Source organism: Nilaparvata lugens, chromosome 14 (assembly GCF_014356525.2).
Source record: "Nilaparvata lugens isolate BPH chromosome 14, ASM1435652v1, whole genome shotgun sequence".
NCBI lineage: Eukaryota > Metazoa > Arthropoda > Insecta > Hemiptera > Delphacidae > Nilaparvata > Nilaparvata lugens.
Window position 1 is genome coordinate 4,672,525 of NC_052517.1, and position 72,089 is coordinate 4,744,613.

General features: G+C 34.3%; 1 protein-coding gene and 1 long non-coding RNA gene across 9 annotated transcripts in view; one reads left to right on the forward strand and one right to left on the reverse strand.

Moving 5' to 3' along the window:
* Positions 1 to 10,355: 10,355 nt before the first annotated feature.
* On the reverse strand, positions 10,356 to 33,150 carry LOC120354164 (extensin-like). 8 transcript variants are annotated; one of them, XM_039440582.1, is made up of 6 exons: positions 33,038 to 33,150; positions 19,722 to 19,789; positions 18,657 to 18,803; positions 13,857 to 13,960; positions 10,705 to 11,064; positions 10,356 to 10,526 (listed from the first exon to the last, which is right to left on the reverse strand). In XM_039440582.1, the coding sequence occupies exons 3-6, from the start codon at positions 18,780 to 18,782 to the stop codon at positions 10,391 to 10,393; spliced, it is 726 nt and encodes a 241-aa protein (XP_039296516.1). In that variant the 5' UTR covers positions 18,783 to 18,803; positions 19,722 to 19,789; positions 33,038 to 33,150; the 3' UTR covers positions 10,356 to 10,390. The 8 variants fall into 8 exon arrangements, with proteins under 8 accessions (XP_039296516.1, XP_039296515.1, XP_039296514.1 ...); XM_039440581.1 differs by having other exon boundaries at positions 19,694 to 19,789; XM_039440580.1 differs by lacking the exon at positions 33,038 to 33,150 and adding an exon at positions 21,288 to 21,591.
* A 36,932-nt stretch (positions 33,151 to 70,082) lies between these two features.
* LOC111044301 overlaps positions 70,083 to 72,089 on the forward strand; it is a 4,898-nt gene continuing 2,891 nt past the window's right edge. The window contains exons 1-2 of the long non-coding RNA XR_005572865.1: positions 70,083 to 70,181; positions 70,933 to 71,071. This is a non-coding gene — a long non-coding RNA (uncharacterized LOC111044301). The remainder of the gene's footprint in view (positions 70,182 to 70,932; positions 71,072 to 72,089) is intronic.

Sequence of the window (72,089 nt, forward strand, 5' to 3'; positions counted from 1 at the left end):
TTTTTCGATGTATGAGATTTTAGATTCGATATTTTTTTATAAGTCAGACTTCTACTCCAAATTATGAGTTACTCAAAACTTTAATGAGAATCTAATTTTAGTTTTAAAACAATTAAATTGATGATGGGGTCAGGGCCAGGGAATCCTAGATGATCCTTGACATGTACACAAAAAGCGATAGAAAAAACAATGAAATATGCCTCCAACAGACCGGGATAGGGAAAAAGGTTGGTTTTTGGGGAGAGTAGAGTGGATCTTCAAATCAGTATACTCAGCCCGCTGAATTGAGATCCTTTAGCTCCAAGTGATCGACAGTTAACAACCAACCCAGGGTCTGGCTGCATTGGTGGATGTCATTGCTGTCTTTCACTCAAAAAGGTCCTGAAAACGGTATTTCAGGTCTGTTGGTGCATTTAAACAAACCGTGTGGTGAGGGACCTGAGCTAGATCTATAGATGTGCTGAAACCATATCCTTACTCTAAGAAGTGTGCTGACTGCAAAATCAATTCTAAAATGTCCTACTTTTATAAGGGGTTCCTAATGAGGGAGCTAATATTTTTGAATAATTTAAAGAGGAGTGAGTTTGTCTCACTGAGCTGGAAGCATAATCAGCATGCCGAGCCCACTGAAATAGGCCTCCAACTCTATGATTGACAGCAATTGGTACTCAGTACAGGGTCTGGCTGTATTGGTCTGAGTCGATACTGACTTTCATACCTCATCACAAAGGGGCAGAATAAGGGACGCAACATCTATAACAAAAAACATCAATACAAAATTATTAGTAACTCATTATTACGTTAACAAGAATATTCTCAAAATATGTCAGACTTCTATGCAAAAATTATGAGTTACTCAAAATTAAAATTTAGTTTTTATACAATCTAACTAATGATGAGGCCAGGGTCAGGGAATCCTTGATGATCCATGATGATCCTCGATGATCCATGATGATCCTCGATGATCCTTGATGGTCCTTGGAAGCCTGCTGTATTAAATCTATATATATAAATCTATGTGTTGGTATTTGTGTGTGTGTGTGTGAAAAAACATGTAACTGACAACAATTTCGTGTAACCTCACACACACATTCTACTCGAAAAATCAAAAATTATCTTTGAAATGAAACAAATTTATGGACATTTTTATTTTAAAATATTGAATTGAAATCAAGAAGTGTAGTTATTGAAATATCAATGAATAATCTTTAATAAAAATGTATATTGTACAACTTTACTGTTGAGGAAAATTGTCTCATTATCTGTCAACTTTTGATGGTTTCCCTATGACATCCAACAAAATACAACAAATACCGCGAGGTCTGAAACCTTCTGAAACGACTACATGACAACGATGTGGCACATCCCACCAGTAAAGCTGTACAACACATCACTTTGAATTCAACACTTGTAGCTGAAGGCTAGAAAAATTGTTATGGAACAGTTTTATAAGAGAATGTGACAATTAATTAATTAATTATGTGTGTGAGGATATTTTTGTGTAGCATTGAAGCAATTTGAAATGACTCACCAAACTGCAATCAGCTCAAACCTGGAAACAAACAAAATGAAATTTAGTTTTATGAAACAAGAAAGTTAATGGAATGATTCAAATTGAAAACAATTGGAACAATCATTAAAAAAATGTTCAAGTCACAAAATTGACTCAAGTTAAAAAAGATTTCTAAATAATGGAAGAATGTCTCACCTCATCTTTGTTGCGGATGCGCCCTCCCAGCAACCAGCAAGTCCAGAGTCCAGAGTTGTCGTCCAGTCTTTTGAACACTTTTTTCACAACACTGCACTACTTTCACAAGACTTTAAACGCACTCGCGGAACGCGTATCCATTTTTGTGCGGTACGGAACACTCGCGAAACGCGTATCCATTTTTGTGCGGTACGGAACACTCGCGAAACGCGTATCCATTTTTGTGCGGTACGGAACACTCGCGAAACGCGTATCCACTTTTGTACGATACAAAATGTTCAGAGTTCATCACTGTATACAGTGGGTAATAGCTGAAAATACAAAACAAAAACTATTAGAATGATGCAGTAGTGACACATCAACAAATCAAACCAATTATTTATGGGTGACTGAAATAGGTATATTAACAATATACTACACTAATATACTCACTAACTTAAGGGGGATCTAGGATTATTTATAATTATTATAATCATAAGTTGAGTCTTGTATGATTGAGAATGTTCTGAATTAATATATCTCTCAATATAAAACATCCTATGATGTTGTATTTCATTTGAATCACCTTCTTGTTGAACAAGGGTCCTTGAAGCATGATTGCCAAGGCTTACAACCTTTCCTCCCAGCCAACTCATGTGGAAATTATTCATATTTGTAAGTATTTCTTCCAAATTTCATATTCCAAAATTATTAATCAATGAATGAGAATTGCATTAACAAGAGGATTCAAGCGGACAGCGCATCAGCATTTATCTGATGGCTTCAAAATCTTTCAAAACATCATAAATATTACTATAGATCAGCTAAAATTCAATTATATACTATTCCATGTAGATGATCCATTCACATAGATAATTATGTGGATAAATTTCACTAACATCAACTCAAATTTTAATATTCTTGAAGATATTTATGGATTGTCGCCACCACAAGATGATTCTTGGGTTTCTCTATTGTATTGTAAGTAGCCTTCTTCACTGTAGGCCTACTAATAATTTGTTTCAAATCAATTAATATATTGAAGTAATGTTGTTGTATTATGGAATAGGTCTACATCTTAAATACAAATATGACTACACTATAAATGAATAATTTTGGCTTCCAGATTGATGACATAGAGATCCACCTCATACATATATATGTTTTGAAATCATCACAATATGGTGTTAATTTTAATAGTTTAGATTTCAGAGATTGATTTGGAGATCCGTTTCATATTTAAAATATATTAGAAACTTAACAATATATAGTAATAGCCTCAATAGTTTGGCTTTCAGAATGATGTATGGAGAACCGCCTCATACATAGATACTCTGAAACCATTGCAATATATAAGTTGATGAATATTTCAGCTTTCAGACGGATGTAGAGATCTGCCTCATTATAAAGGCTGTGAAGTCATTGCAATATATATTTTATTTGAATAGTTACTATTAATTTTATTAGTTACTGTTCCTAACTAAAATAAATAATCAAGTTCTTATCCACTTACGATGAGAAGATTTAAGCTGTAAGAGAATGCAGTTCATTAGACACAATAACATAGAAATTGTAATTGATCAATAGAATATCAATTAAATTCCTCGCTGCCATGTTTTATTTGTTGGAATTCAATCTTCTTGAAGACTACAGACTGTTAGAAAAGTCTTTCTCCATGAGGTGTAAAGTCACTATGCTTATTTTACTACATTGGCAGGTGTTCATCTTGAAGAGGTCTCATGTTTTCATGAGAATACAGCAGCAGTCATATTGACATTCTATCAGAGAATATTCTTTCTCCCAAAATGATATTTTATCATTTTCCTCCACGTAATATTCATTCTCCTTAAATAATATTCTACTATTAAAATCTAATTCAGTTTATAATTGACAAAATTTCAAGTCAACAATGAGAAAAATTGTTCTTCATTATTACTCTTCAAATTGCACTATTTTTGTTGAATCTGCTTCAATATATTATATCGAGTACTGTATCCCTCCGCAAGAGTATACAGTATATGAGATTACACTACTCATTGCAAGTAGTGGATGGACATTGTGGTGCTTCAGACTCCACCTAAACTGTGGATCCGTGGTGTCCCAATTGTAGCAGCTGCAGGTGGAACTACCTCGAGAGGTTTCCACCACCAAATGAAATCATAAACTAGCCTACAATTCTCATACTTTTCACAATATTATTTTCAAAATTGGACTTCTTTCAAGAAGGTTTCCTTTCAAATTGAGCTTAGGCTATATTTTCTGCTCCTTGTTCTATGATCTGGTGACGCATCAATGAACCTTAGAGGAAAGATAGTATATATAAGATACTAGATACTAGTATACTCATGCTATCTTTTCTTTGTAATAAGATTAAATTCTCCTAATAGATACGGCCTAATAATAATGGTGAAGTGGTCAAAAGAGAGTGGAGACTTATCTGAAGTGTAGGAACTGCTTCATGTAGGATTAGTCCATGAAGGTTGTTTGCTTGGTCCTCACTGCATCATGATATCTCCTCACACGGAAACTGTGGAGAAAAAGGTTAGAGAGTGTTAGATTTATCTGGGGAATAGATGTCTTGGAAAATCTAAATTGGGAAGTCAGATTTGTCTATAATATAAGATGGGCCTACATAAAGAAGTAACATTTTAAATATTATAGATTATACAGGTGAAAGTGAACGACCCTGTAGAACCCCAATATTATAAGAGTACTTATCTGAATGATTTAATAATATTGTTAACACTATGTTTCTTAGTTTTAAAATGGATTTTTCAAGTAACAAATTCAAAAATCCACGTGTAGCATCCATTTTGTCATTTCACATAAATTTTCCGAATAGGCTTTGTCGAATGCATTGGCCATGTCAATAAAAAAATCATTTGAGTCAAATTTATGCATAAATATTACATAGCTTGCATCCATTCCGATTATTTTCAAGGTTTTTGGTGGGAAAGTAACTATTCGAATTCAAATTGAAATGGCCGCCAAAAGAGGCAGTTCTACCAACATTCCACGAACAAATGCTCCCAAACTGATCGATATCATGCTTATATGATATCATAAACTTCAATGTTCGATAATAGATTACTAATCCTGAATATCTACAGTGAAAATTATGAAAAATTCGATTTATAACTGATTATCGGGATTTTATTATCAGAATAGGATGTTCTTGAAGGAATGATCGGGACAGAGCTTCTATAGAAGTGATCGTTTGATAGCTTTTCAAGAGTTCTGAATAGAGAATATTTTTTTATAATCATTTTTTTGAAATTTAAATCAAGAATTCTATGAAATATTCAAATTATTATCAAAAAAATACTGAAACTTCAATCTTCCACGGTGATCTATGCCAAATACAGCTTTGTAATACGCATGTGAAAATATCGTTAAAGTTGAATCAGCTCCGTTCTTTGTGATAGCGTTTATTGAACAGTCAATCAGAAGTATTGTAGAGCAGTCACGCGTGTGATCTGTGTTTGAAATGAGAATATATTGTCATTTGGAAGCGAAAACCCAATTTCCAAACCCACCCTTGTATCTTAAAACATCAATGATCATTCTCCTTCTAGGTTATGCTACCGTTGCCGTTACTTGTTCTATTGCACCGCGATCACCCATTACATTTCATAGACATAAGAAAATGGCGGGAAATTCAAGATCCTTGTGTACATCTAGAATAGCTTCAATGGTCGAAAGATATCCTATTTAATAGCTATTCATGAAGCTTTCGATGACTATTATCATCAAATGCTCAATAAGGAGAATCGATTGAAATCATTTCAAAAGAAATAAACAAGAGCCAATGACTGAACATTAAAAATTCTGAGTAAATCCAGCTCTACCTTGTAGCATCCCATAGTTTCTAACGTCTTTACTATTTATTTCAACTGTTCTAAACTCTAAAATTGGATAATTTCGCCTCTTCATATCCCCAAATCTTGATCTCGAAAGAGTTTTATTAATCAAAATTGTGTGTTCCCCTAAAAATCGGCTAAAAGCGGTCTCAACTCAAAAGTGAGGTTAGGTTTCTGCAATATCCTCACAGTGAGAATTAACTGTTCTAAACTCTAAAATTTGGCGATTCTGTAACTTCATGTCCCCAAATCTTGATTGGAAAAGAGTTTCATCCATGAAAATCGTGTGTTCCCTTGAAATTGTCTAAAAGCGGCCTCAACTCAAAAGTGAGGTTAGGTTTCTTCAATTCATAGAGTGAAAATCACTTTCAACTGTTTTGAACTCTAAAATTGGATAATTTCGCCTCTTCATATCCCCAAATCTTAATTTCAGAAGAGTTTTATAAATCAAAATTGTGTGTTCCCCTAAAAATCGTCTAAAAGCGGCCTCAACTCAAAAGTGAGGTTAGGTTTCTGCAATATCCTCACAGTGAGAATTAACTGTTCTAAACTCTATAATTTGGCAATTCTGTATCTTCATGTCCCCAAATCTTCATTGGGACAGAGTTTCATCGATCAAAATCATGTGTTGCCTTAAAATCGTCTAAAAGCGCAAAGCGGTCCCAACTTAAAAGTGAGGTTAGGTTTCTGCATATCATACAGTGAGAATCACTTTCAACTGTTCTAAACTCTAAAATTCGGCAATTCTGTATCTTCATGTCCCCAAATCTTGATTGGGACAGAGTTTCATCAATCAAAATCGTGTGTTCCCCTTAAATTCGTCTAAAAGCGGCCTCAACTCAAAAGTGTGGTCAGGTTTCTTCAATAATCATACAGTGAGTAGTATCATAGAGAAACAACAGCATAAGAGTAGATATCCCATGGCATAGGGCGTTTATGTCGCAACTTTTACTGTTATCTCAAGCCGATAGCCCACGTAGTTCTTTCCCGTGAAGCTTTATTACGCTGGTAGTCTCTCATATTGTGCCGTTCATACACTCTTACCCGGTCAAAACAGTAAAGATCAACAATAATCGACAGTAATAGGCTTGGGATAACAGTAAAAATTGCGACATAAACGCCCTATACCATGGGATATCTACTTACGCTATTGTTTCTCTATTGTAGTATCACTTTCATCTGTCAGTATTCCTTGAGAATAAATTCAATGCTTTCAATGCAGCCAATGCTGACGGGAAAAAACAGAAAGGGGTGTAGGCTACCATAAATGCTAGGTCGTCAAAATATCTTAGCTTGTAGGCCTATCTATTCTTATTGGGAAATAGGCTATATCCGAAATACCAAATAATAGTCTATCATCCCGGGTATTATCATAGAGAAAAGAAGGTATCCCATTATATAGGGAGTTTTTGTTCCAAATTTAACTTTTGACTCAACCTACCTACACAAACCCCCAAAGAGATAAACTGTGGAGAACAGAGGGCTTTGTAATATCACTATTTATTCTATCTTATCTATTATAGTACGTACCCGATTTACCCAGACATGTTTCAACTGCAGAGTCCCATAATATACAAACCCCAGAGTTGAGCGGAGGTACAGGAGAGGATTAAAGGATCTACTTTGAAGTTGGTTCCAAACACAGCGAAGTCAATTCCTAGCTCATAATTATCAGCGCTGACCTCCAGCGGTCACCCTTCCAACGGGGGAACCGAGAGCACTGAGCTTACCTTGTGCTATTAGAATGCTCTGTAGTGAGATTCACGTTATAAAGTCAACATTGGTGTTGCTATCCTTGTTTGTCATCATACAAAGCAGATAGCTACATCCTTTTCCAACTCTACACAGTTGCCAAAATGTTTTTTCCCATTAAAGAATTATAATGGTCTATCAGAATATTCAATCTCTATTACGAGAATGTATTATCAAATCATGAAAAGATGTATTCTCTTGGTGGATAAAATATATGAGACAGAATAATTGATCATTACTTTTATGAACGCAAGAATCAACAATTAATATCATATCAGATATACGGGGATGACTTGTATCACAGCCATAACTGTACAAGCCGATAGAAAAAGAAACTTGACAACAATGTATTCCTATAATATCCACTGACTTTATAACGTGAATCCCGCTATAGAAGATATTTTCGCTTGCCGCTGCTGAATTTACGCTGCAATTTGTTCATTTATTTGAAAATATACATAATTTGAGGGCATCAGGAACTGTAGTACGGTCCACGTTATAATGACAGTATTTGATCAACTTTGGTTTAGCTATCCTTGTCTATCATTCGACAAAGCCGGTAGTACTATCCCTTTCTAGGTCTACAACGATGCCAATTATGTTTTTGACAGTGTAGAAATAACTTATAATTAATTAATGCAGAGAATCGGCATCGCTATTCTTCTATCTTTATCCACTGCCATTATAACGTGGACCTCACTATACATCCCATTATTACCCTCATAATTGATTAATTATTTCGCTGCCCTACCGTACGCATAAGCTTGCAACAGAATATGACAGTGAAGGCCAGTTTCCATTGCCACAAATCTCAGAGACAAGTTGCACAACTAATCATTGATTGGTATATTCTGGAGACAGCTACATGTTGGGATACATTAATGTGTGGCAATGGAAACTGGTCTCAAGTAGTTAGTAGTAGACACATTGAAATGGAGTGCCACCTCGCCTCGCTCCAATCTGCGCCACTCTCTCTCTCTTCAATGTTGACAGTACTCTGTCAATAGTCTGCGCTTGCTTGCTATTCATCCGAATATTAATTTAATCTCATTTACGAAAATCTAATATCAAATCATCAAGATATAGAGACTTCTTAGTGGATAACATGAATTTGAGATAGATTTATTTATTATAAGATAATGGGCCGATTGAATTAAAACTAGTATCATAGAGAAACGATAGCATAAATAGATATCCCATGGTATAGGGCGTTTATGTCGCAACTTTTACTGTTATCCCAAGCCAATAGTTCACGTAGTCTTTCCTATGCAGCTGTGTGACGCTGGTAGTCTCTCAAATTGTGCCGTTCTCACACTATCACCCTGACAAAACAGTAAAAATTGACAATAATCGGCTTGAGATAACAGTAAAAGTTGCGACATAAATTCCCTATACCATGGGATATCTACTTACGCTATTGTTTCTCTATGCTAGTATCTAGTGACTTGAAACTGGCCATCAGTTCTAGCTATACAAATAACAACATTATACAGCTGACTCGAATCATAGCATTTGCTTGAAAACGACTTGTAATGCCAATTATTGCTAAATTTTATTCAATCAACCTCTTATCTCATTTTTAAATCAAATCAGTTCCAAGAGTATTAAATACTTTTGTAATCAGTATTTAATATAATAATTTGTTTTGTAAGGACATAAAATTTGATTTGATTCTATCATAACAGAGCACAAGCAGAGCGTTTTTATTATTGTTGGGCGCGCGCATGGAAAAATATTTCTGAATTACTTGCATCTCAAGTGATCATACCCTTAAGGTAGGCGCACACAGATCGTCATCGGACGATTAGATTTGATGCATTGTTTTTAATTGGAGTGACTATATGATGCCTATACCTATAAGATGCGGATAGGTATGCGCATTCCAATTGAAAACAATGCATCAAATCTAATCGTCCGATGCGTGCCGTCCGTCCGATGACGATCTGTGTGCGCCTACCTTTAAGCGCCACAAACACGCAAATTTCACTTTTCAACATATGTTGAGTAGGGAGGAGAATGGGTGTTCTGGTCCAGTGTGTGTGTGTGGATTGTTTTTTTTTATTATTGTTATATATATTATTATTTTTATATATATATATATATAAAAGCGAAATGGCACTCACTCACTGACTGACTGACTGACTCACTCACTCACTCGCAGAACTAAAAATCTACCGGACCAAAAACGTTCAAATTTGGTAGGTATGTTCAGTTGGCCCTTTAGAGGCGCACTAAGAAATCTTTTGGCAATATTTTAACTCTAAGGGTTGTTTTTAAGGGTTTAAAGTTCGTCTTTTAGCATGTATATTCTTCTTCTCCCAATCTCTTAATTATAATTGAAATTTCCATATCATATGTTACTATAGAACTATAATCTAGATATAGTAGGCTACCTCTTCGAAACAGTTGTTAACTGGCAACTAAATTAATAATTTTGTCAGGTTGGCATTAAGTTGAGTTGACTTTGTTAGGTTGGCACCAAGTTGAAGATTTAAATGCATTTATCGCGGAAAAATTGATTGGGCACTGCTACTTCAATCCTGGGAATATTATATTACTAGCCGTCAGGCTCGCTTCGCTTGCCATATCCGTTTAGCCAGACGTTTAGTCTGGACCCCCGACTGGATTGTCCTAACATATGATAAAAATGCTCAAATGAAAAATGCAGGCGAGCGAAGCGAGCCTGCTGATCTCATTCTTGGACGATCCAGTCGGGGGTCCAGGGGGCGGAGCCCCCTGGCTAGACGGATATGGCGAGCGAAGCGAGCCTGACGGCTAGTATATATATCTATATATAAGTTAACTAACATTGTGTTGTTGGACTTGGAAACCTCCTATGTGACAAGCCCTACAACCTGTTGAATAGTTACTATGTGTAAATAATTCTATAGTAATTTTTTTTTTAGGGAAACCTCATAGCCCACATTATGTGTTGAATTTCATTTTTTTGGGGATAGAAAAAAAACGAACAACATCAAATTATATTTCATTGAAAAAAAAAATCAAAGAAACAACATTTTTATTATACAGAAAAAAAATTTTTATTGGAGAAAATGTTTATACAATATTTACATTTACAACCCCCCCCCCATCATTGATGGGGGTAATGGTGATAGTGGTGGATCTCCACCACTATCACTATGTTTGGGGGGGGATTATCTTTTTGGGGTGTAGGGTTTTGGGGTGGAGGGTTTCGGGGTGGGTTTATACAATATTTACATTTACAACCCCCCCCCCCATCATTGATGGGGGTAATGGTGATAGTGGTGGATCTCCACCACTATCACTATGTTTGGGGGGGGATTATCTTTTTGGGGTGTAGGGTTTTGGGGTGGAGGGTTTCGGGGTGGGGGGCCAATAGTTCCTCCAGTGTGCTATATTGTCTCCTCAATGTCAATTTACAACCCCCCCCCCATCATTGATGGGGGTAATGGTGATAGTGGTGGATCTCCACCACTATCACTATGTTTGGGGGGGGGATTATCTTTTTGGGGTGTAGGGTTTTGGGGTGGAGGGTTTCGGGGTGGGTTTATACAATATTTACATTTACAACCCCCCCCCATCATTGATGGGGGTAATGGTGATAGTGGTGGATCTCCACCACTATCACTATGTTTGGGGGGGGGGATTATCTTTTTGGGGTGTAGGGTTTTGGGGTGGAGGGTTTCGGGGTGGGGGGCCAATAGTTCCTCCAGTGTGCTATATGGTCTCCTCAATGTCCGGGTGGTGACGGTGGTGGCAGGGGGGGGTGTGGTGGTGTCCATCCTGAGAAAAAAAACAAAATGTTATTTCAGAATATTATTAGAAAATATTACTAACTAATAATTATGCCCGAAATGAAATAAACAATGGAAAAAAAATGGTTTTAAAAAATACTATTCCAATAATTCTTAAGAGTTTTATATTATATATATATAACTCCTAAAAATATTACCAAAAAAAAAAACAAGAATAAATTCTGTGGCTCCTACAATATTATATGGGAGCGAAACTTGGGCATTATCCAAGAGTGTAATAAGAGCAGATTACAAACCAGATGTTTAGAAGTTGGTCAAATTTGTTTTTTTTTCAAATTTAATGATTGTCAATTTATTATAATTTGATAACAGAACAATTCTTATTTTTATTTTTATAATTCAATGATTGTCAATTTAATTATTACAGAACAATTTTCATTTTCAGGAGAATAAAACTGAATAACCCAAAAAACTTATCTTCAGTTATGCTTATACTTACGCTTCAGTTAGTGACCTATATAATAGCTTATATGTCAACTCACACTAGTGTTACATTAACTTTGAGGGCGGAAGTGTTCACAGAACCAATACTAACATAAGTCTTGATTTAACAAGATAATCAGACTAGCTTCTGTATTTCTCCCGTTTGTGTTTTATTCTGATCAATGAACAATGAACCGATGAGTTTTTTGTGTGAGTTGGCAGAGAAATGCTTGAAGGAAGCTGATGATTGTGAGTTGGAGGGAAGTTTATTCATTTATTAAATTATTTATTTATTCAACTTCCAACGGTACAACATCAATTTTACATGAAAATAACATAGAAAAAGAGATACGAGTGAAGAATATATAGATAAATAATGCACAATAATAGAAAAACATCTTATGTAAATAATTTGAAAGACAAAAATTAGAATACAAAATGAATCATAGTTAACATACAATATTATATCTAAGTGAAAAGGCCCATGGAAGTTTGTCACAAGGGGCATAAACAAGAAAGGGAAGACCAAAATCACACATGCAGGAATCTCTTCATAGGTCGCCTGAGAAAGCCCAGGGACATTCCAAAGAAATCAACGTCAGCTATAGCAGCCTCACTACCAAGGTGAAGTATTTTAGAGAGTCCACTATTATAGGCATAGACTTTTATGTGAGAGCATCTACGGAAAATGGACCTTGAGAGCATTCCTCTTGGAACACAGATGTCAATACCTACCAGAAGTTCAGGGCAGTTCAAATATCCATTGGCAGTCTTTAAAAGTGCTGCAACTCCTGTTGATAAGTAGTGTGAACTCTTCGCTGATTATTTTTGTGCAGGACACGGTAAATGTCCCGACATTTGATTTTGGTTGGAACCAGTTAGTTCCACCCTACTACATTACTCCAACTAATTTATTCAACGCAGATTAGAAGCTCTGGGTGGTGGTAGAGGAGCTGGCTCTGATGAAATATCCCCTTCTGTACTTATGTTTTGTGTTCGTGTTCTGACCATTTACCTGGTCATACTTTTCTTTGCCTTGCTGAAGCTTGGTGTCTTCCCCAGGGATCTCAAAAACAGTTTCTTGGTACCTGTATACAAATCTGGAGATCGAGGTGATGTAAAGAACTATAGACCTATTACAATACAGTCTGTAATTGCAATGGTCTATGAATTGCATTGTTATGAATCACCTATATTTCTACCTGCATAAAATGATGAGCTTTGGTGATAAAAATAATATTTATTTTATGTGAAATTAAAAGAGAATTATTGAGAGAGTCCAATTTAATTTTAGTGTTATTGTTTCATAATATATTATGTGATTTTCAGTCATTCTCAAAGTATATTTATTATATTACAGTATTCATTTTTCTAGTCCTTAAAAGATGACGTTGAGAAATTATGAGCTTTGGTAATAAATATCTATAGGTTATAATCATTGAAGAGGGTAACATTTTCGAGTTTGATTCAAGTATTATTGTTTCATAATATTCTGCTATAAAATATCTATATAGACATTGAAGAGACTGAGAATATTGAAATAGAGAAACATTTTCGAGTATGATTCAAGAGTCGTTTTTTCATAATATTTTGTGATAATATCTATATAGGCATTGAAGAGACTGGAATTTTTGAATTTAGTTTCAATGTTATTGTTCTATATTTTGTAATTCTCAGTCCTTCTCAGAGCATAATAATTTTATTTCAGTACTCAATATTCCAGTTCTTCAATAATGCAGTACCTAATTATTAGACACTTGTCAGTTTCTATACTTGATTATATATTATCATATATCACTCATATTTTGTTATTTAATGTCAATAAACATGTATAAAATTTATAGACAAATTAATAAATTGTTACTATTCATAACTGATCACTCTCAGAATAGCTTATCTCTGAAGAAAATGATACATTTTTTGGATTTGATTGTGATGTCACAATAGTGTAACTAGAACAAGATTCTTTATTTACTTTCAATAATTTATCGAAATGAAAAGCACGAGATTGATATGTGAATTCCAGGATGTTAAAATTAATACAGACCTAAGAAATAGTGGGGGGTGTGAACTTATAGTTTTTTTTTTGCTCTTCTGAAAAGTTGGGTTTTTGTAGATACGCTACTATGACTCTTAACCCTCGACTTGTGACTTGAATTTCGGATACCAAATTTCTCGAAAATGAAAATGTTTACTTTAACCAAGTATTTTTTCTCTTTTGAAAGTGGGGGCAAACAGATTTGTTGTAACTAATCACGTTATTTGCTAGAATTTCTTTTTTATTCTATGACCATATGTAATGAACTGGTGATATCATCCAATATAATATATTCCCACCTGTAGCATGTTTTTTTTTTTAAATAGGAAACGTTACAAATTTGAATATCAATTTCCACAAGTCCAAGGATCAGTTTGTGATGGCCACTCCACCCCTTTTTTCTCTCCTGAAAATGAAAATTGTTCTGTAATAATTAAATTGACAATCATTGAATTTTAAAAATAAAAATAAGAATTCTTCTGTTATCAAATTATAATAAATTGACAATCATTAAATTTGAAAAAAAAAACAAATTTGACCAACTTCTAAACATCTGGTTTGTAATCTGCTCTTATTACATACACTCTTGGATAATGCCCAAGTTTCGCTCCCATATAATATTGTAGGAGCCACAGAATTTATTCTTGTTTTTTTTTTTGGTAATATATTTAGGAGTTATATATATATAATATAAAACTCTTTAAGAATTATTGGAATAGTATTTTTTAAAACCATTTTTTTCCATTGTTTATTTCATTTCGGGCATAATTATTAGTTAGTAATATTTTCTAATAATATTCTGAAATAACATTTTGTTTTTTTTCTCAGGATGGACACCACCACACCCCCCCCTGCCACCACCGTTACCACCCGGACATTGAGGAGACCATATAGCACACTGGAGGAACTATTGGCCCCTCAACCCCCTCGTCCAACCATACCTTTCTCCACAACCCAACCCCATCCCCCCATCCACCTCCAACATCAACCCCCACCCCGAAACCCTCCACCCCAAAACAATAATCCCCCCCCAAACATAGTGATAGTGGTGGAGATCCACCACTATCACCATTACCCCCATCAATGATGGGGGGGGGGGTTGTAAATAATTGTAAATATTGTATAAACATTTTCTCCAATAAAATTTTTTTTCTGTAAAATAAAAATGTTGTTTCTTTGATTTTTTTTTCCAATGAAATATAATTTGATGTTGTTCGTTTTTTTTCTATCCCAAAAAAATGAAATTCAACACATAATGTGGGCTATGAGGTTTCCCTAAAAAAAAATTACTATAGAATTATTTACACATAGTAACTATTCAACAGGTTGTAGGGCTTGTCACATAGGAGGTTTCCAAGTCCAACAACACAATGTTAGTTAACTTTTATATATATATATATATATATATATATATATATATATAATATAACAATAATAATAAAAAAAAACAATCCACATACACACACACACAAACACATCACACACACACACACACACAAACTCATCACACACACACACACACACACACACTCACTGGACCAGAACACCCATTCTCCTCCCTACTATGTTGATCAGCTTTATCCTCTGTACTACAAACAAATATATAATAAGCATCAGCTGATGTTAAGTGAGCCGCGCGTGTTTGTGGCGCATAAGTCTGTACGCTTTAGCGGGTCGCGCAGCGCATATCATTATTATGGGGGATATGAAAGTCCACTAAGAATAAGACTAGAATCTCATTTTTTGAATCCAGTTTATGAAACAAATATCGCTTCACAACTATTAGAATGTCACTGTTTCAGACATCATAGCGAATATGGTCTGAGGTTTCAATGAAACAACATAAATTCACTCATAAATCAATCCTTCAATATTGTAAAAAATGAAATAATAATGATGATGATGAATGAAATAAAAATGTATGATAAAATAAAAAAATAAAATGATGAAACAAAAAATAATAACGTTTAATAACAAATGAACAAATCATAAAACGAAAATAAAAAGATGAATGAAAAAACATAAAATGATAAATTACTCAATTTATTGTCTTTGTCAGTTTATTGTCTTGGTCGTAACACGAAGTCATATTAAAATAATCTATAAAGTAATATTAAAATCCAGAGTCTATTTTGACTGGCGATTCCCTTTCCTGTAATATAAAATTGGAACATCTTTTAGAGCTTTGATTCATTTTGCACTTTTTGCGAAAAAAAACAAGCCGTGCGACTGCCGTCAACTAGTGGTGCTCATACTCACATGCTTCAAACTCACTAATAACCAACGGGGAGAAATAATGAATGAAAAAATAAAATGGTGAAAACAAAACAAAATAATGATTGATGAAATGATAGAAATGATGAGGGGGTTTCAAACAGCACTGATCAAGAGAAAGCATAGAAGAAAGGTGAGAAAATGCACAGTCGAAAAGTGACTGGGAAACGAAACAAAGCTGGCTATGTACATGGAAGAATGGAAATAATATCCATGGGGAAAACTGTTTCAATGCAGAAGACATCACAAGTTCAAGCAGAAGATGCAAACTGATTCAACGTTATCAACAGTTTTACAAGCAATCATCCAACTCAAAAAATATGTATAGACTCAAGTAGAAGGTGCATAGAGCAGTGAAATAGAGCAAGTTTCAAGTCAAGTGAATAAAATAGAGAAGTAAAAGATGCAGCTATTCACAAGCAGACGAGAACACAACCAATAAAAAAATTGAAAAGAAAACCAGACAATCGATGAAGAAACGTCAACAAGCGAAGGTGAGAAACAAGACGAGACTAGTCACAAGTCAATAATCATGCAACGAGTCATGAGTCCATTAGTCAGGTTAAACGTCAGTTTCAGAAGTCTATTTATAATCTATAGTGAGGTCCACGTTATAATGACAGTATTGATCAACTTTGGTTTTGCTATCCTTGTCTATCATTCGACAAAGCCGGTGGTACTATACTTTTCTAGGTCCACAACGATGACAATTATGTTTTTGACAGTGTAGAAATATAATTAATTAATGCAGAGAATCGGCATCGCTATTCTTCCATCTTTATCCACTGCCATTATAACATGGACCACACTATAGTCAATTAGTCAGGTTGAACGTCAGTTTTAGAAGTCTTTCTAGAATGAAGTCTAGGGCCCGGTTGCACAAAAGCCGGTTAAATTTTAACCGTGATTAATTCCGCGAGAACCAATCAGAGAAGCAGTTTTATCAAAAACGCATTCTCTGATTGGTTCTCGTCAAGTTAATCACGGTTAAAATTAAACCGGCTTTTGTGCAACCGGGTCTAGATCTGTCTAATAAATTCTAGTTTAAGAGCTCAACTACAAACTCATAAGGTTACAAATTCAAAGAAATCTTTTCATTAAAGTGCAGAAGGAACGCAAGCAAATATATTTGCAGTACGCTGCATTACAATGATAGCAATAATTATATACAAAGCTTTAATATAATAATATAGATTATAGCAATGACTGGATAAACTGCATTCAATTTATTGGACAACACAGGGTTGTCACGTTGTGCATCCAGTCATATAGGCTCGCATGGAAAGGTCGCAATTTCGCACAATTCGGCAACGCAGCTATTTGATTAATTTTATTCAACTAGTTTTATTTAGAGCCGTTTTATTTAACTAGTTTTATTTAACTAGTTTTATTGAGGGCCGTTTGCACAGTGAAAGCTTCGACTGAATTAAATCAGTTAGTGGTTTAATCTCAAAAACGAATCACATTATAGCAAATGAAGCTTAATTTGGATCTAATCCAGTTGAAACTGAGATTCCGTCTAAACGGACAGAGCAAACAGTCCTTAATACTAGGGTTTAGCAATCTAACAAATTAATCTAACTGTGGTTTCAGGTGAATCTAATCTCACTGGAGGTCATATTTTATCGCTTGAAGCCATAGAATTATCAAGGAAAAAATAATCTAGAATCGGTAGACTTCTTACTTGAAAGGCAACTATTTTTAATAAAGCAAGTTAGGTGAAAGTAGTCCTTTTATTCTAAAACTGTGATCGTATTTCAGTTTTTCCGTTACACACTAGACAATTTGAGAACTGGCAGATCCGAGGAACTCCCCTAGTGGACGCTACTATTGTCCCCGTGTGCAGCATGCTTTAGGAATTACAAGTATTTGAAAGCCACCCAACAATTCCATAAATTAGCGGAGAATTTGTAGATCGACGCAGCTATAGTAAAACACCGACTGACGGCGCTAATAGAACCAACGAGACTCAGTTCTATTTTAGGTTGGGTTTCACACACCGGTTCAATATTATTCAAGTAATGGATTAAATAATGTTAGGCTCAACTCACACTTAGGCGACTGAGGTGGAGAGGAGACTGGATTCTAGTGGAGAGCATGTGTTTCCAAATGGTGACACTCAGACCAGTCGATTCTAGTCTCCGCGACGTCACCATTTCAAAACACATGCTCTCCACTAGAGTCCAGTCTCTTCTCCACCTGAGTCGCCTAAGTGTCAGTTGAGCCTTAAGGTTCAATATAGTCAATCGAAGAATGCATTCCACGTCAAGCAAATAATGCATGGTGCAAAATCAAGCATAATATAGTGAGGTCCACGTTATAATGGCTGTATTTGTTCAACTTTGGTGTTGCTATCCTTGTCTATCATTCCATAAAGCAGGCAGCGCTACCTTTTCTACCTCCACAACGTTCCAGGTCGTTTTCCAACCATGTAAAAATATAATCAATTGACAAAATATTCAATCTGAATCATGAGAATTAATTATTTAATCGTTGGAAAATATATTTCCTTGACGAATAAAATATAATCGGTTATTTCAAACAAGAATAAACAGTTAATATTACATCAGATCTCAGCTATCCTCTACTGAAGGTAGTGACAAGTCGGAGAACCGGCAACGCTTTCTCCTATCTTTCTCCACTGCCATTGAAACATGGACCTCATAACACACTGTACAAGTAATACACATTCCAAGAAGTACCGCATATAGTGCACAAACAAACACAATAAAATCAGTGCTTTGTACATCAAGCAATGGGTTGTGATTCAAAGAACGAAATGCAAAAATATTCAAAATACAAAACAGTGGATTGTAGGCTACTAACCTGCAGAAATTTGTCGATTGGTGATAGATGCACGATATCAAGATGTGAAGTAATCCACCGCTGAAGATTGGAGACGAAGTCTTCTCAAGCAGTACAAGTTTCCTCATATTCCTCTGCGCGGTCATCTACGTCCAGGATTCGTATCACTGCAAAATAATCAACACAATACTTAGCCTACCAGGTAACGAATACACTCTACAAATACACGGTAGAAACAGTTCCGACTCACAAGAAATTAGAAACAATAACATAGAAATTGTAATAAATCAATAAAATATCAACTAAATTCCTCGGTTTTGATTTTATCTGAGAGATTTACTCCAAAGGGCAGACCATATTGAGCGTTTTTTCAGACATTTTAGAAGCAAGAAAGACTGTCTGATGACACAAAACATCGATTTAATTGATCGATTCAATTCATACCCAATCTAAGGTGATTCAAATCCATGTACTTTCTTCTCATATAAAATTAATTGATGTTAGTTAAATTGGAATATAAGGGAATTAGAGCACAATAATAATAATAATAATATCGAGTGACCTGGCTGGCTCAGGTACAAGACATCACATAATCACAATCTGAATGATTGTTTTCTCCTCTGACTTGAAGTCGATTCACTGGAAAGTTTCCAACTTGATGAAGTTAAGTTAATGTTAACAACAACTTTAATTATCATTCATATTGCAATTCCAATTTTAGGATTTATAAATATCATAGCACAATTTGTGTGATTGAAATACCGCTTGAAATCATACGAGACCAAAAGATTGATTGATTGGTTCATTACTAGTGTCAGTTAGTTAAATTGAAATAAAAGGGAATTAGAGCTCAATAATAATAATAATAACGAGTGACCTGGCTGGCTCAGGTCTGGTGTCAGAGTTTTCAGGTCGCAACTGATCAATTAGAGCACAAACAGTCAATGTTACAACACTATTCAAAAATAAAATCAATGTTAAAATCATTCAAGTCCACAGTTTATTATAAACAATGAATTGTATGAATAATAATGAGAGGGTTCATAACACAACTTACATTCAGCAATCAGCTATTAGATATTTACTTCTATTGGGGCCGCTGCCTTCCAGCATCCATTGCAGCCCAAGTCAATGAGATTCCTCCATCAGCCACCTGAAAATGTAACCCTATTTTAATATTCTGTTGCAGAAACAACAAGATTTATTATAAACCTTTCCATCAATCAATTAACCTTCAATGTCTCACGCAATAAAAATTATCCTCATCAGTTTCCCGCGATAAAATGTTCCCGAATTACTCCCGCGATGGTTTTACATAAAATAAAAAAACCAAGTTTAATACCTTAGAAGGTCATTATTAAAGTTTTCCACAATTAAAATAAAAGACCTACCGTAAAAACAATTTCATAAATAAAACCAAATATCGTAGGCCTACAATAAAACTATTAGTGCCGGTTGCACAAAACCCGGTTAAATTTTAATCCTGATTAATTACACGAGAACCGATCAGAGAAGCCGTCTAATCAAAAAGGCCTTCTCTGATTGGTTCTCGTGAAATTAATTACGGTTGAAATTTAACCGGCTGTTGTGCAACCCGTCTCAAGTGTTTCTTCTAGTTCAAAATAATCTATTATATTTCAACCGTCAAGAGAAAACATTCATCAATGATCAAATGATAAACTTTCTCAACATTGTGCAACTGGGTCTTGACATTCCAAATTGAGATAGAAATATGCTACAAATAATATAATCATTATTCACAGTTTTAAATTTATAAAAATCTACTGAGAAACTTAAATAATTATAATTCTAATCAATAAAATCAATTTATTAAACAATTTTATTACATAGACAATCATTTCGATTAGACTGAAAACTCTGATAACCATAAATGTCGACCGGATATTTTTTGATAATCAGATAATTCTATCAAAACAAGCTAAACTCGAAAATAAAAATAGTTAGCTATAATTTTTATTTATCATCAAAAAATACCAATAAACAAACATCGAATCACTAATATAAAAGAATGTCGTAATTTAAAAAGAACTGTTGATAATTATTAATAGTATTAATAATTTCCATCTGAAGACCTGTTGAGCCAACCTACACTGATAGGATAGATATAGGACTTTTCATGTTCAACTTCGAAAAAATATCATGAAAATTTATAATTTCTACCATTATTTTTTTTTAAATTGACTTTGAGAACACATTTTTTATGAATACAACCATCAAGTCGATTAAAATATTACATTTAAACTTGATTGAAATGGATACAAAGACTAGCTTATGGAATACCCTGGTCTAGGCCAAAATTCATTACAAGATTATGAAATAATTAACGGACAGAACTTAAAAAAACTATTGGAAAAATTAAAAACAAGTTTAATGAGCTTAAAATGAAAAATTAATAACGGTGAATTGCTTGAAATAGATAGTTTGAATCAAAATAAGTAATGTCTTGACTTTGATTTGTCGGAAAGGGCCTAGACCAAAATTCATTACGAGATTATGAAATAATTATCGGACAGAACTTAAAACAAATATTGGAAAAATTGAAAACAAGTTTTATGAGCTTAAAATGACAAATTAATAACGGTGAATTGCTTGAAATAAATAGTTTTGAATCAAAATATGTAATGTCTTGCCTTCGAGTTGTCGGGAAGAATTGGGCCGTCGTATTTCAACTCATATCTTCAAAAATATCCTATCAAACTCGATTTCTATGTTCACAGAATTTAATAACGATTATAAGGAACACATTTCATAATAATTTAAACCTGAACTCGACAAATTGTCACTAAAAACTTCAATAAATTGACGAACTAGACGGAAAATGAGCTGTAAGCCGCCATCTTGACGATTTTTCAACACCAATTTCTGAAGGAGAAAGTGGGAGAAGGCAGAGCTACCAACCTAGCGGCAACAAATTTCACTACGCTTCAAATCTCTTTCACAATGCAGAATGCAACAAGTGAGTGATTGAAGTGTTTCAATTGGCAACAGCTAGTTCTAAAGTTCTCTCTCTTCCAAAGGGAGAGAGTGAGCGAGAGGAAAATAAGAATACGAATTGAATCCTAACCTAAATATTAAATTATAATATTTTCAATAAATCGTTTTGAAACCAGCATAATTACAAAAATTGAAGTCTAACATGATTATCTCTTAATAATATGACGTGAATAAAATGTTAAAACGACTCCTGAGGCTGATTTTTCATGGAAAAGTCGACAAAGAGTTACATCAATTTTGGACAAAAACAGAGAAATAAAACTGAATTATTTATTTATTTATTAGATAGAGCGAACAATACAATAGTCGGAAAAGAAAAAAACAGGCTATTGCCCAAAACTTCTTCAATTTCCTGATTTTGTCACAAATCGTCCAAATATTATGTAGGTTATGTTCACTTCAATTTCAACTTATATAATATTATAATTATATTTTTTTTATATTTACAAATTATAAATAAATCTTATCTTTAAAATGTCAATAAACACTTCTTTCAAACTTTTACATCTTAAAAAAGCTTCTGGAAACAATAAAATACTACAATTTGATACCACGAACTATGCAATAAACTTGCAGAATACAGACAGCCTTGCAGCTATGTGCCGGTTAAATTTTAATCCGGATTAATTTCTAGATAACCAGTCACAGAAACCGTATTTTCAAAAATATTTTCTCTAATTGGTTCTCTTGAAATTAATCACGGTTAAAATTTAAAAGGCTTTTGGACAACCGGTACTATGTATTGCTGTGACCTAATTTGCCTATTCCTCAATTTGACTATGCCTTAATTTGGTTTTAAAACACATAAGAAAAGTGGAAGTTGGTATAGGCCTAAATCTCAAAAATACTAGCTCCAAGTATCAAACTATTTATTCACCTAGAAATCAAGCTCAAAAACTAACAAATCTTTGCAGTTTAAAAGATGAAAGTGACTAGAAAATTTGAACATTCAACAGGTCTAGAAAGTACATGTGAATAAACAACATCTCAGTCAATTTAGAGCATAAAATACACAGATATAGAGGAAATAAAAAGATACACATTTCCATAAGACACAAGAAGGAACAATGGGAAATCAAAGAATGAACACAATATTTATTTATTGAAAAAACATCACATAAAACAAAAATAAAATGAATAAAACAAATATTGAGGCTGTTTCATGTTGACATTGCTGTTCTAAGACCAGCTACTGATTCGTCAATATGGATAATATAATAGAGAAAAGATAGCATAAGAAGATATCCCATGGTATAGGTCGTTCATGTTCCAAATTTCAAGCCAATTTTTTGTCAACTCAAGCCGATTACTGTCGACTATGCTTCTCTTATGCTATTTTTACTCTATTATAATATCTGGTTGATTGTTATTGTACACAGCACCCCTCATGAAATCAATTAACTGCATCTTTGGCCCCAACTACACGGGTGTCTCAAACGCGCTGACTTTTTATAAATCGTTAGCCGGAAGCATTGACTCTACGGAGTAAACTATACGAGTGGAAAAGACGCTCCCCATGAGACGCCATGCACTCTAAAGAAAGGCGAAAAAAATTCAGCTCATCTAAGACGCCCGTATTAGATTAGACACACAATGGCCCGGTTGCACAACAGCCGGTTAAATTTTAACCGTGATTAATTTCACGAGAACCAATCAGAGAAGGCGTTTTTGAAAAGACGGCTTCTCTGATTGGTTGTCAAGGAATTAATCACGGTTAAAATTTAACCGGCTGTTGTGCAACCGGCACTGATAAGCTTTGGTTGACGTGTGAGGTTCATTGAACCTTTGGATCTTTGAATCCGTCCCTTAAAAAGAACATATTAGATTAAGTTACTTGATACCGTACTTGAAGTTCTCCCACTGGAAGCGCGTTTGCGCCATGGTCGTCAGATTTTTCATCACAGTAGAGCTGAAGAGTTGTAGCATAGAGAAAAGATTGCATAAGAAGATATTCAATTGTATAGGTATTTTATGTTCCAAATTACAAGCCGATTTTCTCTTAACTCAAGCCGACTACTGTCTATTATTAGTGTGTTGTTGGGAGTGTAAGAGTGTAAGAAGGGCACAGTATGAGAGACTACCAGCTTCACATAGCTTCACCAAAAACAACTACTAGGACTATCGGCTTCAGTTATCAATGACATTTGCAACATAGACACCCTATACACTGTCTATTATTAGTGTGTTGTTGGGAGTGTAAGAGTGTAAGAAGGGCACAGTATGAGAGACTACCAGCGTCACATAGCTTCACCAAAAACAACTACTAGGACTATCGGCTTCAGTTAACACTCACATTTGCAACATAGACACCCTATACACTGTCTATTATTAGTGTGTTGTTGGGAGTGTAAGAGTGTAAGAAGGGCACAGTATGAGAGACTACCAGCGTCACATAGCTTCACCAAAAACAACTACTAGGACTATCGGCTTCAGTTAACACTCACATTTGCAACATAGACACCCTATACACTGTCTATTATCAGTGTGTTGTTGGGAGTGTAAGAGTGTAAGAAGGGCACAGTATGAGAGACTACCAGCGTCACATAGCTTCACCAAAAACAACTACTCAGACTATCGGCTTCAGTTAACACTCACATTTGCAACATAGACACCCTATACACTGTCTACTATTAGTGTGTTGTTGGGAGTGTAAGAGTGTAAGAAGGGCACAGTATGAGAGACTACCAGCGTCACATAGCTTCACCAAAAACAACTACTAGGACTATCGGCTTCAGTTAACACTCACATTTGCAACATAGACACCCTATACACTGTCTATTATTAGTGTGTTGTTGGGAGTGAAAGAGTGTAAGAAGGGCACAGTATAAGAGACTACCAGCATCACATAGCTTCACCAAAAACAACTACTAGGACTATCGGCTTCAGTTAACACTCACATTTGCAACATGAGCGCTCTATACCATGGAATATCTTCTTATGCTATATTTTTTCTATGGTTGTGGTCTAAAGGACATTTCACACCGCCGCAGCTTGAAACATTCATTTAAAAAGACGTAGCTCATTTATCTCCTAATATTAACTTCAGTCTGTCAACTTCAAACCGGCGTAGCATAGATTAACATTAGGAGATACGACAGCTACATCTTTGAAAAACATACTTCAAGCAACGCTACGACGGTGTGAGATAATTGAATATTGGTTAATTGATTGCCATAATTAAGGGCGGAGTTAGGACTACAGGTCATCTCTGTCACACAACCCTAGATGGTTGGAAGACGGTGAAGATTGATTTATTTATTTCAATTTATTTATTTATTCACACACACACACACACACACATTGATTGATTGATTTAAAAGCATTGAGACCCCAACTATAACAGCAGATAAACGCGACGGATGTATTTTGCTCGTAAACAGGATGCATTGCCTCATAGGCTGAACTCACACTTAGGCGACTCAGGTCGTGAAGAGAATCGACTCTAGTGGAGAGCATGTGTTTTAAAATGGTGACATCGCGGAGACTAGAATCGACTGGTCACCATTTGGAGAAACATGCTCTCCACTAGAGTCGAGTCTCTTCACGACCTGAGTCACGTAAGTGTGAGTTGAGCCATATGGAACACTATACGAGACGTCTATCCCCAAAATATATAGGCTACTATTAAAACATGAACTATGAACTGATTACGTTAATAGCAGCTTACTATCATAAAGAATATGGAGGGGTTTGTTGAATATTAAAGTGAGCGCTACGATTTGAATTAGATGGAAACGAACAAAATGAAAATTATTATATATGAGATAATTGTTAACATTAATATATTAATTCCCCAACTGTGGGGATATCAACATATGACCAGTCTTCCTTCAATCACTTGATATCCCACTAAATATGGAGTTATGTCGAATTTCACAGAGATTGCTAGCTATTTGAAGGAATCAACCTAATAAAAAAGGATTATTTATGAAATAACAGATTTTATGAGGACATCAGAATACTCATGGCCCAAATTCTAAGACAACAATATTATGCCCCGTCTTCTTTCAATCACCTCATATCCCACTAAATATGGAGTTATGCTAAATTTTACAGAATGAGCTAGCTATTTTTGAAGGAATCGAAACTAATCAAAAAGGGTTATTAATGAAATAACTATTGAAGGACATCAGAATACTCATGTGCCAACTTCTAAGACAACAATATATGACCTGTCTCCCTTCAATCACCTCATATCCTACGGAATAAGCCAAATTTCACAGTGTTTGCTAGCTATTTGAAGGAGTCGAACCGAATCAAAAATTTTTATTAATGAAATAACTATTGGAGGACATCAGAATACTCATGCCCCAACTTCTAAGACAACAAAATATGCCCCGTCTTCCTTCAATCACCTCATATCCTACTAAATATGGAGTTATGCCAAATTTTACAAAATGAGCTAGCTATTTGAAGGAATCGAAACTATTCAAAAAGAGTTATTAATGAAATAACTATTGGAGGACATCAGAATACTCATGCCCCAACTTCTAAGACAACAATATATGCCCCGTCTTCCTTTAATCACCTCATATCCTACTTAATATGGAGTTATGCCAAATTTCACAGTGTTGCTAGCTATTTGAAGGAGTCTAACTTAATCAAAAATGGTTATTAATGAAATAACTATTGGAGGACATCAGCGTCACATAGCTTCACCAAAAACAACTACTAGGACTATCGGCTTCAGTTAACACTCACATTTGCAACATAGACACCCTATACACTGTCTATTATTAGTGTGTTGTTGGGAGTGTAGGAGTGTAAGAAGGGCACAGTATGAGAGACTACCAGCGTCACATAGCTTCACCAAAAACAACTACTAGGACTATCGGCTTCAGTTAACACTCACATTTGCAACATGAGCGCTCTATACCATGGAATATCTTCTTATGCTATATTTTTTCTATGGTTGTGGTCTAAAGGACATTTCACACCACCGCAGCTTGAAACATTCATTTAAAAAGACGTAGCTCATTTATCTCCTAATATTAACTTCAGTCTGTCAACTTCAAACCGGCGTAGCATAGATTAACATTAGGAGATACGACAGCTACATCTTTGAAAAACATACTTCAAGCAACGCTACGACGGTGTGAGATAATTGAATATTGGTTAATTGATTGCCATAATTAAGGGCGGAGTTAGGACTACAGGTCATCTCTGTCACACAACCCTAGATGGTTGGAAGACGGTGAAGATTGATTTATTTATTTCAATTTATTTATTTATTCACACACACACACACACACACACATTGATTGATTGATTTAAAAGCATTGAGACCCCAACTATAACAGCAGATAAACGCGACGGATGTATTTTGCTCGTAAACAGGATGCATTGCCTCATAGGCTGAACTCACACTTAGGCGACTCAGGTCGTGAAGAGAATCGACTCTAGTGGAGAGCATGTGTTTTAAAATGGTGACATCGCGGAGACTAGAATCGACTGGTCACCATTTGGAGAAACATGCTCTCCACTAGAGTCGAGTCTCTTCACGACCTGAGTCACGTAAGTGTGAGTTGAGCCATATGGAACACTATACGAGACGTCTATCCCCAAAATATATAGGCTACTATTAAAACATGAACTATGAACTGATTACGTTAATAGCAGCTTACTATCATAAAGAATATGGAGGGGTTTGTTGAATATTAAAGTGAGCGCTACGATTTGAATTAGATGGAAACGAACAAAATGAAAATTATTATATATGAGATAATTGTTAACATTAATATATTAATTCCCCAACTGTGGGGATATCAACATATGACCAGTCTTCCTTCAATCACTTGATATCCCACTAAATATGGAGTTATGTCGAATTTCACAGAGATTGCTAGCTATTTGAAGGAATCAACCTAATAAAAAAGGATTATTTATGAAATAACAGATTTTATGAGGACATCAGAATACTCATGGCCCAAATTCTAAGACAACAAATTATGCCCCGTCTTCTTTCAATCACCTCATATCCCACTAAATATGGAGTTATGCTAAATTTTACAGAATGAGCTAGCTATTTTTGAAGGAATCGAAACTAATCAAAAAGGGTTATTAATGAAATAACTATTGAAGGACATCAGAATACTCATGTGCCAACTTCTAAGACAACAATATATGACCTGTCTCCCTTCAATCACCTCATATCCTACGGAATAAGCCAAATTTCACAGTGTTTGCTAGCTATTTGAAGGAGTCGAACCGAATCAAAAATTTTTATTAATGAAATAACTATTGGAGGACATCAGAATACTCATGCCCCAACTTCTAAGACAACAAAATATGCCCCGTCTTCCTTCAATCACCTCATATCCTACTAAATATGGAGTTATGCCAAATTTTACAGAATGAGCTAGCTATTTGAAGGAATCGAATCTAATCAAAAAGGGTTATTAATGAAATAACTATTGGAGGACATCAGAATACTCATGCCCCAACTTCTAAGACAACAATATATGCCCCGTCTTCCTTTAATCACCTCATATCCTACTTAATATGGAGTTATGCCAAATTTCACAGTGTTGCTAGCTATTGAAGGAGTCTAACTTAATCAAAAATGGTTATTAATGAAATAACTATTGGAGGACATCAGAATACTCATGCCCCAACTTCTAAGACAACAATATATGCCACGTCTTCCTTTAATCACCTTATATCCCACTAAATATGGAGTTATGTCGAATTTCACAGAGATTGCTAGTTATTTGAAGGAATCAACCTAATAAAAAAGGATTATTTATGAAATAACTATTGGAGGACATCAGAATACTCATGCCCCAACTTCTAAGACAACAATATATGCCCCGTCTTCTTTCAATCACCTCATATCCCACTAAATATGGAGTTATGCCAAATTTTACAGAATGAGCTAGCTATTTGAAGGAATCGAAACTAATCAAAAAGGGTTATTAATGAAATAACTATTGAAGGACATCAGAATACTCATGTGCCAACTTCTAAGACAACAATATATGACCTGTCTCCCTTCAATCACCTCATATCCTACGGAATAAGCCAAATTTCACAGTGTTGCTAGCTATTTGAAGGAGTCGAACCGAATCAAAAATTTTTATTACTGAAATAACTATTGGAGGACATCAGAATACTCATGCCCCAACTTCTAAGACAACAATATATGCCCCGTCTTCCTTCAATCACCTCATATCCTACTAAATATGGAGTTATGCCAAATTTTACAAAATGAGCTAGCTATTTTTGAAGGAATCGAAACTATTCAAAAAGAGTTATTAATGAAATAACTATTGGAGGACATCAGAATACTCATGCCCCAACTTCTAAGACAACAATATATGCCCCGTCTTCCTTTAATCACCTCATATCCTACTTAATATGGAGTTATGCCAAATTTCACAGTGTTGCTAGCTATTTGAAGGAGTCTAACTTAATCAAAAATGGTTATTAATGAAATAACTATTGGAGGACATCAGAATACTCATGCCCCAACTTCTAAGACAACAATATATGCCCCGTCTTCCTTTAATCATCTTATATCCCACTAAATATGGGGTTATGCAGAATTTCACAGTGATTTCTAGCTATTTGAAGGAATTGAACCAAATCAAAAAGGGTTATTAATGAAATAACTATTGGAGGACATCAGAATACTCATGCCCCAACTTCTAAGACAACAATATATGCCCCGTCTTCCTTTAATCACCTCATATCCTACTTAATATGGAGTTATGCCAAATTTCACAGTGTTGCTAGCTATTTGAAGGAGTCTAACTTAATCAAAAATGGTTATTAATGAAATAACTATTGGAGGACATCAGAATACTCATGCCCCAACTTCTAAGACAACAATATATGCCCCGTCTTCATTTAATCACCTCATATCCTATTGAATATTGAGTTATGTCGAATTTTTCAATGTTTACTAGCTATTGAAGGAATCCAACTCAATTTAAAAGGGTTATTTATGCAATAACTATTGAAGGACTTCAGAATACTCATGCCCCAACTTCTAAGACAACAATATATGCCCCGTCTTCATTTAATCACCTCATATCCTATTGAATATTGAGTTATGTCGAATTTTTCAATGTTTACTAGCTATTGAAGGAATCCAACTCAATTTAAAAGGGTTATTTATGCAATAACTATTGAAGGACTTCAGAATACTCATGCCCCAACTTCTAAGACAATATATGCCCCGTCTTCCTTTAATCACCTCATATCCCACGAAATATGGAGATATGCAAAATTTCACAGTGTTGCTAGCTATTTGAAGGAGTCTAACTTAATCAAAAATGGTTATTAATGAAATAACTATTGAAGGACTTCAGAATACTCATGCCCCAACTTCTAAGACAATATATGCCCCGTCTTCCTTTAATCACCTCATATCCTACTTAATATGGAGTTATGCCAAATTTCACAGTGTTGCTAGCTATTTGAAGGAGTCTAACTTAATCAAAAATGGTTATTAATGAAATAACTATTGAAGGACTTCAGAATACTCATGCCCCAACTTCTAAGACAACAATATATGCCCCGTCTTCATTTAATCACCTCATATCCTATTGAATATTGAGTTATGTCGAATTTTTCAATGTTTACTAGCTATTGAAGGAATCCAACTCAATTTAAAAGGTTATTTATGCAATAACTATTGAAGGACTTCAGAATACTCATGCCCCAACTTCTAAGACAACAATATATGCCCCGTCTTCATTAATCACCTCATATCCTATTGAATATTGAGTTATGTCGAATTTTTCAATGTTTACTAGCTATTGAAGGAATCCAACTCAATTTAAAAGGGTTATTTATGCAATAACTATTGAAGGACTTCAGAATACTCATGCCCCAACTTCTAAGACAATATATGCCCCGTCTTCCTTTAATCACCTCATATCCCACGAAATATGGAGATATGCAAAATTTCACAGTGTTGCTAGCTATTTGAAGGAGTCTAACTTAATCAAAAATGGTTATTAATGAAATAACTATTGAAGGACTTCAGAATACTCATGCCCCAACTTCTAAGACAATATATGCCCCGTCTTCCTTTAATCACCTCATATCCTACTTAATATGGAGTTATGCCAAATTTCACAGTGTTGCTAGCTATTTGAAGGAGTCTAACTTAATCAAAAATGGTTATTAATGAAATAACTATTGAAGGACTTCAGAATACTCATGCCCCAACTTCTAAGACAACAATATATGCCCCGTCTTCATTTAATCACCTCATATCCCACGAAATATGGAGATATGCAAAATTTCACAGTGTTTGCTAGCTATCCTAGAAAGTAGCTAGAGTGTGAGACTAATGTATGTATTAAAATGTGTCAGAACATAATGGAGCAGTGAATGTAGTGTAGAAAGAAGAGGGAAGATTGGAGGTACAGGGAGATTCGGAGGTAAAAGAAAGACAGAGGATGGATATGTAGATAGGTGGATGCCTTTGCCACTTGACTCTTATGCTGCGTTTACACCAAAGTTATTAACAAAATGTTAATAAATTGATCATAAGAGATTCTATTAGATTGAACATAACTTATCATACACATGATGAACATATGTGTTTGTTAAGTTCCGTTCAATCTAATAGAATCTTTAATGATTAAGTTCTTAACATTTTAATAACTTTAATGTAAACGCGGCTTTATAAAGCTGAGACACTCGGGTACATACATTATTTAAACACTCTCAATTTTACCTCCTCTGCTACACTTTAACTTCGCTACTCTACTATGTTCTGGAGTAATCCGTGGTCTAGTGGATAGAGTGCCTGCGTAGCAGCATAGAGATCCCGGGTTCAAACCCTCTCAATACCAAAAGTTTTTTAACCAGATCACTCCCGCGTTATCGGATGGGCACGTTAAACTGTCGGTCCCGGCTGAAGTATGACAGTCGTAAGGCCCATTGACGGCTTAAATTATATATTCAGGCAGTGGGACCTTCCCGCAAGGGACTCCCCACCAACAAAAGCCATACGAATTTTACTTATGTTCTGGCCCTCAAGAGTGTAATGCATAATCCTTTATGAAGGAAAATTCACCGAATTAAAAACTACTGGGTATAAAATATTGTGGGCCTAGAGGGATGCAACAATATTATTCAGAATATGATATTTTATGTAAATATTCATTATTTTATAAAGAATTTGTATTTTATGTTTGTAAGTATGAATTGTATATTAATTTTTTGTTGACATTAATAAATTGAATTGAATTGAATTATTAAAAATATTTTAATGCATTATAGAACATACATTCGAATGGGAAGATTCGTCACCAGCGTCAGGGATCTATCCAGCTATTCTATTGCCCGGTTGCACAAGAGCCGGTCAAGTTTTAATCATGTTTAATTCCACTAGACCATATCATAGTAGGTTTTATTTTAAAAAGACGGCTTCTAGTGGAATTATTCTGTACTATAATGAAGAGAAGAGATGGCTTATACACGTACGGGATAGGAAAATTATGTTTGACGCATCATCACATCTCAACTACTCAACTGATTAACTTGAAATTTAGCATATAGATTCTCAATTAACCGATGATGGTTATAGCCCTATTTTTAATTCTCCAAGATTTCATTATGTCAAGTTTTAAAATAGTCCCTTGCGAAGCACGGGTTACTTGCTAGTCATGATTAAAACTTAACCGGCTTTTGTGCAACCGATACTAAGGATTCAAGTTTAGACCAACCAAAATCTTGTGTAGCCTATAATCAGTTGAATACAATTTTTAATTCTCTCCAATATTTTGGAGAGAGTTAGTGGGGAGGATATTTTTAATATTGTTTCCGAAGAATGGACATTGATATGTCCAAAGCTCCGCCAATTTATGTAGATGTATAACAATATAATTATCCATAGTTATTATAATTATTACAAATTACTTTTTCATATTATATACTTTCAATAATTATATTCTTAGTCTATATTATGTAAATTCATCTATAATTTTGCTGTATTGTAAGCTATTGTATATAAGTGTATAAGCCAGTATATATTGTAATCTACATAAATAAAGTACTCAATCAATCAATATTGGGGCCCAGTATCAATTAGGAGTGAAACTAGAAGATACCTTACAACTAGAGACATGTCAAAGCGCATGGAGAGATTTGTCCTGAGCAAATAATCTGTAGATTTTTTCTTATTGAATCGATTATCAGTTATATTAAATTCATCATTATTTATTAAAAAATGTTTTATTTAGACAAAAAAAAATGAGAAAAATGCTATAGATCACTGCACGCCTTTCTCTGTAATCCAAATCTTTGAAATGCCTATTTTTAAATCTAGGTACTTAGTATTGAACAAAAGAAATCATTGGAGAGAAGAGACAATAAAAAATATATTTGTGAAAAATTATCACAAATATCAAAATATAAAGTAGGCTACCTTGAACTGCATTAGAAGTGATCAGCATCTGCGTTTCGGTTCAACGCCATGTATATTTCAGAGGTATCTTCCAACCGTCCAAGCCTCAATCCGCTTCAATGGATTCCTCAATATTCAGTCTGCTAGGTATCCTTAAAAAATGAATAAATATTTATTTTTGGAAGAACAACAGCTTAGTACAAAAAATAAGCAGAAGTATCTTTCTTTATGAAAAAACCCAGTTATAATCCGGTTTCAACATTATAAAGGCTCCGCGCACTATGGTGAAAATGATATGTAGGTGCCTAAAAATAATTTAATTTTCAAACACATTCACAGTTATAAAAAATATGAACCTAACAATAAAACATTGTTATGACACGAATTTTAATACTATCAAGTGAAAACCACCAATATTTCAATTATTTTCATATTTTGTCTGGTTACAGCCTTCCGCACACATCTAATCACAAAATCACACATCTAACGCAACCTAGCAAATGGCTTCTACTTGTAACCTGGACGTAAGCCAGATACATTAGATTACTTCAAAAAAATGTAAAACTAACACAAAACCTTTTAAAATAGATTTAATAGGACTTCAAGTACATATAATAGGATTTGAGCATCAATTATTGAAAAAGTAATTATAAACTCATAAAGCCGAGATGGTAGCGAAAGAACATACGAATGCAATAGGAGTGGTGAATTTGATAAAAATTTTGGGTTTAGTTATAAAAAAAATGGTTTCCAAGTATGAATAATGTTAATTTACTGAGGAAATAACATTATTTTAATAGAAATAAACTTTGAATCAATTAAATACTCACAAAATCATGTAAACAAATCCTAGTTACAACGATCTTGCCTAATCAAAGTTTCATTGCACATTATGCGATTATTCAACATTTGCACACAGTTTTAAAAGTTGATGTTTGTAGAAAAATTATATTAGAGGTGACTTTTTGTAAAACTAAACTTTGAATCGCGATATTTTAGTAATAAACAGCTATTTTTGTGGACCAGAACACAAGACTTTGACGTTTGACAACACGTAACACGATCTAAGATGTCCGCTGTCGCGCTGTGTATAAAAATATAAAATGAAAAGAATTGTGACGTCACAAGTATAGTTCAAAAAATAGCCGCTGTAGGCAAGAGGGCAGCACAAAGCAGGGACTGATTTCAAAATTCTACTTTGCTGGTTTCTGACCCTTTCTGATTCCAATTAAACATGAAATACTTTTATTTGAACAATTTATAAGCATTTTAATAAGACAAGCGTGTAGAAAATTTTATCCTCCACAGAAAAGGTGCTCAGCAAAATTGAGCTTGAACAAACCATTCAATCAGTTTTCGCTGTTTTCCATTATCATCCACGCTACTTTACTGATGTATGAATGCTGTTTTAATCAATTTTAATAGCGATTTGAATAGAAATTCAGATTAAAATTAGTCTAAAAATATGCAAAAATTAGTTATGAATGTTGTGAAAATGCTTCAAGACCAAATAGAGCCATAATTTCTTTGAATTTACTCAATTTTCATGTTAATCTTGGAGTAGGATATTGTAATGCATTTAAAGTTAAATCCATCTTGAAAGCACAAAGCAGGGACTAAATTCAAAATTCTACATTGCTGATTTCTGCTTCTAATATAACATAAAATACTCTTTATTTCAACAATTTAAGAACATTGGAGCAAGCATGTAGGAAATTTGATACTTCAAGCACATAAATGCTCCCCCTTACGAACTCTAAAATTTTTCAACAGACTGCCGATTTGTGTTAGTGAGCTGAGTATAGGAAATCAATCATCAACTACCCTCTGTTGAGGGTTGAGTGTAAGAGAGGGCCGGCTGCGCCCTAACTCCGCCATCCTAGGTAGAAAATAAAGGCAGCGATTCTATTCTATTATCTGTACTCACTGATTGAGAGATTATAAAAATCAGTGAACTGCTTGTGGAACATTTGCAGCATTTTGAGACTGTTTCATAATTTATTTAGAAATGCAGTCCATCTATAATTTATAAAATAGCTATTAAAGGATATCAGAATACTTATCCACAACTGGAGAGATATAAACATATGAGCCGTCTTCCTTTTATCACCTAATATGCCACTAAATATGGACTTATGTTGAATTTCGCAGTGTTTGCTAGCTACTGAAGGAAGCAAACCTAATCAAAATCATATACGGTACTATTTCACGTGCAACTTCTGTTTATATGTTCAGATGTTTATAATTATGTTTAGATGTTTGTATTTCACCAGATCTCGAAAACGGCTCTAACGATTCTCACAAAATTCAGAACATAGTAGGTTTATAATATAAAGATTCGATTGCACTAAGTCTCATCCCTGGGAAAACTCGCTGAAGGACATTAAAAGGATAATTATTATTCATCCTTGGAAAAACAGATAATATTAATTATTTCGTCGTCTGTTGGTGTTGGAATTGAGTGAGCGAGTTCATGTGTGTGGGACTGAGTCAAAATTATGACTCAGCTGTTGAACTTTTTTTTATCATTCAATCAGGTACTTAGTTCCGCTTGCAAAAAAGCCGGGCTATTTTCAACCCTGATTAATTCCAATAGATCCATCTTTTTTAAATGATCTTTTCGGATTTGGTTCACGTGAAGGTTATCAGAATTAGAGAAAGAGCGAATTGCTACCTGATTGGTCTGAGACTCAATGATTCAAGTGGGGAGGCTTTTGAATACTTGAACATTCTGGCACTTCCATATTATATACAAACTCATGATTTTAACACACAGCAACATCAACTGAGTTGTGGTCGATGTTGTAGAAACGTTCCATGATGAAATAAAAACACATAGATGTTGTCAGTTTTCTACACTTTAAAGTTTAAAGTGTAGAAAACTTTAAAGTGTAGAAAACTGACAACATCTATGTGTTTTTATTTCAACACAGCAACATTTTTAAACATGAGACATACAGGGGGTCTGTATAATAAGTAACCGGACTGACCTCAGGAAATTTTTTATGGGCAAAATATGTACAATTATTCATTAGATTTCTTCAAAATAGTCCCTATTGGGGTCGATAACACGCTGATACCGGATTTTCAAATCCCTGAACGCTCCCTGGAAGTCGGCAACCTCTATGCTGTCTAGAGCCCTCGTCGTAGCACGTTGAACGTTTTCCAGAGTCCCGAACCGCGTTCCCTTAAGTTGTCTCTTGAACTTGGGGAACAAAAAAATGTCCGGTTGTGCCATAACCGGGCTGTAAGGAGGATGTGGCAACGTTACCGTCGATTGTTTGGCCAACTGCACGGTGACGAGCAGGCAGGTGTGCGACGGAGCATTGTCGTGATGGAGGATCCACGAATCGGCAATCCCCGGACGGACTCGATAACCCGGGCGGTTAGTCGACGGAGCACCTCTCTGTAGTACTGGCCGTTCACAAAGAGTTTGTGCCACCCGATCAAACTGTAAACGACCAGTATCATAGAGTTCGTTCGGGGATTGCCGATTCGTGGATCTTCCATCACGACAATAAGAGAGTTAGTGGGTAGGATACTTCGAATATTATTTCGGAAGAATGGACATTGATATGTCCAAAGCTCCGCCAATTTATGTAGATTCTTAACAATATTATCTATTTATCTATAGTTATTACAAATTGCTTTTTTCATATCATATACAGCTCAATAATTATTTTCTTAGTTTATATTTTGTAAATTCATCTATAATTTTGCTGTATTGTAAGCTATTGTATATAAGTGTATCTATATATATAAAAGCAAAATGGCACTCACTCACTGACTGACTGACTGACTCACTCACTCACTCACTCGCATAACTAAAAATCTACCGGACCAAAAACGTTCAAATTTGGTAGGTATGTTCAGTTGGCCCTTTAGAGGCGCACTAAGAAATCTTTTAACTCTAAGGGTTGTTTTAAGGGTTAAAGTTCGTCTTTCAGCATATATATTCTTCTTCTCCCAATCTCTTAATTATAATTGAAATTTCCATATCATATGTTACTATAGAAACTATAATCTCAATAGAGTACCCCTTCGAAACAGTTGTGTTAACTGGCAACTAAATTAACAATTTTGTCAGGTTGGCATTAAGTGAGTTGACTTTGTTAGGTTGGCACCAAGTTGAAGATTTAAATGCATTTATCGCGGAAAAAAAATTGATGGCACTGCTACTTCAATCCTGGGAATATTATATTATTAGCAGTCAGGCTCGCTTCGCTTGCCATATCCGTGTAGCCTGGACCCCCGACTGGATTGTCCTAACATATGTTAAAAATGCCCAAATGAAAAATGCAGGCGAGCGAAGCGAGCCTGCTGATCTCATTCTTGGAGGATCAGTCGGGGGTCCAGGGGGCGGAGCCCCCTAGCAAGACGGATATGGCGAGCGAAGAGAGCCTGACGGCTAGTAAGCCAGTATATATTGTAATCTACATAAAAAAGTACTCAATCAATCGCACACCTGCCTGCTCGTCACCGAGCAGTTGGCCAAACAGTCGACGGCAACGTTGCCACATCCTCCTTACAGCCCGGATATGGCACCACCGGACTTCTTTTTGTTCCCCAAGATCAAGAGACAACTTAAGGGGACGCGGTTCAGGACTCTGGTAAACGCTCAACTTGCGTTGGGATTTCAGGCTAAATCTGTCCTTTATGTTATTTCCCAAACATTCATAATTATGATTCCTGCATCTCATAAAATACACCTTATTAATTGATTGGGAAATAATTATAGACTCATTGAGTTATTTCCAATCACTTAATAATGGCGGAAACATGTTCTGACTAAATAATTTCAAAGAGGGTACTTAGATTTATATTTTTATTTATTTTATTTATTATTTATTATTTTACAAAGGCGACTTCCTAGAAGTATTTTAAGCTAGGTGATGATGATGATGTGATGGAATGATAATACAATGAAGGTAGAGTTATGAATTAATAAAAATTATAGGTTATGCTATCCACTTGAGTTGATTGAGTCCACTTTTCAGTCCAGAAATGAATAAAATAAAAATTTTGAATTTGATTTGATTAAAAAACAAATATAATAGAATGATTACATTCAATAAACTTTCAGAACTTGAAGATATTGAGGTATTAAGGAAAATTTTGAACAGAAATAAAACACAAACTAATTCACTGAATTTTTATATTCTAGAGTAACCTGAAGAAAGATGATCATCGATCTTGGATCTCTAAAGGCTTAAAAGTATATGTATCAGTATATAAAAGTATGTAAATCTCCTATATACCGTATATGTGAAAGTGAATTAATCTTCAATTCTGTGAAAATTGATAACTCTGCAAAGAATAAATGGAGAGTAAAGCACTATCAGACATCGATTAGAGGAAGCTCCGAAGTTTTTTTAGTATAACCATAGAGAAACAATAGCTTAAGTAGATATCCCATGGTATAGGGCGTTTATGTCGCAACTTTTACTGTTATCTCAAGCTGATAGTCCACGTAGTTCTTTCCCGTGAAGCTTTATGACGCTGGTAGTCTCTCATGTTGTGCCTTAAATACACTCTTACCCGGTAAAAACAGTAAAAATCGACAATAATCTACAGTAATCGGCTTGAGAAACAGTAAAAGTTGCGACATAACCGGGCTGTAAGGAGGATGTGGCAACGTTACCGTCGATTGTTTGGCCAACTGCACGGTGACGAGCAGGCAGGTGTGCGACGGAGCATTGTCGTGATGGAGGATCCACGAATCGGCAATCCCCGGACGGACTCGATAACCCGGGCGGTTAGTCGACGGAGCACCTCTCTGTAGTACTGGCCGTTCACAAAGAGTTTGTGCCACCCGATCAAACTGTAAACGACCAGTATCATAGAGTTCGTTCGGGGATTGCCGATTCGTGGATCTTCCATCACGACAATAAGAGAGTTAGTGGGTAGGATACTTCGAATATTATTTCGGAAGAATGGACATTGATATGTCCAAAGCTCCGCCAATTTATGTAGATTCTTAACAATATTATCTATTTTATCTATAGTTATTACAAATTGCTTTTTTCATATCATATACAGCTCAATAATTATTTTCTTAGTTTATATTTTGTAAATTCATCTATAATTTTGCTGTATTGTAAGCTATTGTATATAAGTGTATAAGCCAGTATATATTCTCTAACTCTAAGAGGGACATTGATATGTCCAAAGCTCCGCCAATTTATGTAGATTCTTAGCAATATTATCTATTTTATCTATAGTTATTACAAATTGCTTTTTTCATATCATATACAGCTCAATAATTATTTTCTTAGTTTATATTTTGTAAATTCATCTATAATGTTGCTGTATTGTAAGCTATTGTATATAAGTGTATAAGCCAGTATATATTGTAATCTACATAAATAAAGTACTCAATAAAACAAAGTGTTTCAATAAGTGTTTTATAAAGTACTCAATCTATCAATCGCACACCTGCCTGCTCGTCACCGAGCAGTTGGCCAAACAGTCGACAGTAACGTTGCCACATCCTCCTTACAGCCCGGATATGGCACCACCGGACTTCTTTTTGTTCCTCAAGATCAAGAGACAACTTATGGGGACGCGGTTCGGGTCTCTGGAAAACGCTCAACGTGCTACGACGAGGGCTCTAGACAGCATAGAGGTTGCCGACTTCCAGGGATTTGAAAATCCGGTATCATCGACTCTAATAGGGACTGCTTTGAAGATATCTAATGAAAAATTGTACATATTTTGCCCATAAAAAATTCCTGAGGTCAGTCCCGTTACTTATTGTACAGAACCTGTATGCTAATTCACAATCCAACCATAAACTGGGGAAAAAATACTACAGTAAGGTCTACGTTTTCACAGTGTAATCCATCTATTTGAAGGATACAGACCTAATCAAAAAGGATATTACAGTGAGCACTAGCTATTTTATGAGAACAAACCTAATATAAAAGAATTATTCATGGTATAACAATTTGAGGGCATTGAAATGCTCATCTTACAACTGTATGGACATCGACATATGACCAGTCTTCCTATAATCAGCTCTTATGCCATTGAATATGGAGTTACAGCGAATTGTTCAGTGTACACTAGCTATTTGAAGGGAACACACCTAATCAAAAAATATTATTTATGAAATAACTATTGGATGACATCAGAATACTCATCCCCCAACTGAAAAAACATCGACATAATGACCGTATTTCTTTAATCACCTTATATGCCACTAAATATGGAGTTATGCTATATTTAACAGTGTACACTTGTTATTTAAAGGAGAAAAACAAATCAAAAAGGGTTATTACTGGAATAACTATTGGAGGATATCAGAATACTCATCCCCCAACTTTCAAGACAACAATATATGCCCCGTCTTCCTACAATCACCTCATATTCAATTAAATATGGGGTTATGTCGAATTTCACAGTGTTTGCTAGCTATTTGAAGGAATCAAACGTAATAAAAAAGGATTATTAATGAAATAACTATTGGAGGACATCAGAATACTCATGCCCCAACTTCTAAGACAACAATATATGCCCCGTCTTTCTTCAATCACCTTATATGCCACTAAATATGGAGTTATGCTATATTTAACAGTGTACACTTGTTATTTAAAGGAGAAAAACAAATCAAAAAAGTGCTATTACTGAAATAACTATTGGAGGACATCAGAATACTCATCCCCCAACTTTCAAGACAACAATATATGCCCCGTCTTTCTTCAATCACCTCATATTCAATTAAATATGGGGTTATGTCGAATTTCACAGTGTTTGCTAGCTATTTGAAGGAATCAAACGTAATAAAAAGGATTATTAATGAAATAACTATTGGAGGACATCAGAATACTCATGCCCCAACTTCTAAGACAACAATATATGCCCCGTCTTTCTTCAATCACCTTATATGCCACTAAATATGGAGTTATGCTATATTTAACAGTGTACACTTGTTATTTAAAGGAGAAAAACAAATCAAAAAAGTGCTATTACTGAAATAACTATTGGAGGACATCAGAATACTCATCCCCCAACTTTCAAGACAACAATATATGCCCCGTCTTTCTTCAATCACCTCATATTCAATTAAATATGGGGTTATGTCGAATTTCACAGTGTTTGCTAGCTATTTGAAGGAATCAAACGTAATAAAAAATGATTATTTATGAAATAACTATTGTGGACATCAGAATACTCATGCCCCAACTTTCAAGACAATAAAATATGACCTGTTTTTCTTTTATCACATTATATGCTACTAAATTAGGAGTTATGCTGAATTTCAGTGCGCGCTAGCTATTTGATCATATTATATGCAATATGGACTTATGCTATATTTCACTGTGTGGGCTAGCTGTTTGAAGGATTCAAACCAAATAAAAAACGGTTATTTATGAAATAACTATTGGAGGACATCAGAATACTCATGCTCCAACTTTTAAGACAACAATATAATGTCCCGTCTTCCTTCAATCACCTCATATCCTACTAAATATGGAGTTATGTCGAATTTTACAGAATGAGCTAGCTATTTGAAGGAATCGGGTTTAATCAGAAAGGATTATTAATGGAATAACTATTGGAGGACATCAGAATACTCATGCCCCAACTTTCAAGACAACAATATATGCCCAGTCTTCCTTCAATCACCTCATATCCCACTAGTCAAATTTGACAGTGTTTACTAGCTATTTGAAGGAATAGAACCCAATCGAAGAGGATTATTTATGAAATAACTATTGCAGGACATCTAAATACTTATCGCCCAACTGTAGGGACAGCAACATATGACCCGTCTTCCTTTAATCAACTTATATGCAACTAAATATGGAGTTATGTTAAATTTCACAGAGTGCGCTAGCTATTTGAAGGATTCAAACCTAATAAAAAACTGTTATTCATGAAATAACTATTGGAGGACATCAGAATACTCACGCCCCAACTTAAGGGACATCGACATACATGACCCGTCTATCTTTAATCACCTTATATGACACTAAATATGGAGTTATGTCGAATTTCACAGTGTAGACTATTTGAACAAGCCTAACTTAATCAAAAAGGGTTATTTATGAAATAACTATTGGAGAACATTTGAATACTCATCCTTCAACTGTAGAGACATCGACATATGGCCCGTCTTCCTTCAATCACCCCATATGACACAAAATATGGAGTTCTGTTGTATTTCACAGTGTACACTTATTCAAAGGAAGCAGACCTAATTAAAAATTGTTATTTATGGAATAAATATTGGAGGACATCAGAATACTCATGCCCCAACTGAAAGACGCCTTCTCTGGTTGGGTCTTGTGGAAGTAATCACGGTTAAAATTTAACCGGCTTTTGTGCAGCCGGCACTAAATGTGGAGTTATTTATTTATTTATTTATTTCATTGGCAATTACAGATCATAATTATAATAAATATAATATGATTGGGAGAAGACAACAGGCATAGCCCAAAACTGTCTTCTCCCAAATTTTTACAGATAAAAGTTTCAAAAAAGAATAAGGTTAAGATTTCACTTTCACTTCAAAACGTTCAATTTCCACTTCAAAACTAATGACTAAACTAAAAATTTTGAATTTTGATATTTAAAAACTCATTAAAAACAAAAATATTTCACTCAAATCTCTACAAATTAGAAATTTTTGAGTCAGAAAAGTAACAAAACTTCACTATTGAAGTTATGCTAGATTTCACAGTGTACACTATCCATTTGAAGGAGACCTATGTAATCAATAAGTATTATGAAATAACCTTTATCATAAGACCCGTCCTCGTTTCATCACCTTTTATGAGACTAAATATGAAGTTATGCTGTATTTCACATGTGTACACTGGCTTTTTGAAGGAAACAGACTACGGTAGTCGTTTGGAAAATCGTCCTTGGAGAAATTAAAAAATGTAAGCAGACAGACGAACATCTGTGGCATTGCAACATTTGATAACCTGGGAAGTGGTTTTTATTTTCCTTGCCTTAAAAAGTAATACTAAAAAAGTATTGCTTTCTGAAAAAATTAAGGTACCCCAATTTCTAAATTTCTATACGTTTCAAGGTCCCCTAAATCCAAAAAAGTGGTTTTTGGGTATTGGTCTGTATGTGTGTATGAGTGTATGTGCGTCTGTGTACACGATATCTCATCTCCCAGTTAACGGAATGACTTGGAATTTGGAACGTATAGTCCTTACACTATAAGGATCCGACACGAACAATTTCGATCAAATGCAATCCAAGATGGCGGCTAAAATGGCGAAAATGTTGTCAAAAACATTTCTCGAAAACGGCTCCAACGATTTTGATCAAATTAATACCTAAAATAGTCATTGATAAGCTATATCAACTGCCACAAGTCCCATATCTGTAAAAATTTCAGGAGCTCCGCCCCATCTATGCAAAGTTTGATTTTAGATTTCCAATTATCGGGCCTCAGATATAATTTAAACGAAAAATTTTGAGTGGAAAAGATTGAGCATGGAAATCTCTCCAATTAATGTCCAGTAACATTTCCACCTAAAATTGAAAATAAGCTTGAGATTTGAGAAAATGTAATTATTCAATTGCAAACTGTTGGCAACTGTTGATTCTATTAAATCATTCACTATGAAGAGATAGCAGATCTCGTGTGTATCCAGCGTTATTGACCTGTCACCAGCTGGTTCAGATCTTTGACTTGAGATGCGCGTTTACACTAGCGTCAGGTGATCAATTTTCATAACGGCAAGGAAAGTTGTGTGAGTGCGCCACACCAGATTTTTCTTAGTTTGTTTGCCTGTTGCTGTGTTCGCTTGAATTTAATTTCACAACGCAGAGTTTATTGACAGTTTGAAAATATCCAGTCAATGAGCTCGCACCAAAACATTGACATCTGACAACACAGTTACTTTATCCAAGTTTCTACTTGTTTTATTCAGAGTTCAAGGCCAATTCCTAATAATCTTCAAAAATATAGTATCCCTATTTCAATAGTATATTAAACTAAAATATAACTTACAAGTAGAGACATTTTAAAGCGTTATGGAGAGATTTTGTCCTGAACATATGATCTGTAGATATTTCTCATAGAAATTTATGTTTTAAAAATCTGGTGTGGCGCACTCACACAACTTTCCTTGCCGTTATGAAAATTGATCACCTGACGCTAGTGTTCCCGCGCATCTCAAGTCTACTAATCAAAGATTTGAGCCAGCTGGTGACAGGGGAATAACGCTGGAGACACACATGAGGTCTGCTATCTCTTCATAGTGAATGATTTAATGGAATCAACAATAATTTGCAATTGAATAATCACATTTTCTCGAATTTTAAAGCTTATTTTCAATTTTAGGTGAATTAAGTTCACCTTATGTTCAATTTTACTTAACATTAATTGTAGAGATTTTCATGCTCAATCTACTCCACTTGATTTTTTTTGTTTAAATTTTATCTGAAGCCTGATAATTGAGAATCTGAAATCGAACTTTGCATTGATGGGGCAGGGCTCCTGAAATTTCTACAGTTAAGGGACTTGTGGCAGTTGATAGAGCTTATCGATGACTATTTCAGGTATGAATTTGATCAAAATCGTTGGAGCCGTTTCCAAGAAAATCATGAAAAACCCTTACAAGTAAAGACATTTCAAAGCGTTATGGAGAGATTTTGTCCTGAACATATGTTCTGTAGATATTTCTCATAGAAATTGATGTTTTAAAAATGTATATATATTTTTTTGTAAACTGTATTTTAAACAAAAAATATGAGAAACATTCTACAGATCACAGCACGCCTTTCTCTGTGCGGTAATCCAAATCTTTGCAATACCTTCTCTTAGAACTAGATAGTGAAAGGAAAGCAAAATCATAGAGAAACAATAGCATAAGTAGATATCCCATGGTATGGGGCGTTTATGTCACAACTTTTACTGTTATCTCAAGCCACGTAGTCCACATAGTTCTTTCCCGTGAAGCTATGTGACGCTGGTAGTCTCTCATATTGTGCCTTAAATACACTCTTAGGCCCGGTTGCACAACAGTCGGTTAAATTTTAACCGTGATTAATTTTACGAGAACCAATCGGAGAAGACATTTTTGAAAAGACGGCTTCTCTGATTGGATCTCGTTGAATTAACCACGGTTAAAATTTAACCGACTGTGGTGCAACCGGCACTAACCCGGTCAAAACAGTAAAGATCGATAACAATCGACAGTAATCGGCTTGAGATACCAGTAAAAGTTGCGACATAAACGCCCTATACCATGGGATATCTACTTATGCTATTGTTTCTCTATGGCAAAATCATCAAAGTTGTAGACAAGATGGACCAAGATATTTATGGGAATTACATTAAAAATTACCTACATTGAAAGCAGCATCTTATAGAAATTAATGTATTGAAAAATACATATATATTTAAGGGTGGAAAAAAGGGGACGGGGCCGTGCTACATGTATACACTGGGCTATTGTTCCAAAAAGGTTCATCCTCTAACTCTCGACTAGCATACTTTATTGTCCTCTGATTCCGCTTCATTTCTCTCATTAGTGGCCCCGTGTGGTTTCTTGAAGGTAATTCTAGCTGGAAGCTGTTAGCACCAACTTATCTATAACTTTGCACCTTACATCTGTACTTGTATTTTCTACAATATTATTGAATCCAAGTCAGTGATCCAGTAATTGTGATTGTATTATTCCCAATTATTCATTTGATGAAACCCAACTTGCTCACAGCTGAAATTGCCTTCAAGTAGCCAGACTGGGTCACCAATATATTCCTTGGAGTGGAAACCTTAACAATAGACCACGAAAATGTCAAAATTCAAAAACAATAGGCGACCACTGAAGGGTCACTAGAGCTTCTACCAGTCCATCCATTGTTTTCGGCGGCCCCGTCTCGTTTCTTTAACCCATATTTTGTAAACTGGATAGTTTTGAACGAAAAATATGAGAAACATTCTACAGATCATAGCATGCCTTTCTCTGTAATCCAAATCTTAGAAATGCCTTCTCTTAGAACTAAAAGAATAGATATGTGGAAATTAAACTACAACTATGAATAAATATAAAATTACCTTTGAATCAGCATGAGAAGTGTACAGCTAGCGATATTTTCCATTCCTTTGTGACGATGTAGGTCTAAATTAAAGTTGTATCTACAGTTGTTCCATACCTCAATCCGTTTCAAAGGTTATAATCAATATTCAGAGCCTGTAAATGTAAATAAGATAGATAAAAATCGATAACACATTACGAAAAAACACAAAATTACAATATAATCGATTTTAGCTGACATCACAAGATACTAACCTTCATTGAATAATATTACTTGGCAGATTGTCAATATTATAAGGACACAAAACAGCAATAAGAATCAATCAATCTGATTAAGACAATGAAATAAAAAATTGATAAAACCAAAGACAATTTTTAAAATTTTACATGTAAAATAGGGTTTTGAAAGGGAATTAATATGAAAGTGGAACAAATCAGTGGAAGAGTTGAGACATGTTTTTGATATAGGCCTATTCACAAAATAATATTGTAGGCTACAAAATAGAAAAACATTGCGGTGAAAGCATGAAATATAAATGTACAAGCTGAGAGTCCCATTACTTTAATATATTTTTATATATAATAGATTTAAACTAGGTACCGCAAAACTCTGAATTGAGCTAACCTAGCCTAGAAACTATTGTTCAACATTAGAAGGACAAAGAAGTAATATGGGTAAATTAAAGGGATATTTCAATGACTGAACAAAATTAGTAATAAAAGAGCCTTTTCACAATAGTATTTTGGTGGAACCAAGCAATAAATTAACTAGAAACACAAATGAAATGACAGACCATGAACATTACATTGACCATTGCATGGAGGTCTAAATAAAAGTTGTATCTACAGTTGTTCCATACCTCAATCCGTTCCAAAGGTTATAATCAATTTTCAGAGCCTGTAAATGTAAATAAGATAGATAAAAATCAATAACACATTACGAAAAAACACAAAATTACAATATAATCGATTTTAGCTGACATCACAAGATACTAACCTTCATTGAATAATATTACTTGGCAGATAGTCAATATTATGACACAAAACAGCAATAAAAACCAATCAATCTGATTAAGACAATTTAAAAAAAATTTATTGTTAAAAACCAAAGACAATCTTTAAAATTTTACATGAAAAATAGGGTTTTGAAAGGGAATTAATATGAAAGTTGAACAAATCAGTGGAAGAGTTAAGAAATGTTTTTGATATATTCACAAAAATAATATTGTAGGCTACAAAATAAAAAAACATTGCGGTGAAAGCATGAAATATAAATGTACAAGCTGAGAGTCCCATTACTTTAATATATTTCTATATATAATAGATTTAAACTAGGTACCGCAAAACTCTGAATTGAGCTAACCTAGCCTAGAGACTATTGTTGGACATTGGAAGGACATGAAGTAATATGGGTAAATTAAAGAGATATTTCAATGACTGATCAAAATTAGTGATAATAGAGTACATTTTACAATAGTATTTTGGTGGATCTAAGCAATAAATTAACTAGAAACACAAATGAAATGACAGACAATGAACATAACTATGACATTGCTTGAGGTCTTGAGACAAAGTTATGCAATAACTAGGATAATCATAGTTTTCAACCTCAGGTATATATTAAATTACTAACAATAGATTATAGTTTTCATGAAATAGACAAAGAATTATTGTAATAGACTTACTTGCACGATATAATTTCAAACTTTGTAAAGTCTGAATGCTGCAACAACAATTCTAAAACGTTCTGCAATTCATGATTGCACACTATTTACCGTCGATAACGCTATAATAAATATTATGAACTTCTATAAAATTTGTTTTTTACAAATTTAAACATGGATGAATAACAATTACTTATAAAACAGCAATTCATTGCAGACCGAATGAGCTTTGTTGTTAAAATGGCAAAAGTCGTCTGCTCCTCTTCTTCAAAAGTCAAAACAAAGCCAGTGGTTTATTTTGTGAAATTAAAAAAGTGAACGCTTATGCGATCTAGCGGATTTTTTTAGAAGTATATTTTTAAAAATAAGTGAACGCTCATGCGATCTAGCGGATTATTTTAGTGCTACGTGAAACTTCACCAGTCAAAACAGAACCAGTTAAATTGAAAAAAGTGAACGCTTATGCGATCTAGCGGTTTACTTTAGTACTACGTGAACTCCTGCTAATGCTTGTTACTGCCTAGTAGTTAGAGTTTTCACCGCTAGATGGCATACAAGTTCACTTTTTTTTTTTTTTGAAAAATTAGTTGCAGAAAATTCCGCTAGATAGCATACAAATGCACTTTTTCATAACAAATGTCATAAATTAGTGACCGTTAAGTGCTGCGCCCAGCGGCTAGTTTTTGAACTAGGCGCCTTGAGAATCAGCTGATATATTTTTAATTTCAGACGACGTTCGCCATCTTGATAACTTGATAGCAACAAGTTCCTAATGGTATCCTCATAAAATTGCCGTTTATAAATGAAGTATTGTGAATTAGATATTATTTTATTGAGAAATCTATTCGTTTATCATTATTTCACAAATTTTTGCAGTATAAATCGTGCAAAATCTTTGAATAGTTGTAAAATAAGAAAAGGACTTAGGTGTATGCATTCAACTAGTCTAGTTAATGTTGTTGAATACCATGATTTTGTAAGTATTTTATCAATGTGAAGCTTATTTTATTAAAAATCATCTTCATTTATAAGCAATTCAAGTTTGTTATTACTTAAATTTTTTTTATTTCAAGAAATAATTGCAAAATATGTAGGCCTATTCAATTCCAATAGCAACCTTGGTGACTAGGCTAATTTTCTTGGGGTTTCATCTTTTATATAAGTTTCAAGTTATTTTTTGATTTATTTTAATCGTCACATGCACATTAATGTTTATTACACTATAATTACCCAAATTTTCTAATTTTGTTCCTGATTTTATTAGTTAGGAAGTTATCTCCAATGTGTGTTAGGAGAGGGCCTTTAGTATTGTAGGTTGGTTTTGCCTCATGCAGACAATTTCAACCTATCTATTGACAAATTAAATATCAGTTTCTTACTCAAAATAGTTAAGACATTGTATGGCAACGTATTTCGTTAGGTTCATTGAACACTAGGAAAGTTTTTAATTCAAAATTTATTCTTACAATTTTTCGCACAATACGCGGAGCCTACAGTATTTATAACGTTTGATTTTTCCCTTCAAAACTTTGCTTATGTTAATCTTTCTGCAATTATTCATTTGTAAACTAATTCATCAATGTTGCAATTTATCTATTCACAGGATCTGAAAATTCATTATAACCATTGAAACGGATTGAGGCATTAGAAATCTGTAAATACCACTGAATTAGACATGGTCACAACTAAGGAGAATAAGCTGAACACTTCTAATGCTGCTTTCAAGGTAATTTCATACTATTTTTAATGAAATTTCCATAAATATCTTAGTCCATTTTATCTACAACTTTGATGATTTTGCTTTCCAATTACTATCTAGTTCTAAGAAAGATATTTCAAAGATTTGGATTACAGAGAAAGGCGTGCTGTGATCTGTAGAATGTTTCTCATATTTTTCGTTCAAAACTATCCAGTTTACAAATATATATATATATGAATTTTTAAAACGTAATTTTTATGAGAAATATCTACAGATCATATGTTCAGGACAAAACTCTCTATAACTCTTTGAAATATCTCTAGTTGTGAGTTATCTTCTAGTTTAATATACTATTGAAATAGGAATACTATACTTTCGAAGATTATTAGGAATTGAACTTGAACTTTGAATAAAACAAGTTGAAACTTGGACAAAGTAACTGTGTTGTCAGATTTCAAAGTTTTAGTGCAAGCTCATATGACAGGATATTTCCAAACTGACAATAAATTCTCCGTTGTCAAATTAAATGCAAGCTAACACTGCAACAGGCAAACAATCTAAGAGAAACCAGTCCCCAGGTTATCAAATGTTGCAACGCCACAGATGTCCGTCTGTCTGCTTACATTTTTCAATTTCTCCAAGGACGATTTTCCAAACGACTACCGTAGGTCTATTTCCTTCAAATAGCTAGTGTACAAGGTGAAATTTAGCATAACTCCATATTTAGTGGCATAAGAGCTGATTATAGGAAGACGGGTCATATGTCGATGTCTCTACAGTTGTGGGATAAGCATTCTAATGTCCTCCAATAGGTATTTCAAGAATAATCCTTCTTGATCAGGTTCTATTCCTTCAAATAGCTAGCTCATTATGTAAATTCGACTTTATTACTCCATATTTAGTGGGATATGAAGTGATTAAAGGAAGACGGGTCATATATTGTTGTCTTAGAAGTTGGGGCATGAGTATTCTGATGTCCTCCAATAGTTATTTCATTAATAATCCTCTTGATTAGGTTAGATTCCTTCAAATAGCTAGCAAACACTGTGAAATTCGACATAACTCCATATTTAGTAGGATATGAGGTGATTGTAGGAAGACGGGGCATATATTGTTGTCTTAGAAGTTGGGGCATGAGTATTCTGATGTCCTCCAATAGTTATTTCATCAATAACCCTTTTTGATTTGTTTCGAATCCTTCAAATAGCTAGCAAACACTGTGAAATTCAGCATAACTCCATATTTAGTAGGATATAAGATGATTGAAGAAATACGGGGCATATATTGTTGTCTTAGAAGTTGGGGCATGAGTATTCTGATGTCCTCCAATAGTTATTCCTTAAATAACCCTTTTAAATTGAGTTGGATTCCTTCAAATAGCTAGCAAACACTGTGAAATTCAGCATAACACCATATTTAGTAGGATATGAGGTGATTAAAGGAAGATGGGTCATATGTCGATGTCCCTTAAGTTGGAGGATAAGTATTCTGATGTCTTCCAATAGTTATTTCATTATTAATCTTTTTAGATTAGGTTTGTTCCCATCAAATAGCTAGCGCTCACTGTAAAATCCTTTTTGATTAGGTCTATTGTTCCCTCCAAATAGATCGTGTTCACTGTGAAAACGTAGACCTCACTGTACTTTTCTTTCTCAGTTTATTATTGGTTTGTGAATCAGCTTGTCTCATGTTTTGAAATGTTGCTATGTGTGAAAATCATGAGTTTGTATATAATATGGCAGTGTCAGAACGCTCAAGTATACAAAAGCCTTTCAACTTGAATCATTGAGTCTCAGACCAATCAGGTAGCAATTCGCTCTTTCACAAATTTTAAGTATCATTTGAAAATGCTAATTGTCGTTTTTTAAAGTTTATATATCATTTACATTTATTATTACATTCCTTAATCACAACATCAAATTAATGATTGGGAGAGAATCAACAGGATAAACCCAAAACTGTCTCTCCCTAATTTTGATAAAAATAGTTCAAATGAGGTTGTGAAAACATTTTATAAAGATCACAAAAATTTACAGTCCAAATATACATTATACTTGAAAATTTTGTATCTCGGTTGATCAGAAAGATGAAACAAATTATTATTACACTTGAAAATGCATTAATAAATTGAAAAATATTAAAAAACTTGATAAATTTGAAGCCAGAAAAATCACAAAACATTCACTATCAGCATATCCTCTGATAATGTATATTTGCACAGCCACCCCACAACTCAATACCTTACGACACATCATGTGAATAAAATAAGGCAAAATACTTCAACTTGAAACAGATAAATGTACTATAGTGAGGTCTACGTTATAATGGCAGAGGAGAAGGATAGGAGAAAAACGTTGCCGATCCTCTGTCTTGTCAATGCCTTCTATAGACGGTGGCTAATACAGGTTTATTGATTACGGTTCATTCTCGTTCAAAATAATCAATTATTACTATATTTTATTAAGCAAGAAATTATATATTTCAATAATTTCATAATGAATTTCCTTAATTAAGATGAAATATTTTGTTAATAAAAAATGATCTGGCAATATAGCAAAGCGAGAAAGAGATAGCGTTATCCGGTTTGTTGAATGATAGACAAGGATAGCAATACCATTGCTAATCAAACACTGCCATTAAAACGTGGACCTCACTTTAATTTCACAAATTCCATAAAACATATAACCGTTGCTCGCTCCATTTATTAATTCTCCGGTTTGCAAATCTCATGACAATTTTGGATCTACGTTTATACTGAGTGAATTAACAGGATCTGTATATCCCTCAGGATCACAGCCAATGTATAACTTGGGTTCCATATGATTGTATGTACTAGTAGTTCTGTGAACAGTAGACCTCACGCAGTATTCTCATCCACAAGTACCTGATTGAAACTATAGACCTTATGGAAATACAGCAATAGTCTGGCTTCTCCACACATCTGTGTAATCACTTGTCAGCTGATGTATGATGAGTAATTCTATAGTCTGATTTTTACTCTGATATTGGCGTATGAAGGAGGCTCCTTTTTCCTTTTATATTATCCTTGAAATGCAAAATTTCCAAAAACCTTGTATATACGTCGACGCGCAATTAAAAATGGAACATTCCTGTCAAATTTCATGAAATCTATTACCGCGTTTCGCCGTAAATGCGCAACATATAAACATTTAAACATTAAGAGAAATGCCAAACCGTCGACTTGAATCTTAGACCTCACTTCGCTCGGTCAATAACACAAACAAGTTCTGACATGCAAGCTTTCTGTTTCTGCTTCACAATAATTTATCATAACATTTGAATAATACAAGCATTTTGCCATTTAAAAGCAAAAACCCACCTCCTAATCTACCCTTTCAAACCCTCAAGGTTTCTTCATCTTCTAGGTCGTGTTTATATTGTGTAGTTTGGCTACATCAGCCTGTGAATTTCTGGGATAAGATATTTTGATTGTCGACGCGCAATTAAAAATGGAACATACCTGTCAAATTTCATGAAAATCTATTACCGCGTTTCGCCGTAAATGCGCAACATATAAACATTTAATTAAACATTAAGAGAAATGCCAAACCGTCGACTTGAATCTTAGACCTCACTTTGCTCGGTCATAATTCTCCGATTTGCAAATCTCATAAAAATTTTGGATCTATGCTTAGATTCAGTAAATAAACAGGATCTGTATATCCCTGAGGATTACAGTCAATTTATAAGTTGGGTTCTATATGATTATATTATGTCTGAGGCTCAAATTTATCAGTTGAGTTCACGGGGAGGAAATGAGAATTTAAATATTGATCTAAAATGTTGCATTTGGCTCAACTGACACTTAGGCGACTCAGGTGGAGAAGAGACTGGACTCTAGTGGAGAGCATGTGTTTTGAAATGGTGACGTCGCGGAGTCTAGAATCGACTGGTCTGAGTGTCACCATTTGGAAACACATGCTCTCCACTAGAGTCCAGTCTCTTCTCCACCTCAGTCGCGTAAGTGTCAGTTCAGCCTAAAGCTATATTTTTTCTCACGTACTTATATGTGGGAATCCATCAACATCTAATTCTAAGGATATAGTTGGAAAGAGGAAGACATATTCAATAATATTTATTTATGTCTCTTTGGTTGACGTTTTTACTTTCCTTGCCCTATTACCATAGGTAAGGAAAGTATTACTTTCCGAAGAAAATTAAGGTACCTCAATTTCTAAATTTCTATACGTTTCAACGTCCCCTGAGTCCAAAAAAGTGGGTTTTGGGTATTGGTCTGTTTGTGTGTGTGTGTGTGTGGTGTGTGTGTGTGTGGTGTGTGTGTGTGTGTGTGTGTGTTTGAGTGTATGTGCGTCTGTGTACACGATATGCTCATCTCCCAATTAACGGAATGACTAGAAATTTGGAACTTACGGTCCTTACACTCCAAGGATCCGACTAGAACAATTTCGATCAAATGCAATTCAAGATGGATGGTGGCTAAAATTGCGAAAATGTTGTCAAAAACATGGTTTTTCGCGATTTTCTCGAAAATGGCTCCAACGATTTTGATTAAATTTATACCTAAAATAGTCATTGATAAGCTATATCAACTGCCACAATTCCCATGTCTGTAAAAATTTCAGGAGCGCCGCCCCATCTATGCAAAGTTTGATCTTAGATTTCCAATTATTAGGTCTGATATAATTTAAACGAAAAATTTCGAGTAGAAAAGATTGAGCATGCAAATCTCTTCAAATAATGTCCAGTAACATTTTCACCTGAAATTGAAAATAAGCTTGAAATTTGAGAAAATGTGATTATTCAATATTGCAAACTGTTGGCAAGTAAATTGATTCTATTAAATCAGTCACTATGAAGAGATAGCAGATCTCGTGTGTCTCCAGCGTATTGACCTGTCACCAGCTGGCTCAGATCTTCAAATAGTAGACTTGAGATGCGCGGGAACACTAGCGTCAGGTGATCAATTTTCATAACGGTAAGGAAAGTTGTGTGAATGCGCCACACCAGATTTTTGAACTTTTCTTAAGCGTTCAAACTGTTTGAAGCTTGGCTTTGAACTCGAATATATGTATATTTTTTAATTTTTGAGCACTTATAAAAAGTTTGAAAACGTCAAATGAAGAAACATATTATATGAGTCTTATTGGAATTTTTTTTCTCTTTCCAGTCATAATATGATTGGAAAGAAGAAATATTAAACTAAGCATATTATGCTTAGAATTAGATTTTGACTGTTAGTTTTCTAGTTACCGTCGTTTTTAAAAATTATAAAAAATCTATATATCTTGAAAACTTAGGTTGATATATAAGAAAATTTTACTAGTCTTTTATGATGAAAATTTAATGCAGAATCTATAATAACTGTTTTTGGCTGTTACAAATTCTGTGGGACTGAATGAAATAACATTATAAATCATAAAGAATAGGTATGTAGCAATAATTTGTCAATAACTTTTGAAGGGTTCATTGTATCACAATTTTTCATATCTCTATTTTTGAGAGAAACTAATTTCCCAAGAATAATTCGCTTGAATTTTGCTTATAAATTGTAAGAATTAACAGTAATTTGATGTTTAAAATCATGAAATATCAACACTCGAAGTACCGTCCATTTGAAATAGTGTGTCCGTATAGTGCTGCCTCTAGCGGCCAGTTCGCGAACTAAACGACTTGATTGTGACGTCACATCTCAATAATTTCTTATTCTTTCCCAATTCGATGTCAGCCATCTTCTTATCTGCTACTAATTCCGTTCTGCTCCACTAATAATACGTGTTTATTAATGAAATATAGTGATTCAGAGTTTAATTTTATGAAAAATTTCTTCTATTATAATTATTCTAGTAACATCAACTGTAGAAATCGCTTGGAATTGTCTAATAATTGCATATTAGGAATCGAAATCCGTAAGTGTCATATCGTACTAGCTAAGATTAGATATCATGATTTTGTTAATAATTCATTGTTTTAACGTTTATTTTTGTCAAATTTATGTTTTTCAATGAGTATATTAAGTGTTTTAATATTTGAACGTTAATATTTCCAAAAATTGAATGCAAAATGTCAATCGATTAGCCAGTCCAATCTCGTACCGTTCTTGTCTAGGTACCTATCATTTAATTTTATGAGTTAGTAATCAATTTTCAGTCAGTTTTTTTCTAAAATTTCATTGTAAAATCTTCTTCCGAGTATATTAAATCAATTTTCATCAATAGTTTTTTGAGTTTTTGAAGTTTTATGGAGTTATCTCCTGATGTGTGTCTAGCATTAGAGGTTGGATTGGCCTGATTTGGCGAACTTTATTCAATATCTTGGAAAATGAAAAATATTACCGTACTATTCATCACTCTATTATGATAAAATACATAATTTAGAAGTTTTTTTTATTTGGTTTCTTTGAATATTAAAGAAAACATTTTCAATACTTTTTTTTCATTTAAGCAACTTAGCATGGTGCGCGGAGCTTATAACTTGTCAAGACTGTTTATAACTGATGATCTTCCATTCAAAAGTGAATTCTCTTGGCTTAGCAAATACGCTGTTTCAAATCTCTTTATTTTTGTTGAGTATTATAAACTTTGTTATACTTTCAGACTATGAATATTGGATATAACTATTGAAACGAATTGATGGATGGGACGTTTGTAAACACCACTGCAACATGCATTGAAAATAAACCGATAAAACCAAGCTGAACACGTCTTCTTATGCTGCGATCAAGTGCAGTCATTTTTCACTTATTAGATATTGTTGTTCAATTTCCAAATTATTTTGTTCACTCTTCAACTGACTATTAAGTAAAGCATTTCAAAGATTTGGACTACAGAGAAAGCGTGCAGTGATCTGTAGTTTTTTCTCATATTTTTCAAATAATCTGCATATTGGTATTTTTATAAATTTATTCAAGTTGAAATCAACTCTTATAAGGAATATCTACAGATCATTGCTCAGGACAAATCTCTCCATGCGCTTTGACATGCCTCTAGTTTTAAGCTTTCTTATAGTATGATTTTCTTCCATTGAAATAAGGTCCCAATATTTATAATGAGGGTTACCGTACGTTATAATGGCAGTGTTTAATCAGCAATGGTATTGCTATCCTTGTCATTTCATTCAACGAATCGGATAGCGCTATCTCTTTCTCGCGTTGCTCTGTTGCCAGATCGTCTTTTAACAATGTAGAATTAATCATTAACCTTCCGGCAGTCGCGCTCTTGTAAGAAGTACAACAGTATCAGTTTTTTTTTTGTTTCACAAAACTATTGAATGGGGTGGTGTCAGTGAATGAGTCACCTATGCATTCCAAAACTTTCCCCCCATCACTCCACTGAGTTGCAGTATCAACCGAGCAATGGTTCAGTCTTTAGGTGCCATTTAGTCGCCACAGTGCATAAGATAGGGAAGACTGTATACGGGGACTGTAAACGAACCAATAACACAGAATTGATGGCTTTGCTTGATGTACCTTATTGGGCTATGAAATGGTAATCATCCTAATGTTCATAGGCGTAAAATAATCCAAGAAAATGAAAGAAGTAATTATACAATTAATTAATATGTTTTGACAGTAAACAGAGTACATAACACTTGGAGAATTGGATGTTGTAAAAATACAACACGCGCTGCTCGTGTGATGAGTAAGGCGCGACTACGGGAAGGTTAAAATTATGTCTCAATATTTATAGTGAGGTCCACGTTATAATGGCAGTGTTTAATTTGCAATGGTATTGCTATCCTTGTCTATCATTCAACAAATCGGATAGCGCTATCTCTCTCTCTCGCGTTGCTCTGTTGCTAGATCGTCTTTTAACAATGTAGAATTAATAATTAACAAAATATTTATCTCAATCATGAATCTCTCATTAATTATGGTGTATTCTTGTAAAACAGAGTATCTGTGCTAGATTACATTCCATCATCCTATAATGAGAATTAATACAATTATTATTATCAGCAAGTTTCATATTTATTCGGTTAAAAAGTTCTCTTAAGTATTGTTTTATTATTCTTATTTGCTATCTTTTTTTAGTTTGTGCACTGTACTGTTGTTGTAAATTGGTTGCGAAATAAAGAAGATCTCATGAACTTATCTTATGAAAATTCATTGTAAAATTATTTTAAAATATAATTTCTTGCTCATATATAATTTATAATTTTAAACGAGGATGAACCGTTAATATTACATCAATAAACCTGTATCAGCTACCGTCTATAGAAGGCATTGACAAGACAGAGGATCGCAACGTTCATCTCCTATCTTTCTCCACTGCCATTATAACGTGGACTTCACTATAGTATGATTCTCTCCATGAAATAGGGTGCCAATGTTTAGGAATGTGATGAGGCATTGAATTTAGACTGGGAAACAATTTTAGGTTAGGAACACTTTGTTGTCTCAGCTCGACTAGCTAGTTCGGCCGGATAGAGCCGGAAAATCCCATTCAATTCGGATCGAAAACTTGATCGGCCGGAGACGGCCGTATAAACCTGTTGCAATGGACGAGCATCTATAGCTTTCTTTGTTGGGGGATCGTTGGGACGAGTTCGGTAGTTCTCAGTCGATGCTAGTTCGGACGGAAACGGTTCTAGTGAACAACCCATCTTTAGACCTAGCGCCGCAGTGCAGGATGGTTTCTCACAGCTTGGCGTTGTTGTCATTTGAGATGGGTGTCTGGCTTGGATGTGTTTCGACCGTATTGCAGGATGACTAATAACGGTTGCCGGAAGATCAACAGCTGGGTTTTTTTCGTGATAGAGAAATTCTGATTGCAGATTCGTTCTCAGCGACCTCAAGTTTAGCCTGAAGGCTCAGAATGTCAACAATGTTTTTAAATAATTAAAAATCATCATGAATATGGTAGTACACCACATTTCTGGAAACTTTACTGGTGACTGGAGTTTATAGGCAGCACAAAAATAAAAATAATCATGAGAAAGAAAACTGCTGATGAACGCGAATAAGACCGTCACTCCATTGTTCTATTGTCTCGGCTGCTTGGCTGAGCCTGGCTGGAGGGATCAAATAACTGACTGTATTGATCTTTCGTCTGTCCACCAGGCGGAACTACGTCGACCATTGCTGGATGGAAGATGTTACTGCGGCCGCTCGCATTCCCACCAACGCTGCTATTATTTGCTGTCTCAGCGCCTAGTCCGAGTCAGATAAGCATCCAGCCTGCACTGCGGAGCTAGGTTAACAGCTGGAGTCAGAAAATTAGCTTCCCAAAACGGGGCATAGTCGCAGTTCTTATGATAATCTTTACTTTCCCATTTCTATTATATTGGAAACGTTTTTTCTTGACGGAATGAAACATTCCTTAATAATTCAAAATAGCTGAAACTTAACACTATTTTCTCTTTATTTTATTTTGTGTTCAATTTTCTAGTTTTTCGAAATTTAATTTAAATGTGGGCTGCAACTTACGTTTTGGGAAGTCAATTTTCTGACTCCAGCTGTTTAAAGACCAGAACTTGGCTAAATCCCGAGCTCGGAAACCGGCCCTAAATGTTATGTCTTCACAGTTAGGAGATGACTTTCTGAAAGTTCTCCAATAGTTATTTCACACCCCAACCTTTTTGATTAGGCTGCTTAACATAACATAGGATGATCGATCACTCTGTAAAATTAAACAAATCCCATATTCAAAGTGATAGAAGCTCACATAAAGTGACCTGCTCTAAATATTATGTATTAATATTATGTAAATATTATGTACCGGCTCTTTACAGTTAGCGGATGACTGTCTTAAAGTTTTCCAATTGTTCTTTCATGCCTTAACCTTTTTGATTAGGCTACTAAACATAGAATAGGTTGATCACTCTGTAAAATTCAACAAATTCCCATATTCAAAGTGATAGTAGCTGACATAAGATGACCGGATCTAAATGTTATGTATTTACAGTTAGGGGATAACTACCTTAATATCCTCCAATAGTTATTTCATACCCCGACCTTTTTGATTAGGCTACTTAACATAGATTAGGTTGATCACTCTGTAGAATTCAACACCCCCCATATTCAAAGTGATAGGAGCTGACAAGGTGGCCGGCTCTAAATGTTATGTCTTCACAGTCAGGGGATGACTTTCTGAAAGTTCTCCAATAGTTATCTCATACCCCAACCTTTTTGATTAGGCTACTTAACATTGAATAGGTTGATCACTCTTTAAAATTCAACAAACGCCCATATTCAAAGTGATAGTAGCTGACAAGGTAGCCGGCTCTAAATTGTATGTCTTTATAGTTAGGTAATGACTATCTGTATGTTTTCAAATTGTAATTTCATACTCCAACCTTTATGATTAGGCTACTTAACATGAAATGGGACGATCACTCTAAAATTCAACGAATCTCCATAAATTTAAAGTGCTAAAAGCTGACATAAGGTGACCGGATCTAAATGTTATGTCTTCACAGTTAGCGGATGACTTTCTGCAAGTTCTTCAATAGTTATTTCATACCCCAACCTTTATGATTAGGCTACTAAACATAGAATAGGTTGATCACTCTGTATAATTCAACAAACCCCCATATTCAAAGTGATAGTAGCTGACTTAAGGTGACCAGCTCTAAATTTTATGTGTTTACAGTTATCCCAATGCTTTTCTATAATTATTTCATATAATGCTTTTTTTGATCAAGTTTTTTTTAACAATCAATAATAATATATTTATTACTATTTGATTTACAATAAACATTGGTCATTGTCACAAGTATACAATCAACAATACAAAAGTCTACACAGCTAGAACACAATTACATCGAAAATTAACTTCCTAAACAAGATTACAAACTAAGTTTTACACAGCCTAGATCATACACAATAGTAACAGATTTACATAGATTGAGAAATGTTATAAAATTCAGGTACCTTGTAAAGTCCACCTCTTATTAGGCCTTTTCTAACTCTATCTTTTTATTGGGTGGCATCTAGGTCTCTTACCAATGACGGAAGGGCATTATAAAACGATTGCTCATAAATTATAATAGATTGCTCATACAGTTGATTTCCACCAATTTTGTTGTTTCATGAACTATAGTCTGTACAAAATAACTTTTGACTTGAGAGGGACATGCGCAGCAGAAGCCAAAGAAAACATACAGCGGGAGGGATACAGAGGCGCTATGTTACCGTTCTGAACCGGCCAGCGTTCTTCAACGTCTAGTGACTGTTGATGTGCTCAGCACGCTACATATGCCAAGTTTCTTGTCTGAAATTATTCTGACGACTGATTCTAATCTATTCTAAACGACCTTCTAATCATGGGATTACTATATTGATCAGCTTTGTAATAGAATCTCCTCAGGTGTTTTTGCACTCAGACAGATTAGAAGGTTGAATGATTCCAAACTGACAATGGCAGTCCTTCCATTCCCTAATTATGTCACATATTCGCTATGCCATTGTTGTTTGGGGTGGGTCCTGTCAGAATTTGGAGAGAGTTTTCAGGCTGCCAGAAAAGCTATACGGTCAATAAAAGGAATTCCTCTCGAATCTTGCAGGAATCATTTCAAGGAGCTAGGCATTATCACCGTTCCCTCTCTTTACATTTATGAGGTGATTATGTACTTCAGGAGAAATAAGATTTATGAGGTGATTATGTACTTCGGGAGAAATAAGGCTTCGGCTAGAAATAGTGATTCCCACAGGTATCAAACCAGAAATAGAGGAGACTTTGATTCCATGTACCATAGGACAGCTCTTTTTGAAAAGAAGCCAACATATATATGGGTCTTAATTTTTTTAGAAAGCTTCATGATGAAAAACGTTGAAGATCTCAATTTATTCGGAAGGAAGTTAAAAGAGTTATTGATGGAAGGTGTATTTTATACCACACAGGAATATATGTGTAGGGAGGGGCCCTTTGTGTGTTGATATGTTTATATGTATTATGTATGTGTGTGTGTGTGTGTGTGTGTGTGTGTGTGTATGTATATGAGTATTTTTTCTTATTGAAAGTAATGTTTTCAAGCATTTTTTTTGACAATTCTCATACTCTGTTAAGAGTCTCTGGGAAGATATTAAAAACAAACAAACAAACAATCGACAAATTGGCAACTGCACTTCTACCTATGACTACTAATCACTGTATGAAAGCATTCAGACGACTGACTAATCGACAAATTGGCAACTGCGCTTCTACCTATGACTACTAATCACTGTATGAAAGCATTCAGACGACTGACTAATTGTCAAATTGGCAACTGCGCTTCAACCTATGACTATTAATGACTGTTATTGGCTGATCCCTCCATTTCACTGCGCCGCATATTCCACCAAGTCAGAAGTAATTTTGTTCGGACTATAAGATACAGTATCAATTATTTATCAAATTAATCAGCTTTCAACTGGATGTTCTTCTTATTGCTGATATGCTCATATCCATGTTCTCTATAGGTCCAATTCCTAAGCGACGATTCTACGATTCTAGCCGCTGTATTTGCTGTTATTAGTTGCCATAGATTCTACATCGATAAATTTATTGACCGAGCGAAGTGAGGTCTAAGATTCAAGTCGACGGTTTTGCATTTCTCTTTATTTATGTTCCACATTTACGGCGAGTTACATGATGCGTAGGCTGAAGGAAGAATACAAGGAGGCGGGGCTCGAAATAAACCTAGACAAGACGGAGTACTTGCAAACAAATAGTGAAGTCACGCAGAATCTTAAAGTAGACGATGACGTTGAAATTAAAGGCACAGGTAAATTTAAATACTTGGGTTATACTATTACGCAAAACGGGGGTACAGATGAAGAAATAAAGAGAAGGCTAGGGCAAACTAGAAGTTGTATGAGACAACTGCATCCCATAATCTGGAGTAAGAGTATCCACAGAAAGACCAAACAGATGATATTCCATACAATAGTCAGAAGCATAATAACATATGGTGCAGAAGTATGGGTGACGAACAAGCGAAGTAGGGGTAAGATTCTGGCTGTGGAAATGGAGTATTGGAGAAGGTTTTGCGGGGTCACCAGGTTGGATAGAGTAAGAAATGAAGAGATTAGGAACAGAATGAAAGTTCAATCGGATATAATGAAGTTCATTGAGGACAAGAGACTGGTATGGTATGGGCACGTGAGAAGGGCTAGTGCAAGTAAGTGGATCGGAATTGTGACGGACTGGAGCCCATTGGGTAGACGGAAGCGAGGGAGGCCAAGGCGATCTTGGCGAGACGAGGTGGACGATGCATGGAGGCTAGAAATCTCACAGATGGGGAGTGGAATGACCGACAAACATGGAAAATCCGACTAAAATAAGGAAGGCGGTGATTCACATTAAACTCCTAATTATATATATATATATATAATATATATATATATATATATATATATTTACGGCGAAATGCAGCAATAGATTTTCATGAAATTTGACAGGTATGTTCCTTTTTAATTTCGCGTCGACGTATATACAAGGTTTTTGAAAATTTCGCATTTCAAGGATAATATAAAAGGAATAGGAGCCTCCTTCATATGCCAATCTAATTAGAGTAAAAATCAGACTATGGAATTATTCATCATAAATCAGATGTCGAGTGAATTATAAATTGCATGCAATGACGCATGTGATTCAATATCTCAATGTAACTTATTGAAAACACAGCTGTTGTGTGGACTATTAATTGCATGCAGTGAGGCATGCAATTATTGATAACTTGAAGTAGCATAGACTTCTCTGCTTTCAACTCGGTAAGCTTTTGATGATAGCAGCATAGCTGTTTACATCAAATTATTAGCATACAACAACCCAAACAGCCGTTAGTCGTTTATACACCGATATCTCGCCGACACGACTGGACAGAATTTACTCTGATGGACAGTATTAGAGGAGACTGTGGTTTATAACTGCGCGAGGTCTACTGTTCACAGAACTACTACTTTATTCATACAAATATAGTCTTGATAATCTATGGAATAATATACAGTGATAGACTATACATCTGTTGATAGAGCGCGGTTAGAGTTGTCGCTTAGAAATTGGACCTTGATACACCTTCTGCAGTTTGCTTTGTATTGAAATAAATGGCTATGCTTTTGAAATAAATCGCTCTGCTTTCTCAAACATACTTGTTTTGACTAATTTTTATCCTACTATCTTTCTTTTATGTTTCTGTGTAATTTATGCTCTCAAATAACTAGAAATTGTTACTCTATTTACAACTTTGTAGACTTGTTTAATGATTGCTTCGTAAGTCACTATTTGCTTTCAAATCACATTGTATTCTTAGGTTTTCAGGTGAATTTTCAATAAATATCTTGGCTTTCAAATCAAAGCTTAGAAATAAGTTAGCTATCAAATCACAGTATCTTAATTTTTCATTTGAATATTTCAATAAATATCTTGATTTAAAACTTTCTGTGTATATTTATGCTATCAAATGACTAGAAATTGTTAGTTTAATTTCGTAAATCTTATAGACCTGTAGAACTAGCAAATTTTTCAAGCACTATGGTCTTTCAAATCACAGAGTTTTCTTAGTTTTTCAGTTGAATATTTTAATAAACATACTGATTTAAAAAATCCTGTCTATATTTATGCTATCAAATTACTAGAAATTGTTAATTTAATTTCCTAAATATTTATAGACCTGTTGAACCATCAATTTTTCAAGTACTATGGTCTTTCAAATCACAGAGTTTTCTTAGGTTTTCAGTTGAATATTTTAATAAATATATCGATTTAAAACTTTCTGTGTATATTTATGCTATCAAATTATTAGTTTAATTTCCTAAAAATTTATAGACCTGTTGAAAAAGCAATTTTTCAACCACCATGGTCTTTCAAATCACTGAGTTTGCTTAGGTTTTCAGTTGAATATTTTAATAAATATATCGATTTAAAACTTTCTGTGTATATTTATGCTATCAAATTATTAGAAATTGTTAGTTTAATTTCCTAAAAATTTATAGACCTGTTGAACCAGCAATTTTTGAAGTACTATGGTCTTTCAAATCCTAGAGTTTTCTTAGGTTTTTTAATATATCGGTAAATATCTTAATTAAAAACTTGAAGCTATTCATCACCTTTTCTGTTACTATTTATTCATCTTTTGCTGGCTTTAAAAACCAGTATAGGCATTAGAAGATGACAATCCATGTATTCTGTTGGAAGATGTAGTAAGTAGGTGTAATGCATAGTAGACAAGAAATATTAAATAATGACATTTTGTAGTTTTTGTAATTTTTCCACGATGTAAAAGATTGGAAGAAATGTTTATAGACATGTTAAGCTGAAGAATAATGAATAGATCAGTATTTTTTCTGTGTTTTTGTCCAAAAATTATTGAACATTATTAATGACATTTGTCATTTAAAGGTTGCATTCATGTCATATTATTGCGGGGATGATCATATTTGATTACTAGTTTTGTGGTAATAGTGTTTTCAAAATGATTTAATGAAAATATGGTCATTTTTATGTAATTTGTTGCTCAAAATCATTAAACTCAAAGTACCGTCCATTATTTTGAAATAGTGTGTCCGTATAGTGCTGCGTCTAGCGGCCAGTTCGCGAACTAAACGACTTGATTGTGACATCACAATCATCATAATATTTTCAGAATTTCAGGATAAGATGGCCGACTCTTCCAATTTTTCCGTCCATTCTGTGATTTTATTGAAGTTTCTAGTAATAATTTAGCGAGTGGGATCTTAAATTTATTCGAAATGTAATCCTCATAATTGTTATCAATTATTGTGAACATAGAAATCAATTTCCATTGGGTATTTACGAAGATACGAGTTGAAATATGACAGCCCAATCTGACTCGAGTACTAAGGCAAGACATAGTTTTATTTTGCTTCATAACTGCTTTATTTGAGCATTTCACCGTTGTTAATCTTTCATTGTTGCTTTATAACGCCTTTTTTCAATTATTCCAGTAAACATTTTTCATTTTTGTTGCAATTATTTCATAAACTCGTAATGTGTATTTTGTATTAGCGTAGACTGGCCTATTCTGTAGGCTAGGTTAATAAATTTCAAATTTAACGTGATAATTCATTGATTTGAAGTTTGAATTAATACACAATGTGTTCTTTCAATCCTTTTAATGGATTTTGACGGTGGAAATTGTCGACTTATGAATTATTTTTTCGAAAATTTGCTAGAATAATATGACAGTATTATCCTTTCCGTAATGGCTACGGTAGCCATATCCGTTTAGCCAGACGTTTAGTGGACCCCCGACTGGATTGTCCTAAATATGATAAAAATGCTCAAATGAAAAATGCAGGCGAGCGAAGCAAGCCTGCTGATCTCATTTTTGGACTATCCAGTCGGGGGTCCAGGGGGCGGAGCCCCCTGGCTAGACGTATATGGCAAGCGAAGCGAGCCTGACGGCTAGTAATGGATATGACCCAAATATAATAGATAACTAAACAAAAAAACAAAAGCAAAATCATATAAGCAAGAAACCAATCCAACAAATGAGAGAAAACACTTCCTAACACTAACATATATCAATAGTCAATCTAATAAAATTGCCAGAATTTTAAAAAAAGCAGGCTACAAGGTGGCTTTCAAAACCAAAAATAAGCTAATAGCCACCCTCACCACCAAAACCACCGACAAACACTACCTCCCTGGGGTATATAAGCTAAAATGTAGCGATTGTGAAAAATTCTATATTATTGGCAGAAGTGGACGATCATTGAAACTTAGATTTAAAGAACATGTCAACGCACTTAAAACCAAAACAGAATCAGCTTTTGCAACACATTAAATGAAACCGGGCACTCCTACATAAACATAGATACCAACCCTACAATATTGAAAGTAAAAAGAAATGGACATGAATTAAATACAACAGAACAGTTTGAAATTTATAAAGCCACCATCCTAGATAGTAAAAACATACTAAATGAACGGCTGAATTTCAAATCCAACAAACTTTTCGATCACATAATAAACACCACAAATCTTCCTAACCATCAAAACATTTCCGGTCTACACTGTTGAAAATGATCGCTAGACGATTGAAAGTACTCCAGTCAGTAAGTAAAAGTTTTTAATATTTATTTAATAATCGACTGCATGTCGTGTTCAAATACATAAAAAAGTGTGTAATATCTTAGCTTTCAAATCAAAGCTTAGAAATAAGTTAGCTTTCAATTCACAGTGTCTTCTTAATCTTTCATTTGAATTTTCCATAAATATCTTGATTTAAAAATGTCTGTGTATATTTATTCCATCAAATTACTAGAAGTTGTTACAGTAGTTTAATTTCCTACAAAAATGTATAGACCTGTTGAACCAGCAAATTTTCCAAGTACTAAGGTCTTTCAAATCACAGACTTTTCTTAGGTTTTCAGTTTAATATTTCAATAATTATCTTGATTTAAAACTTTCTGTGTATATTTATGCTATCAAATTACTAGAAATTGTTAGTTTAATTTCCTAAAAATGTATAGACCTTTGGAAACAGCAATTTTTTAAGCACTTTCAAATCACAAGAGTTTTCTTAGGTTTTCAGTTGAATATTTCGGTAAATATCTTGGTTTAAAACTTGAAGCTAGTCATCACCTTTTCTTTAACTAAGTTATTCATCTTTTGCTAGGCTTTAAAAACCATTATAGGCATTAGAAGTTGATAATCCATGTATTTTGTTGGAAGATGTAGTAGGTGTAATGCATGGTAGGCAAGAAATATTAAATAAGGACATTTTGTAGTTTCTATATATTTTTTTCTACGGTGTTAGAAGGTTGGAAGAAATTTTTATAGACATGTTGAGCATAAGAATAATTAATAAATCTTTTTTTTCTGTGTTTTTGTCCAAAAATTATTGAACTCTTGGCAGACTTTTCCATTAAAGATAGCAACATTTGTCATTTAAAGGTTGCATTCATGTCATATTATTGCGGGGATAATCATATTTGATTACTAGTTTTGTGGTAATAGTGTTTTCAAAATGATTTAATGAAAATATGGTCATTTTTATGTAATTTAGTTGTAAAAGATTGGAAGAATATTTATAGACATGTTAAGCTGAAGAATAATGAATAGATCAGTATTTTTTCTGTGTTATTGTCCAAAAATGATTGAACTCTTAGCCGACTTTTCCATTAAAGATAGCAACATTTGTCATTTAAAGGTTGCATTCATGTCATATTATTGCGGGGATAATCATATTGGATTACTAGTTTTGTGGTAATAGAGTTTTCAACATTATTTAATGAAAATATGATCATTTTTTTGTTATTTGATGTTCAAAATCATGAAATATCAGCACTCAAAGTACCGTCCATTTGAAATAGTGTGTCCGTATAGTGCTGTGTCTAGCGGCCAGTTCGCGAACTAAACGACTTGATTGTGACGTCACATCACAATATTTTCAGAACTTCGGGACAACCGGACAAGATGGCCGACTCTTCCAACTTTTCGTCCGTCCATTCTGTGATTTTATTGAAGTTTCTAGTAATAATTTATCGAGTGGGATCTTAAATTTATTCGAAATGTATTCCTTATAATTGTTATCAATTATTGTGAACATGGAAATTAACTTCCATCGGGTATTTTCGAAGATACGAGTTGAAATATTACAGCCCAACCTGACTCGACCACTAAGGCAAGACATGGCTTTATTTTGCTTCATAACTACTTTATTTGGCCAATTCACCGTTGTTAATTTCTCATTGTTGCTTTATAACGCCTCATTTCAATTATTTCAGTAAAGTTTTTTTAGTTTTATCGAATTTATTTCTTAAACTAGTAGCCTAATGTGTATTTTGTATTAGCGTAGACTGGCCTATTCCGTAGGCTAGGTTAATAAATTTCAAATTTAACGTGATAATTCATCGATTTGAAGTTTGAATTCACACACAATGTGTTCTTACAATCCTTTTAATGGATTTTGACGGTAAAAATTGTCAACTTTTGAAATATTTTTTTTTGAAAATTAGCTACAATAATACGGTAATGACAGTCTTAACCTTTCCGTAATCGCTACGGTAACCTGCTCACAGCAACAGGTTAATTTGAATTAAAATACCTTACGATTTGCCTTTCAAAGTTTGTTTCTTGTTATTATTTAATTATAAATAGTAATTAAAATTATTTTTATAATAATTTTAGTCTTATATCGTTGAAGTTATCATATAAACTTTTAATTAACTAGGCAGCTTTAGGTTAGGTTATGATTGGTAATATTAATCCGTGTAGGTTATTTATCACTGTTTTTTGTTTTTATTTTCCACTCGATTGTCAACATACTTTTATTATGTTAAAATGGATAAAAGATTTGTTTACTTAATTATAAGTAAATTTGGAAAGTTTGAGAATTTGAAAGTCGAAGTTTTAATAGGATTTTTGTAGATTTCTTGTAAATTTGTTTCAAATTCCCTGCCAATTTTTTAACTTGAATTTAGTTCCTCTTGTTCTCAGTTGCCTATAAAGTATATTTTTTCATTCGGCTATCAACATTTTAGCCACTTATATTACAGTTTCATGACAGTTAAAGAGTTTATTTTATTGATCAGAATCATATTACTGAAGTACTTATAAATTATTGTCAGTAATAATTTTTTCCTACAGATACCTTGAAAAGTGACCATTCCTGCACTGATTGCAGGCTGCAAAGAATCACTTTTCCGCTCTAGTGCGCAAAGTATTACTTTGCGTACTCCAGATTTGCAGCATGACAACGCAAAATAGTTAGTAGGTTATATGGAGCACCAGTGCAGGAAAATCTAAATTAAGTTGGTAACTGTGACTGTGGTGCACGTTATAAGAATCTTGATGCGGTGGACAACAGTGGATGACATCACACAGCGCCCCCCCCCCCCCGCCATTCAAACACACATACTACATTCTATTTTATTTATTAATAATAAAATTACACAGATATACATTTGATGCATTTCAGGCAATTTTACCCATAATTACCCACTTTTCATATTCAATGGTAACTGTAGGATAAACTTGATGTGAAATACGTGCGCAAAGTTCCTCTGCTGCACTCAACAAACCATTCCGCCCTCGCCTACGGCTCGGGCGTAAACGTTTCTTTCAGTGCAGCAAACTGTCACTTTGCGCACTAGTTGCACAAATAACTATTTCCACTTATCCCGCATCGGTGCGCGGCGATTTATATTCTATAGGCTAATTTTTGTTTTTGGTTGAGCCTATTTATGTAATATTGTCAAGTTATTAGGCCCCAATCGTATAAGCGGAATAGACGCGCAAAATTTTTTCTGGTTGTTTTATGATGCATGACTTCTTATGAGGTAACTACATAAGCGTAATACACGCGCCCCATAAGACTGACCCCACTACCGAAAGGACATGCATGTTGAATATGTGTGTACACACTTGTCGTCATGTCATACATAGTTGTATCATCAAAGCGAAAGCCTTGGAGCAACATTTTCTGAGGTGAAGTTTTTGTATAATCGATTTTTCTTTGTGTAGCCTACACACATGCTCATCATGCATGTTCTGTCGTTAGTGGCCAGCTCAAGAGACCATGCCTTGTACAAACGTGCAAAAAATTCCGCTTGTATAATTGAGGCCTTGGTTGCGCACATGTTTTTTCCTAAAAAACTAGTAGGCTATTATTGAATTCAAACCGCTTGATTCCAGTTATGTTTCTCAACTTTGAAGAAGTGCTGTGACTTGATCGCATCTATGTCTCATATTATAAAACATGTTGTTCTTGATTGAAAGTTGTATAATTTTTGTCGCGTTTGCAACAGAATATTGATTAATGGTTTCATTTTCAGGTGGCTGATGGAGGAATTCCGTTGACTTGAGCTGCAATGGAGCCTGAAAGGCAGTGGAGCCAATAGAAGTAAAGCTGGTAGCTTATAGCTGACTGTAAGTTGTGTATTGTGCTCTCATTACTATTTGCCCAATTTATTATTGAAAATAAACAATAGTCTTGAGTGATCAGTAACTTGAAGACATGTTGAAATTCTAAGAGCCGGTTGCACAAAAGCCGGTTAAATTGTAACCGTGATTAATTTCACGAGAATCAATCAGAGAAGCAGTCTTATCAAATAGGTCTTCTCTGATTGGCTCTCGTGAAATTAATCACGGTTAAAATTTAACCGGCACCAAGAGCGTAGAATTATGTAGAAGTAAATCCGCTCATTTGGTTTATATTTCTATTTTTTTGGAGAATAAAGAATACTATTTTGTATGTTGAAAAATGCTGTGTTACTTTGTGTATATTTGTATATTATTTTGTATAATTAGGTTCAACTCAAACTTAACGCGACTGAGGTGGAGAAGAGACTACTCTAGTGGAGAGCATGTGTTTCCAAATGGTGACACTCAGACCAGTCGATTCTAGTCTCCGCGACGTCACCATTTGGAAACACATGCTCTCCACTAGAGTCCTGTCTCTTCTCCACCTGAGTCGCGTAAGTGTGAGTAGAGCCTAAATAGTATTATTTTGTATGTTTGATGATTCACTTGATATTTGGATTGAATTTGTTTCAGTTGAATTGCAAGCAATCATTATTTGTGTACCCGTCTGTTTCAACTGTGTATTCAGAGAGTAATAATTCATTCACAATTAAGTGTATTCATTATTTATTTGTCTAAGCAATGTGTTCTTTTGCAGTGTATTCAAATCTTGGAAGATGGATGACCGCGCGCTGTGAGATCTACTACATTGAGAAGACCTCATCGCCAATCTATAGCTGTGGATTACCTCATCACATCCTCATAATATTATTAATCGCAAATGGAGTTTTCTTCAGGTTGGTTCAGTGATTCTCTCTCCTTGTCAATCATGTTTGATTTTGCACTTTAATTTTTATTTTCTGCTTGATGCACAATCTAGAATGCACTGTAATTTATTGTCCGGTTGCACGTATTTCTATCAAATTTAACCGCTGTAAAATGACTCACGTTGAATTACATACGTCGTAAACGTATCTAAAACTAGCAGGTAACCCGTGCTCTGCAAGGGTCTAACTAAAAATTTGAAACTTGATTTACTGAAATCTTGAAGAATTTAAAATAGGCCTATAACCATCCTCGGTAAATTAAGAATATTATATGCTAAATTTCAAGTTGATCAGTAGAGTAGTTGAGACGTGATGATGCGTCATTCGTGAATTTTCTATCCCCTACGTGTATCTGCCAATTCTTTCCTTTATTATAATTATAGATGAGGTAAGTAGTAAATTTTAAAGGCTGTAAAATGACTCATCGCATTGTCTTCAGACTAGTTATTTTATCTATTGTCTTTGCTTCGGTTGAATGACATCATTTTACGGCGGTCAAATTTAATGGACGTGTGTGCAATCGGGGAATGATATTTGATTATGCACTTTGAATTAATTCTTGCTTGATATTAAAAATTAATTCTTGCTTGATATTAAATAGGAAGACTGAGAAAATTTTGTTTTTAAATTGTCAAAACCACAGATTTATTGAAAGTTAGAAAGATTATATTTATTGAGATTGACAATGGTCTAAAAACCGAAAACGGTCCTTCTAACTTTCAATAAATCTGTGGTTTTTGACAATTTCTTAGTCTTCTTATTTAATATGAATAATTATCACAATATCAACTTCTCAACTACACAAAAAGTCTTGCTTGATATCGTCGCTACTTGTACAGTGTGTACTGTATATAATGTATATAATAATGTTTGATTTTGCATTTTATTTGATGCTTGATAAGTTGATTGCATCTTAATATTAAACCTGTGTGATGTGGTGAAACTGGACATTAATTTAATCAATTTAAACTGAGCCTTGATGGTTCTA

Bases quoted from the DNA above. Each gene is read 5' to 3' on its own strand.
- LOC120354164 (XM_039440582.1), bottom strand. From the start codon at position 18,782: ATGACCGCGCAGAGGAATATGAGGAAACTTGTACTGCTTGAGAAGACT. The intron at 13,961-18,656 runs TTAGTAGCCTAC...CATTTTCAGGAG, and splicing joins AATCGACAAATTTCTGCAGG to AGAAAAAAGGGGTGGAGTGG. The intron at 11,065-13,856 runs GTGGGAATATAT...TTTTTTTCTCAG, and splicing joins AAAAAAAAAACATGCTACAG to GATGGACACCACCACACCCC.